This window comes from Phasianus colchicus, chromosome Z (assembly GCF_987193195.1).
Source record: "Phasianus colchicus chromosome Z, bPhaCol1.hap1.1, whole genome shotgun sequence".
Lineage (NCBI taxonomy): Eukaryota > Metazoa > Chordata > Aves > Galliformes > Phasianidae > Phasianus > Phasianus colchicus.
Genome location: NC_143476.1, coordinates 5,969,251 through 6,038,291, shown reverse-complemented (window position 1 = coordinate 6,038,291; position 69,041 = coordinate 5,969,251). Strand labels below are relative to the sequence as shown.

General features: G+C 49.6%; 1 protein-coding gene and 1 long non-coding RNA gene across 7 annotated transcripts; one reads left to right on the top strand and one right to left on the bottom strand.

The window, feature by feature from the left end:
• Positions 1–39,524: 39,524 nt before the first annotated feature.
• On the bottom strand, positions 39,525–50,199 carry LOC149912312 (maestro heat-like repeat-containing protein family member 2B). Its single transcript, XM_090131148.1, has 28 exons — positions 50,043–50,199; positions 49,809–49,907; positions 49,498–49,649; positions 48,996–49,139; positions 48,370–48,462; positions 48,018–48,087; positions 47,789–47,902; positions 47,630–47,703; positions 47,192–47,311; positions 46,939–47,046; positions 46,590–46,749; positions 46,442–46,482; positions 46,064–46,205; positions 45,528–45,580; positions 45,088–45,195; positions 44,659–44,784; positions 44,355–44,477; positions 44,065–44,220; positions 43,724–43,846; positions 43,359–43,438; positions 42,880–43,015; positions 42,671–42,763; positions 42,200–42,295; positions 41,900–42,023; positions 41,611–41,720; positions 41,083–41,235; positions 40,672–40,826; positions 39,525–40,528 (listed from the first exon to the last, which is right to left on the bottom strand). Exons 1-28 carry the CDS (start codon positions 50,185–50,187, stop codon positions 40,477–40,479), a joined length of 3,150 nt encoding a protein of 1,049 aa, XP_089987274.1. The 5' UTR covers positions 50,188–50,199; the 3' UTR covers positions 39,525–40,476.
• A 10,158-nt stretch (positions 50,200–60,357) lies between these two features.
• LOC149912311 (uncharacterized) lies at positions 60,358–67,346 on the top strand. Of its 6 annotated transcripts, none has more exons than XR_016462070.1 (6): positions 60,358–60,493; positions 61,389–61,553; positions 61,686–61,789; positions 62,512–62,699; positions 64,694–64,784; positions 66,609–67,346. It is a non-coding gene; the product is annotated as an uncharacterized LOC149912311 (long non-coding RNA). The 6 variants fall into 6 exon arrangements; XR_016462071.1 differs by lacking the exon at positions 60,358–60,493 and adding an exon at positions 63,115–63,197 and having other exon boundaries at positions 60,996–61,553; XR_016462074.1 differs by lacking the exons at positions 60,358–60,493; positions 66,609–67,346 and adding an exon at positions 65,159–66,600 and having other exon boundaries at positions 61,001–61,553.
• The last annotated feature ends 1,695 nt before the right edge of the window (positions 67,347–69,041 follow it).

Below are 69,041 nucleotides of genomic sequence, written 5' to 3'. Positions count from 1 at the left end.
GTTTTCATTTTCTCTTTCTCTTTGAGTGCCAGATAAACAGGGGAGAGTGTGCCCTCACCTTGCAACTCTCCTGCCCTCTGCTGCTGAGAGGGAGAAATGTCCCAGCTTCTGGAAGGACATCAGGACAAAGGTATGTAATGAAAATAAGTCCAGGCTGGCAGTCCTTGTGGGCATCAGCTGCTGGCATCTGCATTGCTGCTGACATGAGCATGGCACAGCAGGTAAAAGATTGCTTTTCCTGGTGTGACACAGGAGCTCTTGACTTGAAAGCTAGAGGGATGCAATAGACAGAGCTGCAACCTCTGCCAGTTATGGCAAAGGTGAGTGGGATGTTGTTTCAATTAGTGCTGATGTCAGGAAGGACTGTAAGGATGGAAAGGCTGGTGTTTGCCATGGGCAGGGAAACACATCTGGTTTTCATTTTCTCTTTCTCTTTGAGTGCCAGATAAACAGGGGAGAGTGTGCCCTCACCTTGCAACTCCCCTGCCTTCTTCTGCTGAGATGGTGAAATGTCCCAGCTTCTGGAAGCACATCAGGACAAAGATATGTAATGAAAATAAGTCCAGGCTGGCAGTCGTTGTGGGCATCAGCTGCTGGCATCTGCATTGCTGTTGCCATGAGCATGGCAAAGGAGGTAAAAGATTGCTTTTCCTTGTGTGACACAGGAGCTCTTGACTTGACAGCTAGAGGGATGCAATAGATAGAGCTGCAACCTCTGCCAGACATGGCAAAGGTGAGTGGGATGTTGTTTCAATTAGTGCTGATGTCAGGAAGGACTGTAAGGATGGAAAGGCTGGTGTTTGCCATGGGCAGAAAAACACATCTGGTTTTCATTTTCTCTTTCTCTTTGAGTGCCAGATAAACAGGGGAGAGTGTGCCCTCACCTTGTAACTCCCCTGCCGTCTTCTGCTGAGAGGGAGAAATGTCCCAGCTTCTAGAAGGACATCAGGACAAAGATATGTAATGAAAATAAGTCCAGGCTGGCAGTCGTTGTGGGCATCAGCTGCTGGCATCTGCATTGCTGCTGCCATGAGCATGGCAAAGCAGGTAAAAGGTTGCTTTTCCTTGTGTGACACAGGAGCTCTTGACTTGAAAGCTAGAGGGATGCAATAGACAGAGCTGCAACCTCTGCCAGACATGGCAAAGGTGAGTGGGATGTTGTTTCAATTAGTGCTGATGTCAGGAAGGACTGTAAGGATGGAAAGGCTGGTGTTTGCCATGGGCAGGGAAACACATCTGGTTTTCATTTTCTCTTTCTCTTTGAGTGCCAGATAAACAGGGGAGAGTGTGCCCTCACCTTGTAACTCCCCTGCCTTCTTCTGCTGAGATGGTGAAATGTCCCAGCTTCTAGAAGCACATCAGGACAAAGATATGTAATGAAAATAAGTCCAGGCTGGCTGTCCTTGTGGGCATCAGCTGCTGGCATCTGCATTGCTGCTGCCATGAGCATGGCAAAGGAGGTAAAAGATTGCTTTTCCTTGTGTGACACAGGAGCTCTTGACTTGACAGCTAGAGGGATGCAATAGATAGAGCTGCAACCTCTGCCAGACATGGCAAAGGTGAGTGGGATGTTGTTTCAATTAGTGCTGATGTCAGGAAGGACTGTAAGGATGGAAAGGCTGGTGTTTGCCATGGGCAGAAAAACACATCTGGTTTTCATTTTCTCTTTCTCTTTGAGTGCCAGATAAACAGGGGAGAGTGTGCCCTCACCTTGCAACTCCCCTGCCGTCTTCTGCTGAGAGGGAGAAATGTCCCAGCTTCTAGAAGGACATCAGGACAAAGATATGTAATGAAAATAAGTCCAGGCTGGCAGTCGTTGTGGGCATCAGCTGCTGGCATCTGCATTGCTGCTGCCATGAGCATGGCAAAGCAGGTAAAAGATTGCTTTTCCTTGTGTGACACAGGAGCTTTTCAGTTCAAAGCGAGAGGGATGCAATAGACAGAGCTGCAACCTCTGCCAGACATGGCAAAGGTGAGTGGGATGTTGTTTCAATTAGTGCTGATGTCAGGAAGGACTGTAAGGATGGAAAGGCTGGTGTTTGCCATGGGCAGGGAAACACATCTGGTTTTCATTTTCTCTTTCTCTTTGAGTGCCAGATAAACAGGGGAGAGTGTGCCCTCACCTTGCAACTCTCCTGCCCTCTGCTGCTGAGAGGGAGAAATGTCCCAGCTTCTGGAAGGACATCAGGACAAAGGTATGTAATGAAAATAAGTCCAGGCTGGCAGTCCTTGTGGGCATCAGCTGCTGGCATCTGCATTGCTGCTGACATGAGCATGGCACAGCAGGTAACAGATTGCTTTTCCTGGTGTGACACAGGAGCTCTTGACTTGAAAGCTAGAGGGATGCAATAGACAGAGCTGCAACCTCTGCCAGTTATGGCAAAGGTGAGTGGGATGTTGTTTCAATTAGTGCTGATGTCAGGAAGGACTGTAAGGATGGAAAGGCTGGTGTTTGCCATGGGCAGGGAAACACATCTGGTTTTCATTTTCTCTTTCTCTTTGAGTGCCAGATAAACAGGGGAGAGTGTGCCCTCACCTTGTAACTCCCCTGCCTTCTTCTGCTGAGATGGTGAAATGTCCCAGCTTCTAGAAGCACATCAGGACAAAGATATGTAATGAAAATAAGTCCAGGCTGGCAGTCGTTGTGGGCATCAGCTGCTGGCATCTGCATTGCTGCTGCCATGAGCATGGCAAAGGAGGTAAAAGATTGCTTTTCCTTGTGTGACACAGGAGCTCTTGAGTTGACAGCTAGAGGGATGCAATAGATAGAGCTGCAACCTCTGCCAGACATGGCAAAGGTGAGTGGGATGTTGTTTCAATTAGTGCTGATGTCAGGAAGGACTGTAAGGATGGAAAGGCTGGTGTTTGCCATGGGCAGGGAAACACATCTGGTTTTCATTTTCTCTTTCTCTTTGAGTGCCAGATAAACAGGGGAGAGTGTACCCTCACCTTGGAACTCTCCTGCCCTCTGCTGCTGAGAGGGAGAAATGTCCCAGCTCCTGGAAGGACATCAGGACAAAGGTATGTAATGAAAATAAGTCCAGGCTGGCAGTCCTTGTGGGCATCAGCTGCTGGCATCTGCATTGCTGCTGACATGAGCATGGCACAGCAGGTAACAGATTGCTTTTCTTTGTGTGACACAGGAGCTCTTGACTTGAAAGCTAGAGGGATGCAATAGGCAGAGCTGCAACCTCTGCCAGACATGGCAAAGGTGAGTGGGATGTTGTTTCAATTAGTGCTGATGTCAGGAAGGACTGTAAGGATGGAAAGGCTGGTGTTTGCCATGGGCAGGGAAACACATCTGGTTTTCATTTTCTCTTTCTCTTTGAGTGCCAGATAAACAGGGGAGAGTGTGCCCTCACCTTGTAACTCCCCTGCCTTCTTCTGCTGAGATGGTGAAATGTCCCAGCTTCTAGAAGCACATCAGGACAAAGATATGTAATGAAAATAAGTCCAGGCTGGCTGTCCTTGTGGGCATCAGCTGCTGGCATCTGCATTGCTGCTGCCATGAGCATGGCAAAGGAGGTAAAAGATTGCTTTTCCTTGTGTGACACAGGAGCTCTTGACTTGACAGCTAGAGGGATGCAATAGATAGAGCTGCAACCTCTGCCAGACATGGCAAAGGTGAGTGGGATGTTGTTTCAATTAGTGCTGATGTCAGGAAGGACTGTAAGGATGGAAAGGCTGGTGTTTGCCATGGGCAGAAAAACACATCTGGTTTTCATTTTCTCTTTCTCTTTGAGTGCCAGATAAACAGGGGAGAGTGTGCCCTCACCTTGTAACTCCCCTGCCGTCTTCTGCTGAGAGGGAGAAATGTCCCAGCTTCTAGAAGGACATCAGGACAAAGATATGTAATGAAAATAAGTCCAGGCTGGCAGTCGTTGTGGGCATCAGCTGCTGGCATCTGCATTGCTGCTGCCATGAGCATGGCAAAGCAGGTAAAAGGTTGCTTTTCCTTGTGTGACACAGGAGCTCTTGACTTGAAAGCTAGAGGGATGCAATAGACAGAGCTGCAACCTCTGCCAGACATGGCAAAGGTGAGTGGGATGTTGTTTCAATTAGTGCTGATGTCAGGAAGGACTGTAAGGATGGAAAGGCTGGTGTTTGCCATGGGCAGGGAAACACATCTGGTTTTCATTTTCTCTTTCTCATTGAGTGCCAGATAAACAGGGGAGAGTGTGCCCTCACCTTGCAACTCTCCTGCCCTCTGCTGCTGAGAGGGAGAAATGTCCCAGCTTCTGGAAGGACATCAGGACAAAGGTATGTAATGAAAATAAGTCCAGGCTGGCAGTCCTTGTGGGCATCAGCTGCTGGCATCTGCATTGCTGCTGACATGAGCATGGCACAGCAGGTAAAAGATTGCTTTTCCTGGTGTGACACAGGAGCTCTTGACTTGACAGCTAGAGGGATGCAATAGACAGAGCTGCAACCTCTGCCAGTTATGGCAAAGGTGAGTGGGATGTTGTTTCAATTAGTGCTGATGTCAGGAAGGACTGTAAGGATGGAAAGGCTGGTGTTTGCCATGGGCAGGGAAACACATCTGGTTTTCATTTTCTCTTTCTCTTTGAGTGCCAGATAAACAGGGGAGAGTGTGCCCTCACCTTGTAACTCCCCTGCCGTCTTCTTCTGAGATGGTGAAATGTCCCAGCTTCTAGAAGGACATCAGGACAAAGATATGTAATGAAAATAAGTCCAGGCTGGCAGTCCTTGTGGGCATCAGCTGCTGGCATCTGCATTGCTGCTGACATGAGCATGGCAAAGCAGGTAAAAGGTTGCTTTTCCTTGTGTGACACAGGAGCTCTTGACTTGAAAGCTAGAGGGATGCAATAGACAGAGCTGCAACCTCTGCCAGTTATGGCAAAGGTGAGTGGGATGTTGTTTCAATTAGTGCTGATGTCAGGAAGGACTGTAAGGATGGAAAGGCTGGTGTTTGCCATGGGCAGGGAAACACATCTGGTTTTCATTTTCTCTTTCTCTTTGAGTGCCAGATAAACAGGGGAGAGTGTGCCCTCACCTTGCAACTCTCCTGCCCTCTGCTGCTGAGAGGGAGAAATGTCCCAGCTCCTGGAAGGACATCAGGACAAAGGTATGTAATGAAAATAAGTCCAGGCTGGCAGTCCTTGTGGGCATCAGCTGCTGGCATCTGCATTGCTGCTGCCATGAGCATGGCAAAGGAGGTAAAAGATTGCTTTTCCTTGTGTGACACAGGAGCTCTTGAGTTGACAGCTAGAGGGATGCAATAGATAGAGCTGCAACCTCTGCCAGACATGGCAAAGGTGAGTGGGATGTTGTTTCAATTAGTGCTGATGTCAGGAAGGACTGTAAGGATGGAAAGGCTGGTGTTTGCCATGGGCAGGGAAACACATCTGGTTTTCATTTTCTCTTTCTCTTTGAGTGCCAGATAAACAGGGGAGAGTGTACCCTCACCTTGGAACTCTCCTGCCCTCTGCTGCTGAGAGGGAGAAATGTCCCAGCTCCTGGAAGGACATCAGGACAAAGGTATGTAATGAAAATAAGTCCAGGCTGGCAGTCCTTGTGGGCATCAGCTGCTGGCATCTGCATTGCTGCTGACATGAGCATGGCACAGCAGGTAACAGATTGCTTTTCTTTGTGTGACACAGGAGCTCTTGACTTGAAAGCTAGAGGGATGCAATAGGCAGAGCTGCAACCTCTGCCAGACATGGCAAAGGTGAGTGGGATGTTGTTTCAATTAGTGCTGATGTCAGGAAGGACTGTAAGGATGGAAAGGCTGGTGTTTGCCATGGGCAGGGAAACACATCTGGTTTTCATTTTCTCTTTCTCTTTGAGTGCCAGATAAACAGGGGAGAGTGTGCCCTCACCTTGTAACTCCCCTGCCTTCTTCTGCTGAGATGGTGAAATGTCCCAGCTTCTAGAAGCACATCAGGACAAAGATATGTAATGAAAATAAGTCCAGGCTGGCTGTCCTTGTGGGCATCAGCTGCTGGCATCTGCATTGCTGCTGCCATGAGCATGGCAAAGGAGGTAAAAGATTGCTTTTCCTTGTGTGACACAGGAGCTCTTGACTTGACAGCTAGAGGGATGCAATAGATAGAGCTGCAACCTCTGCCAGACATGGCAAAGGTGAGTGGGATGTTGTTTCAATTAGTGCTGATGTCAGGAAGGACTGTAAGGATGGAAAGGCTGGTGTTTGCCATGGGCAGAAAAACACATCTGGTTTTCATTTTCTCTTTCTCTTTGAGTGCCAGATAAACAGGGGAGAGTGTGCCCTCACCTTGTAACTCCCCTGCCGTCTTCTGCTGAGAGGGAGAAATGTCCCAGCTTCTAGAAGGACATCAGGACAAAGATATGTAATGAAAATAAGTCCAGGCTGGCAGTCGTTGTGGGCATCAGCTGCTGGCATCTGCATTGCTGCTGCCATGAGCATGGCAAAGCAGGTAAAAGGTTGCTTTTCCTTGTGTGACACAGGAGCTCTTGACTTGAAAGCTAGAGGGATGCAATAGACAGAGCTGCAACCTCTGCCAGACATGGCAAAGGTGAGTGGGATGTTGTTTCAATTAGTGCTGATGTCAGGAAGGACTGTAAGGATGGAAAGGCTGGTGTTTGCCATGGGCAGGGAAACACATCTGGTTTTCATTTTCTCTTTCTCATTGAGTGCCAGATAAACAGGGGAGAGTGTGCCCTCACCTTGCAACTCTCCTGCCCTCTGCTGCTGAGAGGGAGAAATGTCCCAGCTTCTGGAAGGACATCAGGACAAAGGTATGTAATGAAAATAAGTCCAGGCTGGCAGTCCTTGTGGGCATCAGCTGCTGGCATCTGCATTGCTGCTGACATGAGCATGGCACAGCAGGTAAAAGATTGCTTTTCCTGGTGTGACACAGGAGCTCTTGACTTGACAGCTAGAGGGATGCAATAGACAGAGCTGCAACCTCTGCCAGTTATGGCAAAGGTGAGTGGGATGTTGTTTCAATTAGTGCTGATGTCAGGAAGGACTGTAAGGATGGAAAGGCTGGTGTTTGCCATGGGCAGGGAAACACATCTGGTTTTCATTTTCTCTTTCTCTTTGAGTGCCAGATAAACAGGGGAGAGTGTGCCCTCACCTTGTAACTCCCCTGCCGTCTTCTTCTGAGATGGTGAAATGTCCCAGCTTCTAGAAGGACATCAGGACAAAGATATGTAATGAAAATAAGTCCAGGCTGGCAGTCCTTGTGGGCATCAGCTGCTGGCATCTGCATTGCTGCTGACATGAGCATGGCAAAGCAGGTAAAAGGTTGCTTTTCCTTGTGTGACACAGGAGCTCTTGACTTGAAAGCTAGAGGGATGCAATAGACAGAGCTGCAACCTCTGCCAGTTATGGCAAAGGTGAGTGGGATGTTGTTTCAATTAGTGCTGATGTCAGGAAGGACTGTAAGGATGGAAAGGCTGGTGTTTGCCATGGGCAGGGAAACACATCTGGTTTTCATTTTCTCTTTCTCTTTGAGTGCCAGATAAACAGGGGAGAGTGTGCCCTCACCTTGCAACTCTCCTGCCCTCTGCTGCTGAGAGGGAGAAATGTCCCAGCTCCTGGAAGGACATCAGGACAAAGGTATGTAATGAAAATAAGTCCAGGCTGGCAGTCCTTGTGGGCATCAGCTGCTGGCATCTGCATTGCTGCTGACATGAGCATGGCACAGCAGGTATCAGATTGCTTTTCCTGGTGTGTCTCAGTAGCTCTTGACTTGAAAGCTAGAGGGATGCAATAGATAGAGGTGCAACCTCTGCCAGACATGGCAAAGGTGAGTGGGATGTTGTTTCAATTAGTGCTGATGTCAGGAAGGACTGTAAGGATGGAAAGGCTGGTGTTTGCCATGGGCAGGGAAACACATCTGGTTTTCATTTTCTCTTTCTCTTTGAGTGCCAGATAAACAGGGGAGAGTGTACCCTCACCTTGGAACTCTCCTGCCCTCTGCTGCTGAGAGGGAGAAATGTCCCAGCTCCTGGAAGGACATCAGGACAAAGGTATGTAATGAAAATAAGTCCAGGCTGGCAGTCCTTGTGGGCATCAGCTGCTGGCATCTGCATTGCTGCTGACATGAGCATGGCACAGCAGGTAACAGATTGCTTTTCTTTGTGTGACACAGGAGCTCTTGACTTGAAAGCTAGAGGGATGCAATAGGCAGAGCTGCAACCTCTGCCAGACATGGCAAAGGTGAGTGGGATGTTGTTTCAATTAGTGCTGATGTCAGGAAGGACTGTAAGGATGGAAAGGCTGGTGTTTGCCATGGGCAGGGAAACACATCTGGTTTTCATTTTCTCTTTCTCTTTGAGTGCCAGATAAACAGGGGAGAGTGTGCCCTCACCTTGTAACTCCCCTGCCTTCTTCTGCTGAGATGGTGAAATGTCCCAGCTTCTAGAAGCACATCAGGACAAAGATATGTAATGAAAATAAGTCCAGGCTGGCTGTCCTTGTGGGCATCAGCTGCTGGCATCTGCATTGCTGCTGCCATGAGCATGGCAAAGGAGGTAAAAGATTGCTTTTCCTTGTGTGACACAGGAGCTCTTGACTTGACAGCTAGAGGGATGCAATAGATAGAGCTGCAACCTCTGCCAGACATGGCAAAGGTGAGTGGGATGTTGTTTCAATTAGTGCTGATGTCAGGAAGGACTGTAAGGATGGAAAGGCTGGTGTTTGCCATGGGCAGAAAAACACATCTGGTTTTCATTTTCTCTTTCTCTTTGAGTGCCAGATAAACAGGGGAGAGTGTGCCCTCACCTTGTAACTCCCCTGCCGTCTTCTGCTGAGAGGGAGAAATGTCCCAGCTTCTAGAAGGACATCAGGACAAAGATATGTAATGAAAATAAGTCCAGGCTGGCAGTCGTTGTGGGCATCAGCTGCTGGCATCTGCATTGCTGCTGCCATGAGCATGGCAAAGCAGGTAAAAGGTTGCTTTTCCTTGTGTGACACAGGAGCTCTTGACTTGAAAGCTAGAGGGATGCAATAGACAGAGCTGCAACCTCTGCCAGACATGGCAAAGGTGAGTGGGATGTTGTTTCAATTAGTGCTGATGTCAGGAAGGACTGTAAGGATGGAAAGGCTGGTGTTTGCCATGGGCAGGGAAACACATCTGGTTTTCATTTTCTCTTTCTCATTGAGTGCCAGATAAACAGGGGAGAGTGTGCCCTCACCTTGCAACTCTCCTGCCCTCTGCTGCTGAGAGGGAGAAATGTCCCAGCTTCTGGAAGGACATCAGGACAAAGGTATGTAATGAAAATAAGTCCAGGCTGGCAGTCCTTGTGGGCATCAGCTGCTGGCATCTGCATTGCTGCTGCCATGAGCATGGCACAGCAGGTAACAGATTGCTTTTCCTGGTGTGACACAGGAGCTCTTGACTTGACAGCTAGAGGGATGCAATAGACAGAGCTGCAACCTCTGCCAGTTATGGCAAAGGTGAGTGGGATGTTGTTTCAATTAGTGCTGATGTCAGGAAGGACTGTAAGGATGGAAAGGCTGGTGTTTGCCATGGGCAGGGAAACACATCTGGTTTTCATTTTCTCTTTCTCTTTGAGTGCCAGATAAACAGGGGAGAGTGTGCCCTCACCTTGTAACTCCCCTGCCGTCTTCTTCTGAGATGGTGAAATGTCCCAGCTTCTAGAAGGACATCAGGACAAAGATATGTAATGAAAATAAGTCCAGGCTGGCAGTCCTTGTGGGCATCAGCTGCTGGCATCTGCATTGCTGCTGACATGAGCATGGCAAAGCAGGTAAAAGGTTGCTTTTCCTTGTGTGACACAGGAGCTCTTGACTTGAAAGCTAGAGGGATGCAATAGACAGAGCTGCAACCTCTGCCAGTTATGGCAAAGGTGAGTGGGATGTTGTTTCAATTAGTGCTGATGTCAGGAAGGACTGTAAGGATGGAAAGGCTGGTGTTTGCCATGGGCAGGGAAACACATCTGGTTTTCATTTTCTCTTTCTCTTTGAGTGCAAGATAAACAGGGGAGAGTGTGCCCTCACCTTGTAACTCCCCTGCCCTCTTCTGCTGAGATGGTGAAATGTCCCAGCTTCTAGAAGGACATCAGGACAACGATATGTAATGAAAATAAGTCCAGGCTGGCAGTCGTTGTGGGCATCAGCTGCTGGCATCTGCATTGCTGCTGCCATGAGCATGGCACAGCAGGTAACAGATTGCTTTTCCTTGTGTGACACAGGAGCTCTTGAGTTGAAAGCTAGAGGGATGCAATAGAAAGAGCTGCAACCTCTGCCAGACATGGCAAAGGTGAGTGGGATGTTGTTTCAATTAGTGCTGATGTCAGGAAGGACTGTAAGGATGGAAAGGCTGGTGTTTGCCATGGGCAGGGAAACACATCTGGTTTTCATTTTCTCTTTCTCTTTGAGTGCCAGATAAACAGGGGAGAGTGTGCCCTCACCTTTTAACTCCCCTGCCCTCTTCTGCTGAGATGGTGAAATGTCCCAGCTTCTAGAAGGACATCAGGACAAAGATATGTAATGAAAATAAGTCCAGGCTGGCTGTCCTTGTGGGCATCAGCTGCTGGCATCTGCATTGCTGCTGACATGAGCATGGCACAGCAGGTAACAGATTGCTTTTCCTTGTGTGACACAGGAGGTCTTGAGTTGAAAGCTAGAGGGATGCAATAGACAGAGCTGCAACCTCTGCCAGACATGGCAAAGGTGAGTGGGATGTTGTTTCAATTAGTGCTGATGTCAGGAAGGACTGTAAGGATGGAAAGGCTGGTGTTTGCCATGGGCAGGGAAACACATCTGGTTTTCATTTTCTCTTTCTCTTTGAGTGCCAGATAAACAGGGGAGAGTGTGCCCTCACCTTGCAATTCTCCTGCCCTCTGCTGCTGAGAGTGAGAAAAATCCCAGCTTCTAGAAGGACATCAGGACAAAGGTATGTAATGAAAATAAGTCCAGGCTGGCTGTCCTTGTGGGCATCAGCTGCTGGCATCTGCATTGCTGCTGCCATGAGCATGGCACAGCAGGTAACAGATTGCTTTTCCTTGTGTGACACAGGAGGTCTTGAGTTGAAAGCTAGAGGGATGCAATAGACAGAGCTGCAACCTCTGCCAGACATGACAAAGGTGAGTGGGATGTTGTTTCAATTAGTGCTGATGTCAGGAAGGACTGTAAGGATGGAAAGGCTGGTGTTTGCCATGGGCAGGGAAACACATCTGGTTTTCATTTTCTCTTTCTCTTTGAGTGCCAGATAAACAGGGGAGTGTGTGCCCTAACCTTGGAGCCCTCCTGCCCTCTTCTGCTGAGATGGAGAAATGTTCCAGCTTCTAGAAGGACATCAGGACAAAGATATGTAATGAAAATAAGTCCAGGCTGGCAGTCCTTGTGGGCATCAGCTGCTGGCATCTGCATTGCTGCTGACATGAGCATGGCACAGCAGGTAACAGATTGCTTTTCCTTGTGTGACACAGGAGCTCTTGACTTGAAAGCTAGAGGGATGCAATAGCAAGAGCTGCAACCTCTGCCAGACATGGCAAAGGTGAGTGGGATGTTGTTTCAATTAGTGCTGATGTCAGGAAGGACTGTAAGGATGGAAAGGCTGGTGTTTGCCATGGGCAGGGAAACACATCTGGTTTTCATTTTCTCTTTCTCTTTGAGTGCCAGATAAACAGGGGAGAGTGTGCCCTCACCTTGTAACTCCCCTGCCCTCTTCTGCTGAGATGGTGAAATGTCCCAGCTTCTAGAAGGACATCAGGACAACGATATGTAATGAAAATAAGTCCAGGCTGGCAGTCGTTGTGGGCATCAGCTGCTGGCATCTGCATTGCTGCTGCCATGAGCATGGCAAAGCAGGTAAAAGATTGCTTTTCCTTGTGTGACACAGGAGCTCTTGAGTTGAAAGCTAGAGGGATGCAATAGCAAGAGCTGCAACCTCTGCCAGACATGGCAAAGGTGAGTGGGATGTTGTTTCAATTAGTGCTGATGTCAGGAAGGACTGTAAGGATGGAAAGGCTGGTGTTTGCCATGGGCAGGGAAACACATCTGGTTTTCATTTTCTCTTTCTCTTTGAGTGCCAGATAAACAGGGGAGAGTGTGCCCTCACCTTGTAACTCCCCTGCCTTCTTCTGCTGAGATGGTGAAATGTCCCAGCTTCTAGAAGGACATCAGGACAAAGATATGTAATGAAAATAAGTCCAGGCTGGCAGTCCTTGTGGGCATCAGCTGCTGGCATCTGCATTGCTGCTGCCATGAGCATGGCACAGCAGGTAACAGATTGCTTTTCCTTGTGTGACACAGGAGGTCTTGAGTTGAAAGCTAGAGGGATGCAATAGACAGAGCTGCAACCTCTGCCAGACATGGCAAAGGTGAGTGGGATGTTGTTTCAATTAGTGCTGATGTCAGGAAGGACTGTAAGGATGGAAAGGCTGGTGTTTGCCATGGGCAGGGAAACACATCTGGTTTTCATTTTCTCTTTCTCTTTGAGTGCCAGATAAACAGGGGAGAGTGTGCCCTCACCTTTTAACTCCCCTGCCCTCTTCTGCTGAGATGGTGAAATGTCCCAGCTTCTAGAAGGACATCAGGACAAAGATATGTAATGAAAATAAGTCCAGGCTGGCAGTCCTTGTGGGCATCAGCTGCTGGCATCTGCATTGCTGCTGCCATGAGCATGGCACAGCAGGTAACAGATTGCTTTTCCTTGTGTGACACAGGAGCTCTTGAGTTGAAAGCTAGAGGGATGCAATAGACAGAGCTGCAACCTCTGCCAGACATGGCAAAAATGAGTGGGATGTTGTTTCAATTAGTGCTGATGTCAGGAAGGACTGTAAGGATGAAAAGGCTGGTGTTTGCCATGGGCAGGGAAACACATCTGGTTTTCATTTTCTCTTTCTCTTTGAGTGCCAGATAAACAGGGGAGTGTGTGCCCTAACCTTGGAGCCCTCCTGCCCTCTTCTGCTGAGATGGAGAAATGTTCCAGCTTCTAGAAGGACATCAGGACAAAGATATGTAATGAAAATAAGTCCAGGCTGGCTGTCCTTGTGGGCATCAGCTGCTGGCATCTGCATTGCTGCTGCCATGAGCATGGCACAGCAGGTAACAGATTGCTTTTCCTTGTGTGACACAGGAGGTCTTGAGTTGAAAGCTAGAGGGATGCAATAGACAGAGCTGCAACCTCTGCCAGACATGGCAAAGGTGAGTGGGATGTTGTTTCAATTAGTGCTGATGTCAGGAAGGACTGTAAGGATGGAAAGGCTGGTGTTTGCCATGGGCAGGGAAACACATCTGGTTTTCATTTTCTCTTTCTCTTTGAGTGCCAGATAAACAGGGGAGTGTGTGCCCTAACCTTGGAGCCCTCCTGCCCTCTTCTGCTGAGATGGAGAAATGTTCCAGCTTCTAGAAGGACATCAGGACAAAGATATGTAATGAAAATAAGTCCAGGCTGGCAGTCCTTGTGGGCATCAGCTGCTGGCATCTGCATTGCTGCTGCCATGAGCATGGCACAGCAGGTAACAGATTGCTTTTCCTTGTGTGACACAGGAGCTCTTGAGTTGAAAGCTAGAGGGATGCAATAGCAAGAGCTGCAACCTCTGCCAGACATGGCAAAGGTGAGTGGGATGTTGTTTCAATTAGTGCTGATGTCAGGAAGGACTGTAAGGATGGAAAGGCTGGTGTTTGCCATGGGCAGGGAAACACATCTGGTTTTCATCTTCTCTTTCTCTTTGAGTGCCAGATAAACAGGGGAGAGTGTGCCCTCACCTTGCAATTCTCCTGCCCTCTGCTGCTGAGAGTGAGAAAAATCCCAGCTTCTAGAAGGACATCAGGACAAAGGTATGTAATGAAAATAAGTCCAGGCTGGCAGTCCTTGTGGGCATCAGCTGCTGGCATCTGCATTGCTGCTGACATGAGCATGGCACAGCAGGTAACAGATTGCTTTTCCTTGTGTGACACAGGAGCTCTTGACTTGAAAGCTAGAGGGATGCAATAGACAGAGCTGCAACCTCTGCCAGACATGACAAAGGTGAGTGGGATGTTGTTTCAATTAGTGCTGATGTCAGGAAGGACTGTAAGGATGGAAAGGCTGGTGTTTGCCATGGGCAGGGAAACACATCTGGTTTTCATTTTCTCTTTCTCTTTGAGTGCCAGTTAAACAGGGGAGAGTGTGCCCTCACCTTGTAACTCCCCTGCCCTCTTCTGCTGAGATGGTGAAATGTCCCAGCTTCTAGAAGGACATCAGGACAACGATATGTAATGAAAATAAGTCCAGGCTGGCAGTCGTTGTGGGCATCAGCTGCTGGCATCTGCATTGCTGCTGCCATGAGCATGGCACAGCAGGTAACAGATTGCTTTTCCTTGTGTGACACAGGAGCTCTTGACTTGACAGCTAGAGGGATGCAATAGACAGAGCTGCAACCTCTGCCAGACATGGCAAAAATGAGTGGGATGTTGTTTCAATTAGTGCTGATGTCAGGAAGGACTGTAAGGATGAAAAGGCTGGTGTTTGCCATGGGCAGGGAAACACATCTGGTTTTCATTTTCTCTTTCTCTTTGAGTGCCAGATAAACAGGGGAGAGTGTGCCCTCACCTTTTAACTCCCCTGCCCTCTTCTGCTGAGATGGTGAAATGTCCCAGCTTCTAGAAGGACATCAGGACAAAGATATGTAATGAAAATAAGTCCAGGCTGGCTGTCCTTGTGGGCATCAGCTGCTGGCATCTGCATTGCTGCTGACATGAGCATGGCACAGCAGGTAACAGATTGCTTTTCCTTGTGTGACACAGGAGGTCTTGAGTTGAAAGCTAGAGGGATGCAATAGACAGAGCTGCAACCTCTGCCAGACATGGCAAAGGTGAGTGGGATGTTGTTTCAATTAGTGCTGATGTCAGGAAGGACTGTAAGGATGGAAAGGCTGGTGTTTGCCATGGGCAGGGAAACACATCTGGTTTTCATTTTCTCTTTCTCTTTGAGTGCCAGATAAACAGGGGAGTGTGTGCCCTAACCTTGGAGCCCTCCTGCCCTCTTCTGCTGAGATGGAGAAATGTTCCAGCTTCTAGAAGGACATCAGGACAAAGATATGTAATGAAAATAAGTCCAGGCTGGCAGTCCTTGTGGGCATCAGCTGCTGGCATCTGCATTGCTGCTGACATGAGCATGGCACAGCAGGTAACAGATTGCTTTTCCTTGTGTGACACAGGAGCTCTTGAGTTGAAAGCTAGAGGGATGCAATAGAAAGAGCTGCAACCTCTGCCAGACATGGCAAAGGTGAGTGGGATGTTGTTTCAATTAGTGCTGATGTCAGGAAGGACTGTAAGGATGGAAAGGCTGGTGTTTGCCATGGGCAGGGAAACACATCTGGTTTTCATTTTCTCTTTCTCTTTGAGTGCCAGATAAACAGGGGAGAGTGTGCCCTCACCTTTTAACTCCCCTGCCCTCTTCTGCTGAGATGGTGAAATGTCCCAGCTTGTAGAAGGACATCAGGACAAAGATATGTAATGAAAATAAGTCCAGGCTGGCAGTCCTTGTGGGCATCAGCTGCTGGCATCTGCATTGCTGCTGCCATGAGCATGGCACAGCAGGTAACAGATTGCTTTTCCTTGTGTGACACAGGAGCTCTTGAGTTGAAAGCTAGAGGGATGCAATAGAAAGAGCTGCAACCTCTGCCAGACATGGCAAAGGTGAGTGGGATGTTGTTTCAATTAGTGCTGATGTCAGGAAGGACTGTAAGGATGGAAAGGCTGGTGTTTGCCATGGGCAGGGAAACACATCTGGTTTTCATTTTCTCTTTCTCTTTGAGTGCCAGATAAACAGGGGAGTGTGTGCCCTAACCTTGGAGCCCTCCTGCCCTCTTCTGCTGAGATGGAGAAATGTTCCAGCTTCTAGAAGGACATCAGGACAACGATATGTAATGAAAATAAGTCCAGGCTGGCAGTCCTTGTGGGCATCAGCTGCTGGCATCTGCATTGCTGCTGCCATGAGCATGGCACAGCAGGTAACAGATTGCTTTTCCTTGTGTGACACAGGAGCTCTTGAGTTGAAAGCTAGAGGGATGCAATAGCAAGAGCTGCAACCTCTGCCAGACATGGCAAAGGTGAGTGGGATGTTGTTTCAATTAGTGCTGATGTCAGGAAGGACTGTAAGGATGGAAAGGCTGGTGTTTGCCATGGGCAGGGAAACACATCTGGTTTTCATTTTCTCTTTCTCTTTGAGTGCCAGATAAACAGGGGAGAGTGTGCCCTCACCTTTTAACTCCCCTGCCCTCTTCTGCTGAGATGGTGAAATGTCCCAGCTTCTAGAAGGACATCAGGACAAAGATATGTAATGAAAATAAGTCCAGGCTGGCAGTCGTTGTGGGCATCAGCTGCTGGCATCTGCATTGCTGCTGCCATGAGCATGGCACAGCAGGTAACAGATTGCTTTTCCTTGTGTGACACAGGAGCTCTTGAGTTGAAAGCTAGAGGGATGCAATAGAAAGAGCTGCAACCTCTGCCAGACATGGCAAAAATGAGTGGGATGTTGTTTCAATTAGTGCTGATGTCAGGAAGGACTGTAAGGATGAAAAGGCTGGTGTTTGCCATGGGCAGGGAAACACATCTGGTTTTCATTTTCTCTTTCTCTTTGAGTGCCAGATAAACAGGGGAGAGTGTGCCCTCACCTTTTAACTCCCCTGCCCTCTTCTGCTGAGATGGTGAAATGTCCCAGCTTCTAGAAGGACATCAGGACAAAGATATGTAATGAAAATAAGTCCAGGCTGGCAGTCCTTGTGGGCATCAGCTGCTGGCATCTGCATTGCTGCTGCCATGAGCATGGCACAGCAGGTAACAGATTGCTTTTCCTTGTGTGACACAGGAGCTCTTGAGTTGAAAGCTAGAGGGATGCAATAGAAAGAGCTGCAACCTCTGCCAGACATGGCAAAAATGAGTGGGATGTTGTTTCAATTAGTGCTGATGTCAGGAAGGACTGTAAGGATGAAAAGGCTGGTGTTTGCCATGGGCAGGGAAACACATCTGGTTTTCATTTTCTCTTTCTCTTTGAGTGCCAGATAAACAGGGGAGAGTGTGCCCTCACCTTTTAACTCCCCTGCCCTCTTCTGCTGAGATGGTGAAATGTCCCAGCTTCTAGAAGGACATCAGGACAAAGATATGTAATGAAAATAAGTCCAGGCTGGCTGTCCTTGTGGGCATCAGCTGCTGGCATCTGCATTGCTGCTGACATGAGCATGGCAAAGCAGGTAAAAGGTTGCTTTTCCTTGTGTGACAAAGGAGCTCTTGAGTTGAAAGCTAGTGGGATGCAATAGACAGAGCTGCAACCTCTGCCAGACATGGCAAAGGTGAGTGGGATGTTGTTTCAATTAGTGCTGATGTCAGGAAGGACTGTAAGGATGGAAAGGCTGGTGTTTGCCATGGGCAGGGAAACACATCTGGTTTTCATCTTCTCTTTCTCTTTGAGTGCCAGATAAACAGGGGAGAGTGTGCCCTCACCTTGCAATTCTCCTGCCCTCTGCTGCTGAGAGTGAGAAAAATCCCAGCTTCTAGAAGGACATCAGGACAAAGGTATGTAATGAAAATAAGTCCAGGCTGGCAGTCGTTGTGGGCATCAGCTGCTGGCATCTGTATTGCTGCTGACATGAGCATGGCACAGCAGGTAACAGATTGCTTTTCCTTGTGTGACACAGGAGCTCTTGACTTGAAAGCTAGAGGGATGCAATAGACAGAGCTGCAACCTCTGCCAGACATGACAAAGGTGAGTGGGATGTTGTTTCAATTAGTGCTGATGTCAGGAAGGACTGTAAGGATGGAAAGGCTGGTGTTTGCCATGGGCAGGGAAACACATCTGGTTTTCATTTTCTCTTTCTCTTTGAGTGCCAGTTAAACAGGGGAGAGTGTGCCCTCACCTTGTAACTCCCCTGCCCTCTTCTGCTGAGATGGTGAAATGTCCCAGCTTCTAGAAGGACATCAGGACAACGATATGTAATGAAAATAAGTCCAGGCTGGCAGTCGTTGTGGGCATCAGCTGCTGGCATCTGCATTGCTGCTGCCATGAGCATGGCACAGCAGGTAACAGATTGCTTTTCCTTGTGTGACACAGGAGCTCTTGAGTTGAAAGCTAGAGGGATGCAATAGAAAGAGCTGCAACCTCTGCCAGACATGGCAAAAATGAGTGGGATGTTGTTTCAATTAGTGCTGATGTCAGGAAGGACTGTAAGGATGAAAAGGCTGGTGTTTGCCATGGGCAGGGAAACACATCTGGTTTTCATTTTCTCTTTCTCTTTGAGTGCCAGATAAACAGGGGAGAGTGTGCCCTCACCTTTTAACTCCCCTGCCCTCTTCTGCTGAGATGGTGAAATGTCCCAGCTTCTAGAAGGACATCAGGACAAAGATATGTAATGAAAATAAGTCCAGGCTGGCTGTCCTTGTGGGCATCAGCTGCTGGCATCTGCATTGCTGCTGACATGAGCATGGCACAGCAGGTAACAGATTGCTTTTCCTTGTGTGACACAGGAGGTCTTGAGTTGAAAGCTAGAGGGATGCAATAGACAGAGCTGCAACCTCTGCCAGACATGGCAAAGGTGAGTGGGATGTTGTTTCAATTAGTGCTGATGTCAGGAAGGACTGTAAGGATGGAAAGGCTGGTGTTTGCCATGGGCAGGGAAACACATCTGGTTTTCATTTTCTCTTTCTCTTTGAGTGCCAGATAAACAGGGGAGTGTGTGCCCTAACCTTGGAGCCCTCCTGCCCTCTTCTGCTGAGATGGAGAAATGTTCCAGCTTCTAGAAGGACATCAGGACAAAGATATGTAATGAAAATAAGTCCAGGCTGGCTGTCCTTGTGGGCATCAGCTGCTGGCATCTGCATTGCTGCTGACATGAGCATGGCACAGCAGGTAACAGATTGCTTTTCCTTGTGTGACACAGGAGCTCTTGACTTGAAAGCTGGAGGGATGCAATAGCAAGAGCTGCAACCTCTGCCAGACATGGCAAAGGTGAGTGGGATGTTGTTTCAATTAGTGCTGATGTCAGGAAGGACTGTAAGGATGGAAAGGCTGGTGTTTGCCATGGGCAGGGAAACACATCTGGTTTTCATTTTCTCTTTCTCTTTGAGTGCCAGATAAACAGGGGAGAGTGTGCCCTCACCTTGTAACTCCCCTGCCCTCTTCTGCTGAGATGGTGAAATGTCCCAGCTTCTAGAAGGACATCAGGACAACGATATGTAATGAAAATAAGTCCAGGCTGGCAGTCGTTGTGGGCATCAGCTGCTGGCATCTGCATTGCTGCTGCCATGAGCATGGCAAAGCAGGTAAAAGATTGCTTTTCCTTGTGTGACACAGGAGGTCTTGAGTTGAAAGCTAGAGGGATGCAATAGCAAGAGCTGCAACCTCTGCCAGACATGGCAAAGGTGAGTGGGATGTTGTTTCAATTAGTGCTGATGTCAGGAAGGACTGTAAGGATGGAAAGGCTGGTGTTTGCCATGGGCAGGGAAACACATCTGGTTTTCATTTTCTCTTTCTCTTTGAGTGCCAGATAAACAGGGGAGAGTGTGCCCTCACCTTTTAACTCCCCTGCCCTCTTCTGCTGAGATGGTGAAATGTCCCAGCTTCTAGAAGGACATCAGGACAACGATATGTAATGAAAATAAGTCCAGGCTGGCTGTCCTTGTGGGCATCAGCTGCTGGCATCTGCATTGCTGCTGACATGAGCATGGCACAGCAGGTAACAGATTGCTTTTCCTTGTGTGACACAGGAGGTCTTGAGTTGAAAGCTAGAGGGATGCAATAGACAGAGCTGCAACCTCTGCCAGACATGGCAAAGGTGAGTGGGATGTTGTTTCAATTAGTGCTGATGTCAGGAAGGACTGTAAGGATGGAAAGGCTGGTGTTTGCCATGGGCAGGGAAACACATCTGGTTTTCATTTTCTCTTTCTCTTTGAGTGCCAGATAAACAGGGGAGTGTGTGCCCTAACCTTGGAGCCCTCCTGCCCTCTTCTGCTGAGATGGAGAAATGTTCCAGCTTCTAGAAGGACATCAGGACAAAGATATGTAATGAAAATAAGTCCAGGCTGGCTGTCCTTGTGGGCATCAGCTGCTGGCATCTGCATTGCTGCTGACATGAGCATGGCACAGCAGGTAACAGATTGCTTTTCCTTGTGTGACACAGGAGCTCTTGACTTGAAAGCTAGAGGGATGCAATAGCAAGAGCTGCAACCTCTGCCAGACATGGCAAAGGTGAGTGGGATGTTGTTTCAATTAGTGCTGATGTCAGGAAGGACTGTAAGGATGGAAAGGCTGGTGTTTGCCATGGGCAGGGAAACACATCTGGTTTTCATTTTCTCTTTCTCTTTGAGTGCCAGATAAACAGGGGAGAGTGTGCCCTCACCTTGTAACTCCCCTGCCCTCTTCTGCTGAGATGGTGAAATGTCCCAGCTTCTAGAAGGACATCAGGACAACGATATGTAATGAAAATAAGTCCAGGCTGGCAGTCGTTGTGGGCATCAGCTGCTGGCATCTGCATTGCTGCTGCCATGAGCATGGCAAAGCAGGTAAAAGATTGCTTTTCCTTGTGTGACACAGGAGGTCTTGAGTTGAAAGCTAGAGGGATGCAATAGCAAGAGCTGCAACCTCTGCCAGACATGGCAAAGGTGAGTGGGATGTTGTTTCAATTAGTGCTGATGTCAGGAAGGACTGTAAGGATGGAAAGGCTGGTGTTTGCCATGGGCAGGGAAACACATCTGGTTTTCATTTTCTCTTTCTCTTTGAGTGCCAGATAAACAGGGGAGAGTGTGCCCTCACCTTTTAACTCCCCTGCCCTCTTCTGCTGAGATGGTGAAATGTCCCAGCTTGTAGAAGGACATCAGGACAAAGATATGTAATGAAAATAAGTCCAGGCTGGCAGTCCTTGTGGGCATCAGCTGCTGGCATCTGCATTGCTGCTGCCATGAGCATGGCACAGCAGGTAACAGATTGCTTTTCCTTGTGTGACACAGGAGCTCTTGAGTTGAAAGCTAGAGGGATGCAATAGAAAGAGCTGCAACCTCTGCCAGACATGGCAAAAATGAGTGGGATGTTGTTTCAATTAGTGCTGATGTCAGGAAGGACTGTAAGGATGAAAAGGCTGGTGTTTGCCATGGGCAGGGAAACACATCTGGTTTTCATTTTCTCTTTCTCTTTGAGTGCCAGATAAACAGGGGAGTGTGTGCCCTAACCTTGGAGCCCTCCTGCCCTCTTCTGCTGAGATGGAGAAATGTTCCAGCTTCTAGAAGGACATCAGGACAAAGGTATGTAATGAAAATAAGTCCAGGCTGGCAGTCCTTGTGGGCATCAGCTGCTGGCATCTGCATTGCTGCTGCCATGAGCATGGCACAGCAGGTAACAGATTGCTTTTCCTTGTGTGACACAGGAGCTCTTGAGTTGAAAGCTAGAGGGATGCAATAGCAAGAGCTGCAACCTCTGCCAGACATGGCAAAGGTGAGTGGGATGTTGTTTCAATTAGTGCTGATGTCAGGAAGGACTGTAAGGATGGAAAGGCTGGTGTTTGCCATGGGCAGGGAAACACATCTGGTTTTCATTTTCTCTTTCTCTTTGAGTGCCAGATAAACAGGGGAGAGTGTGCCCTCACCTTTTAACTCCCCTGCCCTCTTCTGCTGAGATGGTGAAATGTCCCAGCTTCTAGAAGGACATCAGGACAAAGATATGTAATGAAAATAAGTCCAGGCTGGCAGTCCTTGTGGGCATCAGCTGCTGGCATCTGCATTGCTGCTGCCATGAGCATGGCACAGCAGGTAACAGATTGCTTTTCCTTGTGTGACACAGGAGCTCTTGAGTTGAAAGCTAGAGGGATGCAATAGAAAGAGCTGCAACCTCTGCCAGACATGGCAAAGGTGAGTGGGATGTTGTTTCAATTAGTGCTGATGTCAGGAAGGACTGTAAGGATGAAAAGGCTGGTGTTTGCCATGGGCAGGGAAACACATCTGGTTTTCATTTTCTCTTTCTCTTTGAGTGCCAGATAAACAGGGGAGTGTGTGCCCTAACCTTGGAGCCCTCCTGCCCTCTTCTGCTGAGATGGAGAAATGTTCCAGCTTCTAGAAGGACATCAGGACAACGATATGTAATGAAAATAAGTCCAGGCTGGCAGTCCTTGTGGGCATCAGCTGCTGGCATCTGCATTGCTGCTGCCATGAGCATGGCACAGCAGGTAACAGATTGCTTTTCCTTGTGTGACACAGGAGCTCTTGAGTTGAAAGCTAGAGGGATGCAATAGACAGAGCTGCAACCTCTGCCAGACATGGCAAAGGTGAGTGGGATGTTGTTTCAATTAGTGCTGATGTCAGGAAGGACTGTAAGGATGGAAAGGCTGGTGTTTGCCATGGGCAGGGAAACACATCTGGTTTTCATTTTCTCTTTCTCTTTGAGTGCCAGATAAACAGGGGAGAGTGTGCCCTCACCTTTTAACTCCCCTGCCCTCTTCTGCTGAGATGGTGAAATGTCCCAGCTTCTAGAAGGACATCAGGACAAAGATATGTAATGAAAATAAGTCCAGGCTGGCAGTCCTTGTGGGCATCAGCTGCTGGCATCTGCATTGCTGCTGCCATGAGCATGGCACAGCAGGTAACAGATTGCTTTTCCTTGTGTGACACAGGAGCTCTTGAGTTGAAAGCTAGAGGGATGCAATAGAAAGAGCTGCAACCTCTGCCAGACATGGCAAAAATGAGTGGGATGTTGTTTCAATTAGTGCTGATGTCAGGAAGGACTGTAAGGATGAAAAGGCTGGTGTTTGCCATGGGCAGGGAAACACATCTGGTTTTCATTTTCTCTTTCTCTTTGAGTGCCAGATAAACAGGGGAGAGTGTGCCCTCACCTTTTAACTCCCCTGCCCTCTTCTGCTGAGATGGTGAAATGTCCCAGCTTCTAGAAGGACATCAGGACAAAGATATGTAATGAAAATAAGTCCAGGCTGGCTGTCCTTGTGGGCATCAGCTGCTGGCATCTGCATTGCTGCTGACATGAGCATGGCAAAGCAGGTAAAAGGTTGCTTTTCCTTGTGTGACAAAGGAGCTCTTGAGTTGAAAGCTAGTGGGATGCAATAGACAGAGCTGCAACCTCTGCCAGACATGGCAAAGGTGAGTGGGATGTTGTTTCAATTAGTGCTGATGTCAGGAAGGACTGTAAGGATGGAAAGGCTGGTGTTTGCCATGGGCAGGGAAACACATCTGGTTTTCATCTTCTCTTTCTCTTTGAGTGCCAGATAAACAGGGGAGAGTGTGCCCTCACCTTGCAATTCTCCTGCCCTCTGCTGCTGAGAGTGAGAAAAATCCCAGCTTCTAGAAGGACATCAGGACAAAGGTATGTAATGAAAATAAGTCCAGGCTGGCAGTCGTTGTGGGCATCAGCTGCTGGCATCTGCATTGCTGCTGACATGAGCATGGCACAGCAGGTAACAGATTGCTTTTCCTTGTGTGACACAGGAGCTCTTGACTTGAAAGCTAGAGGGATGCAATAGACAGAGCTGCAACCTCTGCCAGACATGACAAAGGTGAGTGGGATGTTGTTTCAATTAGTGCTGATGTCAGGAAGGACTGTAAGGATGGAAAGGCTGGTGTTTGCCATGGGCAGGGAAACACATCTGGTTTTCATTTTCTCTTTCTCTTTGAGTGCCAGTTAAACAGGGGAGAGTGTGCCCTCACCTTGTAACTCCCCTGCCCTCTTCTGCTGAGATGGTGAAATGTCCCAGCTTCTAGAAGGACATCAGGACAACGATATGTAATGAAAATAAGTCCAGGCTGGCAGTCGTTGTGGGCATCAGCTGCTGGCATCTGCATTGCTGCTGCCATGAGCATGGCACAGCAGGTAACAGATTGCTTTTCCTTGTGTGACACAGGAGCTCTTGAGTTGAAAGCTAGAGGGATGCAATAGAAAGAGCTGCAACCTCTGCCAGACATGGCAAAAATGAGTGGGATGTTGTTTCAATTAGTGCTGATGTCAGGAAGGACTGTAAGGATGAAAAGGCTGGTGTTTGCCATGGGCAGGGAAACACATCTGGTTTTCATTTTCTCTTTCTCTTTGAGTGCCAGATAAACAGGGGAGAGTGTGCCCTCACCTTTTAACTCCCCTGCCCTCTTCTGCTGAGATGGTGAAATGTCCCAGCTTCTAGAAGGACATCAGGACAAAGATATGTAATGAAAATAAGTCCAGGCTGGCTGTCCTTGTGGGCATCAGCTGCTGGCATCTGCATTGCTGCTGACATGAGCATGGCACAGCAGGTAACAGATTGCTTTTCCTTGTGTGACACAGGAGGTCTTGAGTTGAAAGCTAGAGGGATGCAATAGACAGAGCTGCAACCTCTGCCAGACATGGCAAAGGTGAGTGGGATGTTGTTTCAATTAGTGCTGATGTCAGGAAGGACTGTAAGGATGGAAAGGCTGGTGTTTGCCATGGGCAGGGAAACACATCTGGTTTTCATTTTCTCTTTCTCTTTGAGTGCCAGATAAACAGGGGAGTGTGTGCCCTAACCTTGGAGCCCTCCTGCCCTCTTCTGCTGAGATGGAGAAATGTTCCAGCTTCTAGAAGGACATCAGGACAAAGATATGTAATGAAAATAAGTCCAGGCTGGCTGTCCTTGTGGGCATCAGCTGCTGGCATCTGCATTGCTGCTGACATGAGCATGGCACAGCAGGTAACAGATTGCTTTTCCTTGTGTGACACAGGAGCTCTTGACTTGAAAGCTAGAGGGATGCAATAGCAAGAGCTGCAACCTCTGCCAGACATGGCAAAGGTGAGTGGGATGTTGTTTCAATTAGTGCTGATGTCAGGAAGGACTGTAAGGATGGAAAGGCTGGTGTTTGCCATGGGCAGGGAAACACATCTGGTTTTCATTTTCTCTTTCTCTTTGAGTGCCAGATAAACAGGGGAGAGTGTGCCCTCACCTTGTAACTCCCCTGCCCTCTTCTGCTGAGATGGTGAAATGTCCCAGCTTCTAGAAGGACATCAGGACAACGATATGTAATGAAAATAAGTCCAGGCTGGCAGTCGTTGTGGGCATCAGCTGCTGGCATCTGCATTGCTGCTGCCATGAGCATGGCAAAGCAGGTAAAAGATTGCTTTTCCTTGTGTGACACAGGAGGTCTTGAGTTGAAAGCTAGAGGGATGCAATAGCAAGAGCTGCAACCTCTGCCAGACATGGCAAAGGTGAGTGGGATGTTGTTTCAATTAGTGCTGATGTCAGGAAGGACTGTAAGGATGGAAAGGCTGGTGTTTGCCATGGGCAGGGAAACACATCTGGTTTTCATTTTCTCTTTCTCTTTGAGTGCCAGATAAACAGGGGAGAGTGTGCCCTCACCTTGTAACTCCCCTGCCTTCTTCTGCTGAGATGGTGAAATGTCCCAGCTTCTAGAAGGACATCAGGACAACGATATGTAATGAAAATAAGTCCAGGCTGGCAGTCCTTGTGGGCATCAGCTGCTGGCATCTGCATTGCTGCTGCTATGAGCATGGCACAGCAGGTAACAGATTGCTTTTCCTTGTGTGACACAGGAGCTCTTGAGTTGAAAGCTAGAGGGATGCAATAGAAAGAGCTGCAACCTCTGCCAGACATGGCAAAAATGAGTGGGATGTTGTTTCAATTAGTGCTGATGTCAGGAAGGACTGTAAGGATGAAAAGGCTGGTGTTTGCCATGGGCAGGGAAACACATCTGGTTTTCATTTTCTCTTTCTCTTTGAGTGCCAGATAAACAGGGGAGTGTGTGCCCTAACCTTGGAGCCCTCCTGCCCTCTTCTGCTGAGATGGAGAAATATTCCAGCTTCTAGAAGGACATCAGAACAACGATATGTAATGAAAATAAGTCCAGGCTGGCAGTCGTTGTGGGCATCAGCTGCTGGCATCTGCATTGCTGCTGCCATGAGCATGGCACAGCAGGTAACAGATTGCTTTTCCTTGTGTGACACAGGAGCTCTTGAGTTGAAAGCTAGAGGGATGCAATAGAAAGAGCTGCAACCTCTGCCAGACATGGCAAAAATGAGTGGGATGTTGTTTCAATTAGTGCTGATGTCAGGAAGGACTGTAAGGATGGAAAGGCTGGTGTTTGCCATGGGCAGGGAAACACATCTGGTTTTCATTTTCTCTTTCTCTTTGAGTGCCAGATAAACAGGGGAGAGTGTGCCCTCACCTTGTAACTCCCCTGCCCTCTTCTGCTGAGATGGTGAAATGTCCCAGCTTCTAGAAGGACATCAGGACAAAGATATGTAATGAAAATAAGTCCAGGCTGGCTGTCCTTGTGGGCATCAGCTGCTGGCATCTGCATTGCTGCTGCCATGAGCATGGCAAAGCAGGTAAAAGGTTGCTTTTCCTTGTGTGACAAAGGAGCTCTTGAGTTGAAAGCTAGTGGGATGCAATAGACAGAGCTGCAACCTCTGCCAGACATGGCAAAGGTGAGTGGGATGTTGTTTCAATTAGTGCTGATGTCAGGAAGGACTGTAAGGATGGAAAGGCTGGTGTTTGCCATGGGCAGGGAAACACATCTGGTTTTCATCTTCTCTTTCTCTTTGAGTGCCAGATAAACAGGGGAGAGTGTGCCCTCACCTTGCAATTCTCCTGCCCTCTGCTGCTGAGAGTGAGAAAAATCCCAGCTTCTAGAAGGACATCAGGACAAAGGTATGTAATGAAAATAAGTCCAGGCTGGCAGTCCTTGTGGGCATCAGCTGCTGGCATCTGCATTGCTGCTGACATGAGCATGGCAGAGCAGGTAACAGATTGCTTTTCCTTGTGTGACACAGGAGCTCTTGAGTTGAAAGCTAGAGGGATGCAATAGCAAGAGCTGCAACCTCTGCCAGACATGGCAAAGGTGAGTGGGATGTTGTTTCAATTAGTGCTGATGTCAGGAAGGACTGTAAGGATGGAAAGGCTGGTGTTTGCCATGGGCAGGGAAACACATCTGGTTTTCATTTTCTCTTTCTCTTTGAGTGCCAGATAAACAGGGGAGTGTGTGCCCTAACCTTGTAGCCCTCCTGCCCTCTTCTGCTGAGATGGAGAAATGTTCCAGCTTCTAGAAGGACATCAGGACAAAGATATGTAATGAAAATAAGTCCAGGCTGGCAGTCCTTGTGGGCATCAGCTGCTGGCATCTGCATTGCTGCTGCCATGAGCATGGCACAGCAGGTAACAGATTGCTTTTCCTTGTGTGACACAGGAGCTCTTGACTTGAAAGCTAGAGGGATGCAATAGACAGAGCTGCAACCTCTGCCAGACATGACAAAGGTGAGTGGGATGTTGTTTCAATTAGTGCTGATGTCAGGAAGGACTGTAAGGATGGAAAGGCTGGTGTTTGCCATGGGCAGGGAAACACATCTGGTTTTCATTTTCTCTTTCTCTTTGAGTGCCAGATAAACAGGGGAGAGTGTGCCCTCACCTTTTAACTCCCCTGCCCTCTTCTGCTGAGATGGTGAAATGTCCCAGCTTCTAGAAGGACATCAGGACAAAGATATGTAATGAAAATAAGTCCAGGCTGGCTGTCCTTGTGGGCATCAGCTGCTGGCATCTGCATTGCTGCTGACATGAGCATGGCACAGCAGGTAACAGATTGCTTTTCCTTGTGTGACACAGGAGCTCTTGACTTGAAAGCTAGAGGGATGCAATAGCAAGAGCTGCAACCTCTGCCAGACATGGCAAAGGTGAGTGGGATGTTGTTTCAATTAGTGCTGATGTCAGGAAGGACTGTAAGGATGGAAAGGCTGGTGTTTGCCATGGGCAGGGAAACACATCTGGTTTTCATTTTCTCTTTCTCTTTGAGTGCCAGATAAACAGGGGAGAGTGTGCCCTCACCTTTTAACTCCCCTGCCCTCTTCTGCTGAGATGGTGAAATGTCCCAGCTTCTAGAAGGACATCAGGACAAAGATATGTAATGAAAATAAGTCCAGGCTGGCTGTCCTTGTGGGCATCAGCTGCTGGCATCTGCATTGCTGCTGCCATGAGCATGGCACAGCAGGTAACAGATTGCTTTTCCTTGTGTGACACAGGAGGTCTTGAGTTGAAAGCTAGAGGGATGCAATAGACAGAGCTGCAACCTCTGCCAGACATGGCAAAGGTGAGAGGGATGTTGTTTCAATTAGTGCTGATGTCAGGAAGGACTGTAAGGATGGAAAGGCTGGTGTTTGCCATGGGCAGGGAAACACATCTGGTTTTCATCTTCTCTTTCTCTTTGAGTGCCAGATAAACAGGGGAGTGTGTGCCCTAACCTTGGAGCCCTCCTGCCCTCTTCTGCTGAGATGGAGAAATGTTCCAGCTTCTAGAAGCACATCAGGACAAAGGTATGTAATGAAAATAAGTCCAGGCTGGCAGTCCTTGTGGGCATCAGCTGCTGGCATCTGCATTGCTGCTGACATGAGCATGGCACAGCAGGTAACAGATTGCTTTTCCTTGTGTGACACAGGAGCTCTTGACTTGAAAGCTAGAGGGATGCAATAGACAGAGCTGCAACCTCTGCCAGACATGGCAAAGGTGAGTGGGATGTTGTTTCAATTAGTGCTGATGTCAGGAAGGACTGTAAGGATGGAAAGGCTGGTGTTTGCCATGGGCAGGGAAACACATCTGGTTTTCATTTTCTCTTTCTCTTTGAGTGCCAGTTAAACAGGGGAGAGTGTGCCCTCACCTTGTAACTCCCCTGCCCTCTTCTGCTGAGATGGTGAAATGTCCCAGCTTCTAGAAGGACATCAGGACAACGATATGTAATGAAAATAAGTCCAGGCTGGCAGTCGTTGTGGGCATCAGCTGCTGGCATCTGCATTGCTGCTGCCATGAGCATGGCAAAGCAGGTAAAAGATTGCTTTTCCTTGTGTGACACAGGAGCTCTTGACTTGACAGCTAGAGGGATGCAATAGAAAGAGCTGCAACCTCTGCCAGACATGGCAAAGGTGAGTGGGATGTTGTTTCAATTAGTGCTGATGTCAGGAAGGACTGTAAGGATGGAAAGGCTGGTGTTTGCCATGGGCAGGGAAACACATCTGGTTTTCATCTTCTCTTTCTCTTTGAGTGCCAGATAAACAGGGGAGAGTGTGCCCTCACCTTGTAACTCCCCTGCCTTCTTCTGCTGAGATGGTGAAATGTCCCAGCTTCTAGAAGCACATCAGGACAAAGATATGTAATGAAAATAAGTCCAGGCTGGCAGTCCTTGTGGGCATCAGCTGCTGGCATCTGCATTGCTGCTGACATGAGCATGGCACAGCAGGTAACAGATTGCTTTTCCTTGTGTGACACAGGAGCTCTTGAGTTGACAGCTAGAGGGATGCAATAGACAGAGCTGCAACCTCTGCCAGACATGGCAAAGGTGAGTGGGATGTTGTTTCAATTAGTGCTGATGTCAGGAAGGACTGTAAGGATGGAAAGGCTGGTGTTTGCCATGGGCAGGGAAACACATCTGGTTTTCATTTTCTTTCTCTTTGAGTGCCAGTTAAACAGGGGAGAGTGTGCCCTCACCTTTGAACTCTCCTGCCCTCTGCTGCTGAGAGGGAGAAATGTCCCAGCTTCTGGAAGGACATCAGGACAAAGATATGTTATGAAAATAAGTCCAGGCTGGCAGTCCTTGTGGGCATCAGCTGCTGGCATCTGCATTGCTGCTGACATGAGCATGGCACAGCAGGTAACAGATTGCTTTTCCTTGTGTGACACAGGAGCTCTTGACTTGACAGCTAGAGGGATGCAATAGACAGAGCTGCAACCTCTGCCAGACATGGCAAAGGTGAGTGGGATGTTGTTTCAATTAGTGCTGATGTCAGGAAGGACTGTAAGGATGGAAAGGCTGGTGTTTGCCATGGGCAGGGAAACACATCTGGTTTTCATTTTCTCTTTCTCTTTGAGTGCCAGATAAACAGGGGAGTGTGTGCCCTAAACTTGGAGCCCTCCTGCCCTCTTCTGCTGAGAGTGAGAAAAATCCCAGCTTCTAGAAGGACATCAGGACTAAGGTATGTAATGAAAATAAGTCCAGGCTGGCAGTCGTTGTGGGCATCAGCTGCTGGCATCTGCATTGCTGCTGACATGAGCATGGCACAGCAGGTAACAGATTGCTTTTCCTTGTGTGACACAGGAGCTCTTGACTTGGAAACTAGAGGGATGCAATAGCAAGAGCTGCAACCTCTGCCAGACATGGCAAAGGTGAGTGGGATGTTGTTTCAATTAGTGCTGATGTCAGGAAGGACTGTAAGGATGGAAAGGCTGGTGTTTGCCATGGGCAGGGAAACACATCTGGTTTTCATCTTCTCTTTCTCTTTGAGTGCCAGATAAACAGGGGAGTGTGTGCCCTAACCTTGGAGCCCTCCTGCCCTCTTCTGCTGAGATGGAGAAATGTCCCAGCTTCTAGAAGGACATCAGGACAAAGGTATGTAATGAAAATAAGTCCAGGCTGGCAGTCCTTGTGGGCATCAGCTGCTGGCATCTGTATTGCTGCTGACATGAGCATGGCACAGCAGGTAACAGATTGCTTTTCCTTGTGTGACACAGGAGCTCTTGACTTGAAAGCTAGAGGGATGCAATAGACAGAGCTGCAACCTCTGCCAGACATGGCAAAGGTGAGTGGGATGTTGTTTCAATTAGTGCTGATGTCAGGAAGGACTGTAAGGATGGAAAGGCTGGTGTTTGCCATGGGCAGGGAAACACATCTGGTTTTCATTTTCTCTTTCTCTTTGAGTGCCAGTTAAACAGGGGAGAGTGTGCCCTCACCTTGTAACTCCCCTGCCCTCTTCTGCTGAGATGGTGAAATGTCCCAGCTTCTAGAAGGACATCAGGACAACGATATGTAATGAAAATAAGTCCAGGCTGGCAGTCGTTGTGGGCATCAGCTGCTGGCATCTGCATTGCTGCTGCCATGAGCATGGCACAGCAGGTAACAGATTGCTTTTCCTTGTGTGACACAGGAGCTCTTGACTTGAAAGCTAGAGGGATGCAATAGCAAGAGCTGCAACCTCTGCCAGACATGGCAAAGGTGAGTGGGATGTTGTTTCAATTAGTGCTGATGTCAGGAAGGACTGTAAGGATGGAAAGGCTGGTGTTTGCCATGGGCAGGGAAACACATCTGGTTTTCATTTTCTCTTTCTCTTTGAGTGCCAGATAAACAGGGGAGAGTGTGCCCTCACCTTTTAACTCCCCTGCCCTCTTCTGCTGAGATGGTGAAATGTCCCAGCTTCTAGAAGGACATCAGGACAAAGATATGTAATGAAAATAAGTCCAGGCTGGCTGTCCTTGTGGGCATCAGCTGCTGGCATCTGCATTGCTGCTGCCATGAGCATGGCAAAGCAGGTAAAAGGTTGCTTTTCCTTGTGTGACACAGGAGCTCTGTAGTTGAAAGCTAGAGGGATGCAATAGAAAGAGCTGCAACCTCTGCCAGACATGGCAAAGGTGAGTGGGATGTTGTTTCAATTAGTGCTGATGTCAGGAAGGACTGTAAGGATGGAAAGGCTGGTGTTTGCCATGGGCAGGGAAACACATCTGGTTTTCATCTTCTCTTTCTCTTTGAGTGCCAGATAAACAGGGGAGAGTGTGCCCTCTCCTTGTAACTCCCCTGCCTTCTTCTGCTGAGATGGTGAAATGTCCCAGCTTCTAGAAGCACATCAGGACAAAGATATGTAATGAAAATAAGTCCAGGCTGGCAGTCCTTGTGGGCATCAGCTGCTGGCATCTGCATTGCTGCTGACATGAGCATGGCACAGCAGGTAACAGATTGCTTTTCCTTGTGTGACACAGGAGCTCTTGAGTTGACAGCTAGAGGGATGCAATAGACAGAGCTGCAACCTCTGCCAGACATGGCAAAGGTGAGTGGGATGTTGTTTCAATTAGTGCTGATGTCAGGAAGGACTGTAAGGATGGAAAGGCCAGTGTTTGCCATGGGCAGGGAAACACATCTGGTTTTCATTTTCTTTCTCTTTGAGTGCCAGTTAAACAGGGGAGAGTGTGCCCTCACCTTTGAACTCTCCTGCCCTCTGCTGCTGAGAGGGAGAAATGTCCCAGCTTCTGGAAGGACATCAGGACAAAGATATGTTATGAAAATAAGTCCAGGCTGGCAGTCCTTGTGGGCATCAGCTGCTGGCATCTGCATTGCTGCTGACATGAGCATGGCACAGCAGGTAACAGATTGCTTTTCCTTGTGTGACACAGGAGCTCTTGACTTGACAGCTAGAGGGATGCAATAGACAGAGCTGCAACCTCTGCCAGACATGGCAAAGGTGAGTGGGATGTTGTTTCAATTAGTGCTGATGTCAGGAAGGACTGTAAGGATGGAAAGGCTGGTGTTTGCCATGGGCAGGGAAACACATCTGGTTTTCATTTTCTCTTTCTCTTTGAGTGCCAGATAAACAGGGGAGTGTGTGCCCTAACCTTGGAGCCCTCCTGCCCTCTTCTGCTGAGAGTGAGAAAAATCCCAGCTTCTAGAAGGACATCAGGACTAAGGTATGTAATGAAAATAAGTCCAGGCTGGCTGTCCTTGTGGGCATCAGCTGCTGGCATCTGCATTGCTGCTGCCATGAGCATGGCACAGCAGGTAACAGATTGCTTTTCCTTGTGTGACACAGGAGCTCTTGAGTTGAAAGCTAGAGGGATGCAATAGCAAGAGCTGCAACCTCTGCCAGACATGGCAAAGGTGAGTGGGATGTTGTTTCAATTAGTGCTGATGTCAGGAAGGACTGTAAGGATGGAAAGGCTGGTGTTTGCCATGGGCAGGGAAACACATCTGGTTTTCATTTTCTCTTTCTCTTTGAGTGCCAGTTAAACAGGGGAGAGTGTGCCCTCACCTTGTAACTCCCCTGCCCTCTTCTGCTGAGATGGTGAAATGTCCCAGCTTCTAGAAGGACATCAGGACAACGATATGTAATGAAAATAAGTCCAGGCTGGCAGTCGTTGTGGGCATCAGCTGCTGGCATCTGCATTGCTGCTGCCATGAGCATGGCAAAGCAGGTAAAAGATTGCTTTTCCTTGTGTGACACAGGAGCTCTTGACTTGACAGCTAGAGGGATGCAATAGAAAGAGCTGCAACCTCTGCCAGACATGGCAAAGGTGAGTGGGATGTTGTTTCAATTAGTGCTGATGTCAGGAAGGACTGTAAGGATGGAAAGGCTGGTGTTTGCCATGGGCAGGGAAACACATCTGGTTTTCATCTTCTCTTTCTCTTTGAGTGCCAGATAAACAGGGGAGAGTGTGCCCTCACCTTGCAATTCTCCTGCCCTCTGCTGCTGAGAGTGAGAAAAATCCCAGCTTCTAGAAGGACATCAGGACTAAGGTATGTAATGAAAATAAGTCCAGGCTGGCTGTCCTTGTGGGCATCAGCTGCTGGCATCTGCATTGCTGCTGCCATGAGCATGGCACAGCAGGTAACAGATTGCTTTTCCTTGTGTGACACAGGAGCTCTTGAGTTGAAAGCTAGAGGGATGCAATAGCAAGAGCTGCAACCTCTGCCAGACATGGCAAAGGTGAGTGGGATGTTGTTTCAATTAGTGCTGATGTCAGGAAGGACTGTAAGGATGGAAAGGCTGGTGTTTGCCATGGGCAGGGAAACACATCTGGTTTTCATTTTCTCTTTCTCTTTGAGTGCCAGATAAACAGGGGAGAGTGTGCCCTCACCTTTTAACTCCCCTGCCCTCTGCTGCTGACATGGTGAAATGTCCCAGCTTCTAGAAGGACATCAGGACAAAGATATGTAATGAAAATAAGTCCAGGCTGGCTGTCCTTGTGGGCATCAGCTGCTGGCATCTGCATTGCTGCTGCCATGAGCATGGCAAAGCAGGTAAAAGGTTGCTTTTCCTTGTGTGACAAAGGAGCTCTTGAGTTGAAAGCTAGTGGGATGCAATAGACAGAGCTGCAACCTCTGCCAGACATGGCAAAGGTGAGTGGGATGTTGTTTCAATTAGTGCTGATGTCAGGAAGGACTGTAAGGATGGAAAGGCCAGTGTTTGCCATGGGCAGGGAAACACATCTGGTTTTCATTTTCTTTCTCTTTGAGTGCCAGATAAACAGGGGAGAGCTTGCCCTCACCTTGCAACTCTCCTGCCCTCTGCTGCTGAGAGGGAGAAATGTCCCAGCTTCTGGAAGGACATCGGGACAAAGGTATGTAATGAAAATAAGTCCAGGCTGGCAGTCCTTGTGGGCATCAGCTGCTGGCATCTGCATTGCTGCTGACATGAGCATGGCACAGCAGGTAACAGATTGCTTTTCCTTGTGTGACACAGGAGCTCTTGACTTGACAGCTAGAGGGATGCAATAGACAGAGCTGCAACCTCTGCCAGACATGGCAAAGGTGAGTGGGATGTTGTTTCAATTAGTGCTGATGTCAGGAAGGACTGTAAGGATGGAAAGGCTGGTGTTTGCCATGGGCAGGGAAACACATCTGGTTTTCATTTTCTCTTTCTCTTTGAGTGCCAGATAAACAGGGGAGAGTGTGCCCTCACCTTTTAACTCCCCTGCCCTCTTCTGCTGAGATGGTGAAATGTCCCAGCTTCTAGAAGGACATCAGGACAAAGATATGTAATGAAAATAAGTCCAGGCTGGCTGTCCTTGTGGGCATCAGCTGCTGTCATCTGAATTGGTGTTGCCATGAGGATGGCAGAGCAGGTAAAAGGTTGCTTTTCCATGTGTGACACAGGAGCTCTTGACTTGACAGCTAGAGGGATGCAATAGACAGAGCTGCAACCTCTGCCAGACATGGCAAAGGTGAGTGGGATGTTGTTTCAATTAGTGCTGATGTCAGGAAGGACTGTAAGGATGGAAAGGCCAGTGTTTGCCATGGGCAGGGAAACACATCTGGTTTTCATTTTCTCTTTCTCTTTGAGTGCCAGATAAAGAGGGGAGAGTGTGCCCTCAGCTTTTAACTCTCCTGCCCTCTGCTGCTGAGAGGGAGAAATGTCCCAGCTTCTGGAAGGACATCAGGACAAAGGTATGTAATGAAAATAAGTCCAGGCTGGCTGTCCTTGTGGGCATCAGCTGCTGGCATCTGCATTGGTGTGCTATGAGCATGGCAAAGCAGGTAAAAGGTTGCTTTTCCTTGTGTGACACAGGAGCTCTTGACTTGACAGTTAGAGGGATGCAATAGAAAGAGCTGCAACCTCTGCCAGACATGGCAAAGGTGAGTGGGATGTTGTTTCAATTAGTGCTGATGTCAGGAAGGACTGTAAGGATGGAAAGGCTGGTGTTTGCCATGGGCAGGGAAACACATCTGGATTTCATTTTCTCTTTCTCTTTGAGTGCCAGATAAACAGGGGAGAGTGTGCCCTCACCTTTTAACTCCCCTGCCCTCTTCTGCTGAGATGGTGAAATGTCCCAGCTTCTAGAAGGACATCAGGACAAAGATATGTAATGAAAATAAGTCCAGGCTGGCTGTCCTTGTGGGCATCAGCTGCTGTCATCTGAATTGGTGTTGCCATGAGGATGGCAGAGCAGGTAAAAGGTTGCTTTTCCATGTGTGACACAGGAGCTCTTGACTTGACAGCTAGAGGGATGCAATAGACAGAGCTGCAACCTCTGCCAGACATGGCAAAGGTGAGTGGGATGTTGTTTCAATTAGTGCTGATGTCAGGAAGGACTATAAGGGTGGAAAGGCTGGTGTTTGCCATGGGCAGGGAAACACATCTGGTTTTCATTTTCTCTTTGTCTTTGAGTGCCAGATAAACAGGGGAGTGTGTGCCCTAACCTTGGAGCCCTCCTGCCCTCTTCTGCTGAGATGGTGAAATGTTCCAGCTTCTAGAAGGACATCAGGACAAAGGTATGTAATGAAAATAAGTCCAGGCTGGCAGTCCTTGTGGGCATCAGCTGCTGGCATCTGCATTGCTGCTGCCATGAGCATGGCACAGCAGGTAACAGATTGCTTTTCCTTGTGTGACACAGGAGCTCTTGAGTTCAAAGCTAGAGGGATGCAATAGAAAGAGCTGCAACCTCTGCCAGACATGGCAAAGGTGAGTGGGATGTTGTTTCAATTAGTGCTGATGTCAGGAAGGACTGTAAGGATGGAAAGGCTGGTGTTTGCCATGGGCAGGGAAACACATCTGGTTTTCATTCTCTCTTTCTCTTTGAGTGCCAGATTAACAGGGGAGAGTGTGCCCTCACCTTGCAACTCTCCTGCCCTCTGCTGCTGAGAGGGAGAAATGTCCCAGCTTCTAGAAGGTCATCAGGGCAAAGGTATGTAATGAAAATATGTCCAGGCTGGCAGTCCTTGTGGGCATCAGCTGCTGGCATCTGCATTGCTGCTGACATGAGCATGGCACAGCAGGTAACAGATTGCTTTTCCTTGTGTGACACAGGAGCTCTTGACTTGACAGCTAGAGGGATGCAATAGCAAGAGCTGCAACCTCTGCCAGACATGGCAAAGGTGAGTGGGATGTTGTTTCAATTAGTGCTGATGTCAGGAAGGACTGTAAGGATGGAAAGGCTGTTGTTTGCCATGGGCAGGGAAACACATCTGGTTTTCATCTTCTCTTTCTCTTTGAGTGCCAGATAAACAGGGGAGAGTGTGCCCTCACCTTTTAACTCCCCTGCCCTCTGCTGCTGAGATGGAGAAATGTCCCAGCTTCTGGAAAAACATCAGGACAAAGATATGTTATAAAAATAAGTCCAGGCTGGCAGTCCTTGTGGGCATCAGCTGCTGGCATCTGCATTGCTGCTGACATGAGCATGGCACAGCAGGTAACAGATTGCTTTTCCTTGTGTGACACAGGAGCTCTTGACTTGACAGCTAGAGGGATGCAATAGACAGAGCTGCAACCTCTGCCAGACATGGCAAAGGTGAGTGGGATATTGTTTCAATTAGTGCTGATGTCAGGAAGGACTGTAAGGATGGAAAGGCTGGTGTTTGCCATGGGCAGGGAAACACATCTGGTTTTCATTTTCCCTTTCTCTTTGAGTGACAGATAAACAGGGAAAGTGTGCCCTCACCTTGGAACTCTCCTGCCGTCTGCTGCTCAGAGGGAGAAATGTCCAAGCTTCTAGAAGGACATCAGGACAAAGATATGTAATGAAAATAAGTCCAGGCTGGCAGTCCTTGTGGGCATCAGCTGCTGGCATCTGCGTTGCTGCTGCCATGAGCATGGCACAGCAGGTAAAAGATTGCTTTTCCTTGTGTGACACAGGAGCTCTTGAGTTCAAAGCTAGAGGGATGCAATAGAAAGAGCTGCAACCTCTGCCAGACATGGCAAAGGTGAGTGGGATGTTGTTTCAATTATTGCTGATGTCAGGAAGACTGTAAGGTTGGAAAGGCTGGTGTTTGCCATGGGCAGGGAAACACAACTGGTTTTCATTTTCTCTTTCTCTTTGAGTTCCAGAAAAAGAGGAGAGTGTGCCCTCACCTTGCAACTCTCCTGCCCTCTGCTGCTGAGAGGGAGAAATGTCCCAGCTTCTAGAAGGACATCAGGACAAAGATATGTAATGAAAATAAGTCCAGGCAGGCTGTCCTTGTGGGCATCAGCTGCTGGCATCTGCACTGCTGCTGCCATGAGCATGGCAAAGCAGGTAAAAGATTGCTTTTCCTTGTGTGACACAGGAGCTCTTGAGTTCAAAGCTAGAGGGATGCAATAGAAAGAGCTGCAACCTCTGCCAGACATGGCAAAGGTGTGTGGGATGTGGTTTCCATTGCTGCTGATGTCAGGAAGGACTGTAAGGATGCAAAGTCTGGTGTTTGCCATGGGCAGGGAAACACATCTGGTTTTCATTTTTTCTTAAGCTTTCAGTGCTAGATAAATAGAGGATAGTGTGCCCTCACCTTGAACTCTCCTGCCCTCTGCTTCTCAGAGGGAGATATGTCCCAGGTTTTAGAAGGACTTCTGGACGAAGCTATTTAATGAAAATCAGTCCTGTCTTGCTGTCCCTGTGGGCATCAGCTGCTGGCATCTGCATTGCTGTTGCCATGAGCATGGCACAGCAGGTAAAAGATTGCTTTTCCTTGTGTGAAACAGGCTCTGTTGACTTGAAAGCAAGACGGATGCAATAGAAAGAGCTGCAACCTCTGCCAGATATGGCAAAGTTGTGTGGGATATTCTTTGAATTAGTGCTAATGGCATGAAGGACTGTAAGGATGGAAAGTCTGGTGTTTGCCATGGGCAGGGAAACACATCTTGTTTTCATGTTCTCTTTGTTTTTGACTTCCACAGGCCAGGAGGAATCCTGGTTCCATCGACCATCTGCAAATTGTCTGTCACTTGGGAATTCACACGTTCTTATGGACCTTGAAAAACCACCTGACAGTTGGCCAATGTTTCAAACTAGAGAATCACAGACTGAAGAAGCACTCAGGTTTCAGAAGGTCCTACTGAGGTTTCATTTTGTGCCTCTCCTCCAGGCTGCATGACATCTATGGTATATTACCAGAGAGGGAAATAAATAATGTTGTGGATTAACTCAAAATTTAAGTGTTCCTGATATCTCCTCATAAGATGCCCATAATCAGTCAGCAAGTCCTGCAGTACTCCAGAAGAAACACTGCAGTTCATTTAATTCAGCCAATTATTCCGTGCACTCTGTTGCTACCAGGCTACTTGGTCCTCTACAGCTGCTGGTCTTCTGAAAAACATCAGTGTTTGGTTATTCATTTGGAAGCTCAGTGTTACATCCTGTAATCTCTCTAGATTTCTCCATGAGAATATGTAGAAATCTGTAAAGCTCTAAAGTGGACGATCGAGTAGTGAGCTGGACTGTGAACCAGCTAAAGGAAAGAAGCCAGAGAGTTTTGGTCAGTGGAACAGAGTGAGTCTAGTTGCTGATGACACAAAACTGTGAGTGGCTGACATGCCTGAAGGCTGTGCTGCCACCCAGCAAGACCTAGACAGGCTGGTGGGTTTGGCAGGGAGAAACGTAATGAAATATAACAAGGGCAAGTGCAGAGACTTGCGTCTGGGTAAGAACAGCACCCCAGGTACCAGAATAGGTTGGGGACTGATCTGTTGGAGAGCAGTGTAGGGGAAAGAGACTTGGGGGTCCCAGTGAACAGTGGGCTGACCGTGAGCCAGCATTGTGCCCTTGTGGCCAAGAAGACCGATGGCATCCTGGGGCAGACTAGAAGGGCTGTGATTAGCAGGTCGAAAGAGGTTCTCCTTCCCTTCTACTCTGCCCAGGTGACCAGAACTGGAGTATTGTGTCCAGTTCTGGGCCTCTCCGTTCACAAGAAGGACAGGGAACTGCTTGAGAGAGTCCAGTGCAGAACTTCTTTACGGTGGGGGCGACAGAACACTGGAACAGGCTGCCCAGAGAGGCTGGGGGGACTCCTTCTCTGGAGACATTCAAAACCTGTGTGGATGCGTTCCTGTATGACCTGATCTAGGTGTTCCTGCTAGGGCAGGGGGATTGGACTAGATGATCATACAGGGTTCCTTCCAATCCCCAACATTCGGTGATTCTGTGATTCCGTAACTGGTGTGGAGAAGAGATAGCAGCTATTAAAATGAAGACTTGGTAAAAAAAAACCCTTTTCACATCTTAGCCAGGATTCTGGTATTTAATTTATTTAAATAAATAATACATTTTTAAGCTCATCTTTTCTCTTCTCTTCATCTTCTATCCTCTTCTCTCCACTTCTCTCCTCTTCCTCTTCTCTCCACTTCCCCTTCCTTTTCTCTTCTCTCCTCTTCTCTTCCTCTCCTTTTCTCTTCCTCTCTTCTTCCTCTTCTCTTCCTCTTCTCTCCTCTCCTCTTCCTCTTCTCTCCTCTTCCTCTTCTCCTCCTCTTCTCTCCTTTTCCTCTTCTCTCCTCTTCCTCCTCTCCTCCTCCTTTTCTCTTCCTTCTCTCCTCTTCCTCTTCCTTTTCTCCACTCCTCTTCCTCTTCTCTCCTCTCCTCTTCCTCTCCTCTTCCTCTCCTCTTCTCTTCTCTCCTCCTCCTCTTCTCTCGTCTTCTTCCCTCCTCTTCCCCTTCTCTCCTCTTTCTCTTCCTCTTCTCCTCTCCTCTCTTTCCTCTTCCCTTCTCCTCTTCCCTTCCCTTCTCTTCCATTCCCTTCTTCCCTTCTCTTCCCTTCCCTTCCCCTCCTTTTCCTTCCCTTCTCCCTTTCCTTCTTCCCTCCCCTCTCCTTCTGCCCCCTCCCCTCTCCCCAATCTCCCCTCCCTTCTCCTCTTCTCCTCTCCTTTTAAATTTCCCTTTTTCATTCCCTTTCCCTCTCCTCTTCCCTCCTCTCCTCTCCTCTCTTTCCTCTTCCCCTTCCCTTCCTCACTTTTTTCCTCCCTTCTCCCTTCCCTTCTTACCTTCCTCTCCCCACCCACTCCCCTCACCCATTCCCCCTGCTTGTCCCCTCCCCTCCTCTCCTCTCAAATTTCCCTTTTGATTCCCTATTTCATTTCCCTTCCTCCTTGCCTTGCCTTGCCTTGCCTTGCCTTGCCTTGCCTTGCCTTGCCTTGCCTTCCCTTCCCTTCCCTTGCCTTCCCCTCCGTTTCCTTCCCTTCCCCTCCGTTTCCTTTCATTTTTCCTTTCCTTTCCTTTTTTGTTTCTTTCCCTTTCCTTTCTTTTCCTTTCCTTTTTTATTTCTTTCCCTATCTTTCTCTTTCTTTCCCTTTCTTTCCCTTTCCTCTTCCCATCTTTTCTTTCCTTTTCTTTTCTCTTTTTCTTTTTGCCTTTCTCTTCTTTGGTCTACTGGCTCCACCGTCGAAGACAGAACTCTCTCATTCTTCTCCACGTCTCACTAGAAAAAGGAGAGTCTCAAGTTGTGAGTGAGTTCTTTTCACCTCAAACAGACTTTGAGAGGGAAAAAGAAAAGCCGCTTTGTCCCGGGATCCCCAGCTACAAGTTTGACCGCAGCAACAGCAAAGGCAGGAGAGCAGATACCTGTCTGTGGGCCCAAGCAGCCGACGGAAGTTGTCGATCACGACTTCTGCGTGACAGCGGGTGAGGATGATCACCGCCTGGCACATGAAGGGCACGACTGCGCTCTGCTGCGTGGATGATGCGCAGCTGCGCAAGATGTACAGGATTAGTGGAACCTGAAAGAGGAAGGGGAGAAGGAACAACTTGCTGCATCCTTGACTCTGCAGGGAGTGACCGTGGACATTCAGCGCAGGAGCAGTGCCCACTCCCTTGACATGCTGTCAAGGCCTAAGCCTAAATGTCACGCCAGCCCCCCTGTCTAAGCCCTGGCTCTGCACTCAGGCTGTGCTTCTTTCGCACAAGAAGCAAATGGCACAAGGCATCATGCAACAGCCAGAAAAAGTCCAAGACACATGGAAGAAAGTCTCTTACGTCCCGACAGATGTCCTTTCTGTACATCTGCAGAAAGGTGATCATCCACTTCCCAGCAGCACGCACGCGCATTCCTTTGGCTTTCTTGAATGCCTCCTTGATGGCCATCATGAAGTCGACGGCGCGTTCCACGGGGAAGTTTCTGCAGACCATCTGCAGAGAAACGAGAAGCAGGAGAGATCCCATCACTGCTCTGCGGCAGCTCTTCAAAACATAAAGCAGTCTGGAGGGCACTCAGGCAGCCATCACAACGCTCCTGCTGTCCGTACCCTGCTATTTTTACGGAAGGCAGTTGAGCCTTCTCTCAGCTTCTCCACCCATGGCGTCTGCTTACATGCAAAGCCTACCTCCCAGCAGCCACAGTCACACATGCAAACAAACACACACAGTCAACATACACACAAATGCACATCATACAGTCAGCTCCTTGCACTGGGCACCTGAAGGCCAGACATAGCTGGGGGCAGCTTAGGGTCATGCAGAAGCCTACGCACTGAGATCCCACCGCCCCTTTTTGGGTCCACTTACCCTTGCGATTTTGGATGAGGTCTGGAACTGCAAGGTGGTGCTGCAGGCATGCAGCCCCTCGCACAGGCTCCTGATGTCTCCCATCTCGATGACTGTGTTGGTCTCCTTGGCTGGAAAGAGCACGGAGAGAAAAGGAAAGTCATGCTTCTGGAAACAGAACTGCTTTCCTTGGGGCAGAGACAGAGGACGGGGTGGGGACGAGAAGAGAGCTGCGCACAGTGCCTCTCCCTCCTGTAAACAGGGCCTAGGGGAGGAGAGAAGAGGGCTGGTGCACACCCATTCTACTTGCCTTGGATTCGGAGAAGGGAGCTCAGACAGGAGACAGCCAACTGGCGGGATGCGGGCATGGGGTCGCACGTCAGAGGCGCCAGCAATCCCACCAGGGAGCCAAAGTGCTTGCAGGCATCTCCTCTCTGCAGGGGCAAGAGGCAGGAAAAAAGCTGTAGGCAGCCCCAGCTCTCACTAGCTACTTCCAGCTGTGCCTTCCCCACACACGGTGACACAGCATGCACAGCTGGGCAGAGCTCGCCTTCCAGCTCAGGGGCAGCGGAGAGGGAGCAGGGGGCATGCGGTGGGGCTCTTTACTCACTTGAAGCTCTTCAGAAGCAGCCAGCAGCTGGGAGCAGGTCTGCAGGGCCCTCTTGCGCTCCCACACATCGTCTGAGGTGATTGATTTCTGCAGGACCTGGGGCAAGGCATCTGTCTCACTGCGGACATCTTTTCTTTCCTGCCACCCCTCTCCCTGTCCCTCCTTTTCCAGCACTTATCCTCAGGACCTGCTGCCCTGTGGCTCCATGCAGCCCCTCCCCTTCCCCCCCCCGCACAGCTGTCCCTGCTCTCTGCAGATGTTCCTGCCTCCTAAACTGGGAGCTGTGACCTGCCAGGGCTGGCTCCTGCCTTTCCCCCTGCAGGGCCCATTTCTCTGCCCGTTTCTGAGCTCACAGCGAGCTGGCATATCAGCAGGAGATTCATCCCCCGCTGACCATCCTCTCATTCGCCAGATCTCTGTCCCTGCTATCCACAGGCATCACACTTTCTCCCCTGCCCCACATGTACTCACTTGGACTATGTTCTGGAAGAAGTCACAGCTGGGCTCTGTCTCGAGCAGGACCACCATGAGCCGGCCCAGAGAGTTCAACGATGTTTGCTGAAGCTGAAAGCAGAAGAGGAGATTGAGGTGTGGCATCACGGCTGCTGCCAGAGCATAGGCTGTGTGTGCTGAGGTAGGGCTCCTGCTGAGAGGTGGCCGGGAAAGTTACGGCAGGTTACCTGCAGGTACTGCGCTGCGTGCTGTGACTTCCTGATCTTCAGCATCATCTTTGCTGAAGGGTGCGTCACGATGTTCTTGCAGCACAGAGTCAACATCTCCCGCATGTCCTTGTTTCCAAAAGTGGGCTTCAGCTTGCTGACAGGAGGAAAAAAGGAAGAGAAAGCAGAAAGGGCCTTTAGCAGCGCTCTCCAGACTGGTTCAGACAACATCCGAGGTTCTCCTAATCGACAGCTACAAAGTAAACACCCCCAGCTCCTGCTGCTGAGCACCGTCTTCAGTTCCAGCAGCGCCCACCTCCTCCCTGGCAGCAGTGAACCACCTCCCTCTCTGAAGGGAAGGAGACCCCTTCTCTTCCCCGCCACGGGACGGGAGCACCAGGGCCATTCTCTCCTCACCCCCTGCCCCCTCCAGGCCTTCGGAGCTACCCAGAAGGTGGAGCACCATCCTGTTTTGCAATCCCAGAGGCTCGCGCCCTTACCTCAACTGCTCCAGGGCCAGAACCACCTTGAGGGGCACTGGGGAGACAGGGGCGCCCAAGTAATACTTCTTCAGCAAGTCCTGCAAGTCCCAGAGAGACACCGTCAAAGCGGGCAAGAAGCACGCGAGAGCTGTTCCACCCAGCCCAGAGACAGACACAACTGCCACGCGCCAGCCCCATCACTCCCACATTTCCCACTGCAGGATGCAGCAGCTCCACAGCTGCTGGACCTAGCCCGCTGCACAGCTGCTGCCTGCCAGCACCTGAGGCTCCCACCAGCTGGAGACGTGTGTGCCTCCAGGGAAGCGAGCCTCGTGTCACAGCCCAAAACTCCACTGCAGGCAGCTCTGGCTCTAGGCACTCACCATCAGGATCTCCAGCAGCTTGCCCTTCAAGGAGGGGTTAAGGCTGGCGGAATCACCCACGGTTTGGAAGGCAGAGCTGGAGTCGGTGATGCTCTGCACCAGTGCAAGGTTGTTCCGCAAGTCCTGAGACCCAAGAGAGAAGAACATACTGTGAACTGCGGGAAGGGCCGAGGGCTGCAAGGGGGACACGTGGGGGCGATGCTAAGGGAAGGGCTTGGGTCTTCATCTGGGCACAAACCGTTCCCCAGGGGACCTTCAGAAAGAGAAGGCCCATCTCAGCATCTCCCCAGAGGAGGGGCTGCGGCTGGGCACAGACACCCTGGCACGTTTCAAGCTCTCACCTGGCAGCTGCAGCTGTACAGCAGCAGGATGTTGCCCACAATGTCTACCTCCAGGCGGGCGAGCAGCTGCTCCTTGCTGGCACGCAGTGCCAAGCTGCCATAGGCGAGCATGAGAGCACTGCGTGTGGCATGAGCTCTCGTGCTGTCCAGCTCCATCTGTGTGTGGAGAAGTGCTTTGAGACCTTGCTCAGCGGCCCCCAGTGCCCGACAGTGCAGCTGGGCTCCCAAGGCAGGAGCTGCTGTGAAAATAAGGCAGAAGAAAGCCAAGGTGGAAACCCGTAACGCTTTACCTTCTTGCTCCTGGCAATCCTTCCATTCCGGCCCTTGCACAGCCTGGACGAAAACATGATGAGTGTGTCCAGGACTGGATGGAAGTTGCCCTCAGCAGCATGGCTGACAAGAGAGATCATTCCCTGCACAAAAGAACAAGGGGCAGTTGGCGCAGGCATGACCTTACTGGTGCAGCCAAGCACAGTGGCTGGGCCAGTCCTCGCCTGAGGGAAACAGCAGCAGTGAGGAGATCAGAAAGGTCTGGAGCAGGGCTAGAAGACAGACTGGGGACGCTCACAGAAGCTGCAGGAGGGGAGAGCTCACCTGGGCCTCAGAGGGCTCCTCCGCGTTTGCTTCCGTCAGATGTTGCAGCAGCTTCTCTTGGACGTGAATGTGGAGGACTGCCTTACAGGCTCCCAGCACTGTCCCCAGCGCCTTGTACAGGAAAGGCTGCATGGGAAGGGAAGGGAAGGGACGGAAAAGGAAGTCAGAATCTGAGATGTAGCAGCAGCCTGACCTGTTGGCAGAGGACCAGGTGGGAAGGGAGCACCCACGCTCCCTGGGAGTCGCTGAGAGCAGCCGCAGGCCGAGCTTTAGCCGGTCCCCGGGCAGCTTGCAGGGAAAGGCCCTCTGGGGGATGTGGGCTGGGGAAGCAGCATGAGCGGGACGAGTGGGCAGAGCACCAGCCGCAGCCCCAGCCCCAGTTGGACACCTGCAGCTGCACCGCTGGGTAGAGCCCGGGGGAAAACCCACCTTTTCTGCAGAGCTGCTGGCAGAGCTGCCCAGCCAGCGGCTCAGCTCACAGCTCAGGCCCTTTGTCCAGGCGTCATCCTCCATCGTCTCCAGAGAAGCCCTCAGAAACTGTTGGAGAACAGAAGAAGCCAATGTTCCCTTGCCCTTTGCCTCTTCCCCCATTTCCAAGTTGCTGCAGCCTTCTGGGGAGAGGTGTCTGGAAGAACAGGCCCTCTCTCAGCTGCCCCCAGCATCCCCTCCATTAAAGCCACCTGCAGCTCTTCTCCTAAGAGCCGCCTTGGGCTTGGGACGAATGGGAAGAGGCAGTGCTGCAAAGGCATGCGGCCGCTCTGCAGCAGCATTTTAGAGGTTGTTCCTGTTCTGCGGGGGCTCATATGAGAGCAGGTCACCTTTAGGCAGGCAAGCACTGCTCTGCACCACGCCTCCTGGCAATGCTGTACCTTTAGTAGATGGTGCTCCCACTCTGCAGTGTCCGGGAAGCTCTCCGATTTCCCTGCACAGCAATAGGAAGCAAAAGACCTTTGCTTGGGATCAAGCCACAAAAGAGCTGCCGCAAACCTGGTTTGGCCTGGGCACTGGGCAAAGCTGGGACCTGCGCCCCCTCCACAATGACCTGTCCCTCCCCACAAACACTTTCCCAGTAGGAACACAGAACTGCTCCAGGACTGCTGCCTGAGAGGAGGTGAAGGGCCCTTCCATCTCCTGGAATGGGTAGACCCCAGGGGGAAAGGTCCCTGGGCCTCAGTGCCGTATCCCTGAAATGGGAACTGCAGTAGAGCAAGCAGTGGGCCACAGGTTGTATTTTCATCCCTCCCCTCCCTTCCCCACCCCTCCCTTTCCTTCCCTTCCCTTCCTTTCCCTTCCCCTCCCTTCCCTTCCCTTTCCTTACCCAACTGTCCCCTCCCCTCCCCTCCCCTCCCCTCCCTTTCCCCTCCCCTTCCCTTCTTCCGCCTCCCCCTGTCCACCAGCACTTTACCTTCAAGGCACTGCAGCAGCAGGGGGATCTCAGCTGCCCACATGGCCCCCACAGCTCTGTGGATCCTGCTGTGGAGGTTTCGCATGAGCAGCAAGGCAGCAGCTTGGAGTTCGCTGCCTGCAAAAGGGCTCCCTGCCACCACCTGAGCGAGAGCAAGGAGAAGCAGGGTCACTTCTGCAGCAAGAGCAGCGGCTTCTCCCCGGAGGGAAGCAGCTTGGCTCTGCCCTGGCGGGCAAGGAGCAACCAACAACTTTTCCCATGGTGCTGCGAGCCTGGGAAGAGAATGGCAGCCCCGGGGCTCAGGTGGACACTGGCGCTCTCGGCCATGCTGCTTCCTCCTCGGGGCTTGTGACACCGGCCCCTGGAGCATCTACTCACCAACAGGCGCACCAGCAGCGTCTGGGGAGTCAGCAGGGGGCCTGCGGGGAGAAAGGTGTGCTGAGTGCCCTGCCACATGTCCCTCCGCTGTCCCTTCTGGGTGCTAATACGGGTCAGCAGAGCTCCCTGGGGGAGTTTCTGCTCCTACCTTGAAACACGGAGCTGAGGAAGTGTGGATCCAGCTCTCCTACCTCCCGCGCTGCCAGGTCCTCTCTCTCAGCCAGGCTTTGGATGCAGCGGGAGATCGGGATCAGCATGCCCGTGTACTGAGCTGGAACCACATAGAGCAGCAGCCGCGGCCACAGGAGCTGTAGGGAACGAAGCAGTTGAGCGTGTCAGCATTCCTGCCTCCGCTCAGAGATGAAGAGGACTCTGTGAATTTCCCTGACTTTTGTGTGCTTCAGAGCACGCTGGAGGAGAGACCTGGGGTGCTGCAATGGGACAAGGAACACGTGGTACGAAGGTGAGGAGCGGCAGCAGGGCAGAGTGTGACTTACTTTGGTCATCCCTCTCACTGAGAAATCCAGCGATCCCAGGATGCTCATGCACTGCTCTTGCAGAGCTCCTTCTTCCAGGGCCTCCTGGGCAGAAAGGACTCCAGTTGCCTGCACAACATTGTTGTTGAAACACCAGTTACTCTCAGTTCTCAGGAGCCTCTCAGCTGGCTCAGGTGTGGTCCCACTGGTGCTTCTGTGCCAGCCTTTGAGCAGCAAAGGCCTTCCAAAAGAAGATGCAGCCCCCTGTCCTTACCCTTCTTCCCGTGCTGCGGCTGAACTCATTGAAGATATGCCCCACTACGTCCCAGGATGAGCAGCTCTGGGCATCGGTGCTGAGCAGGTCCCCGATGAAACGCAGAATGGCCTTCCTCACCTGCCAGGGGTCAGTTATGGGTTTGATTTTCCAGGTCAGAAGGCAAAGGGAAGCTACGTGCTCATTGGGACAGCCCTTTGGGCACGAGCAGAGACAGCGAGAGCAGAGGACAAGCCTTGGCTCTTGAGGTGAGGGCCAGGCCATAGCACCAGGCGGTGCGCCTTCCAAGTGCAGCACAGGGACCTGCCTGCTCCACTCTGCCTGCTCTCCCCACAGGAGCCATCGCAACCCCGTGGTCAATGCCCCAGCACCTGTCTAGTCACCCCAGCCCTGCCCGTCACCACTCCGACAGAGCTTTCTTTTCCCAAAGCAGCTCACCTGGATCCTGGGGTCGCTGCACACGCACTGCAAAGCCTCTGCGACCTGGGGCAGCTTCTCCGTCATCACAGGCTCTGCAAGAGATGTGCAGAAGCATGCATGGAGACACAACCCTGATGGCAAAAGGGATCCCTGGAAATAGCAACCCATGGTACTGACCATCAGAGCAAGCTAGAGCACTGAGCAGACCCAGGGCTGCCACGCGTCCAGCCTCCCTCTCATTGCCCAGCTGCAACCGCAGAAACAGGACTGCTTCCTCTGGGCAGATCCGGGCTGCAGAGAGAAAATCCCGTGCTGTGTTAGCAAGAAACACATGCCCATTCCTGAGGTTGGCGAGAAAAGTTTTGGCCAGGGCACTGCCAAGCATTGCCAAAGCTCCTCTCCTTACCCTGCAGCAGGATGCAGCGGGTCAGCTCTGTGCTATCAGCCTCGCTGTGCTGCCTGGTGTCATCAGAGAGCTGTGGGAACAAGGTCCGTTTTAGAAAATCGCATCAGCACTGAGGACAGGAAAGAAACTGTGCTTCCAGCTCTCGTCTCCCTGGGCACTCTCAGGGAGAGGACATGCAGACAAAACCCGGCCTGCCCCACAGCATCCCTGGGGGCACACGCATGGCTCTGGAGGAGCCTCAGGCATGCAGGAGCTACAGCTGAGCACCTGTCAGAGGCTCAGAGCTCTGCAGTCCTCCTGAGACTTGGACAAGAGGGAAACTGCTGTGGGTGCAAGGATAGGCTCCCCTTACCTGGTAGAACATGGCACTGGTAATGGCCAGAAACTTGTCCTTGGGGATGACAGTCTGAACTCCCTCTAAGGCCTCCAGGAAGATAGTGAGGCTCTGTAAGAGACCAGGAGAGGAAAAAAGCGCTGAAGCCACATCTAGCCACTTGGGAGCGGAGAAACTGTTTTCCAATGGTTTCTCCACTGGGGGAAGCTCCTGCACACTGTTTGGCATTCTTGTTTGTCCCCCAACTCTCAGCAGCACCCAAAGTCTCTCTGCTTTCAACCGAGCCCTGTTGGCATCGTTTGCAAGCATTTCCCACCCAGCATCCCTCTTCTCCCTCATCAGATGCAACTAAACGTGGTCTGCCTGGTTGTTAGCACAGAGCTCCTCAGGCACTCAGAGCCCCACGGTGGTGGTTGTGAAGCCTCCCATCCCCAGAAGATGGGCCCCACTGACTCTTGGCTCCCTCCTGGTTCCTGTCCCCATTGTTCTTCCCTTGACGGAAGAGCTCAGGAAGCCTCAGACCTCCCTTGATCACCTGTTCCTTCTTTCTCCAAGGGTTCCCCACCTCCTCCCCGCATCCCCCTGACCCCTCGTGGCATTTGCATGGGCCCCACATCCACGCTGAGCCCTGCACAACATCTCACCTTGGTCACTCTGCAGATGTCTTGGACCTCCTGATACGGGCGCACGAGCCAGAGGAGCTGCTCCCAGACGTGCTCTCGGTGCAGCTCCTCTTGCAGGAGGACAGCCATCATGGCAGTCACAGCCCCGAAGACGGCCTGCTTGTCCTGCAGAGGGATGGCAGAGGCCCGGCATCAAAGACTGAAGGTCTGCCCTTCCGACAGAGAGGGCTTTTTCTTTTCCTTCCCCTTCCCCATACCCCCTTGCCCAGCAGGAGATGAGCTCGCTCTGGACAGCAGGGAGATTTTCCCCACACCCTCGTCCCCAGCACTCCCTGCCACAGTGCTGTGATATGCAGCTGCTTCCTGGCACGGAGATGCAGCCCCGAGCGCAGTTTGGGGCCCTTTGCAGAGCCAGCCCACTCCCTCTCATCACCCCTCTGCTCTCAGCCCACTGGGCACAGACAGAGCTGCTGACACGGAGGTCCCTGCTGCCATCCTGGGCTGGGAATGCAGCAGTGCTCACCTCTTCCTCCTTGCAGTCCTGCCAGTTTGTCAGCATGGAGAAGAAGAGCAGGTGCAGATTCTCATAGATTTGTTCTTTCTGCACAGCAGGCCGGGGGCATTGCTTTCCAGAGCAGAAGTGAACCTGGACTCCTTCTGACCATTGTTTCACAACTGAGAAAACAAAATGAAACAACAAAATAAACGAAGAATTAATTTTAAAAGAAAAAACAAACAAAACCAAACCAACAAGAGAAAAGGGAGCATGTGAGAGTCTGCAGGGCAGGATGCAAGGGCTGTCCTGAGACCCCCTGCTCTGGAGCCAGCACTCACCAGCACAAGCGAGGCGCAGGGTCCGGCCGCTCCTCACCTGGCCCACCACACTGCGCAGGCCAGCCAGCATCAGCCACGTGAAGGGGATGCACTGTGGAGCTGCAGAGGAGAAGGAGACGTCCACAGTCAGAGCCCTGGCAGCAACAGAGGAGGGGGCGAAGCCCTGCATCCCCCAGAGAGGAAAGACCCCTTTCCCCCGTTGTCATAGGTGTAGGGTGGCTGAGAGCACTCTACCGTAGATGCCGAACAGTTTGCTGAGGGTGATGAGCACGAAATCCTTGGGTCTCTCCCCGATGGCCTTCAGCTGGCCCTGGAGCTCAGCCATCACCAAGCTGAAATGCATCCGGGCCAGAGCCACCAGGACGTTGCTGGCAGCCATCCTCACGTTGTCCCTGACACCCTGAAAAGGAGTCACTGGTGACACACCGTCCAGGAGACTGCCTGAGACCCTGGGAAGGGCTGAGCCACCGCCGTCCACCAGCACAACACCAGCACGGGCAGCGGCTCCCTTTGCCTTTGGCTGTAACCCCTCACCTGGGCTGCCGTCAGGTCCCGGGACACCTCTGCCAGCAGCCGGTTCACCACTCCGCACGGCGGGCGGCTGTCGTCTTCCCACAGGGCGCCCTCCAGCTCGCGGTACACCTGTGCTCGATCACCCTGGGGACAGGGACCAGTCATGCTTTGCTTTGCCCTTGCTCTCGGGGAGCCGCCCACTGCCACCCATCACCGTGCCGGTGTGGTGCCGCGGCCCGGCACCCACAGGACCACGGCACTGCGCCACGGCAAGGATTCACGGCCGGACGTCCCCAGCTCACCTCCCGGTCTTGCAGGCGCTGTTGCAGCACAGTCACAGCGGAGACAGGGACAGGGCTCGGCACCCTGCTTCTCTCCCTGCGACGCGTACGTCTGGGCACGCAGCCCACACAGGCAAAGAGACCTGGAAGCAAAGAGCGGAGCAGCTGCCGCCGGTGTCGCTCGGAGCCAGGGCCGAGCATCCGGCCGGCTCTGGGAGGAACGCTCCTCCAGCCCCACGGTTGGCGGGGACGGGGGAGGGAGCTTTCCCCTTGCTGGGGTGCCGGGGAAACCACGGCGGGCAGCTGCGCTCAGCAGAGCGAGGACGGTGCTGCCGGCGCGGCCTGAACTGACTCTGGAGGCACACGTGCGCTCGGGCGGCGTCACGGCGTGCGGAGAGGTGGAGGGACTCACCTCGAAGGGCTCTCAGCCGCTCCATGACAGCAGGAAATCTCCAGGTAGACGCAACGCTCTCTCTGGTTCCGCTTCCTGCGGGTCCCACAAGCGGACTGAGCCACCGCTCCCACCGCTGCCACGAGGGCGCACGAGGTACCACTGTGACATCACAGCGCAGTGTCACCTCACAGGGAATGGCTGGGGACCAGGCAGCACGCAGGGCAGCCCTGCAGGCCCCCAAACGCAGCATGTTCTGTGATGCACTCGGCTCTGGGGTTCCGGTTCCATGCGGAATTCCTTCCATGAAGTTGTAATAAAGACATTTTACTGGCTTAATAAATAGGACCTGAACTGGTAAAGTACTTCACGAGGGCTTAATTTTAAGATTTAGGTCTCAGAAGGAGCCCTTGCTTACCAAACACCAGCAGTTTAGCAGTACTGGTGCACCAGCACATTAGCACTATCCTAATGGATACCACGGTTACTGTAGAAATTCCCTGTCTCACTCTAGAAACTAAAACATACTCCTGGATGATTACAATAATTTTCTGTCCATTCTGATGCTCTGAAACAATAAATGTGCATAGCTCAATTACATTTGACGCATAGAATGTCAGCAATCAACATAGTTTAATAACTTTTCTAAGAGTGAAGGGATTTTCACTACTTTTGAAAAGAATCCATAATTGCACGCTCACTCGTGCAAAATGAGTTCATCTTGTTAGAGAGTGGTTCTTACTGGAATGAAATGCGCCGTGCTAAGTAAACAGCTACAGTCAGATTGGCACAAAACCCAAACACATTCCAAGGAGAAATGTTTATAACAAATAAAATGAAATGAACACATCTTACGAGTGCTTTTAGAAACGTGCTCCTGTTACTCGTTACAAAACAAATGGCTGCAACATACTTAAAGTGAAGGAAAACACCAAACAAATAAGGCAGGAACAGGCTCAAAGTGAATGCGTTGTCAAATGAGCAAGAAGAAAAACTATGAAAAATCAGGCATGCTTCAGCAGGAAGGTATTTGTGAAGAAAATGCTGCCAAATATAAGGCACGTATTTATTCTGCGCTGAGTAACTGAAGAGCCGCATCTACTTCACGGAGATGTGCTGCCAGAGCTGCACAGTCAGCACAGAGTTTGAAAGCAGAATGCATGTCTCTGAAGACAGGTATGCAAAGCCATAAAACCAATGGCTGAATGATGCAGAACAGCATCTCTAAAAGCATCTCACCTTTCTGGAATGGCTGCTGTTCCTATGTGATATGGGTTCTTTCAAACTGCACGTCAGACCTGACACCTCTGTGTGAGCTCCCAACCCAGTTCTGAAAGACAACACTGAACATTTTGGGTGGGCTTTGGCTTGCAATGTGTACTTTCTCTCTGTGAGCTAAGCCCCCATTATGGTCTGCATAGACGTAATCAAAACAACTGCAGCCTGAAGAGGAGTTCAGCCCATCCTATCTCTGGATAGCTAAACATCTCACAGGCTCCATAGGCTGCACTGCTGTATAGGCAAATGGATACAGTGAAATAAAGGAGACTGCTTAACAGAATTGGAAACTCCACTGCACTGCCTTTTATTACTTGGTCTTATCATTCTGTCTGTTTGGAAAAGGGGAGCTGTATCTTTAGGAAGCCTTGACCTGGTCCAGTTGAAACGTGTAATTCCCAGAGGCTCATCAGAACAACACATCATGGTACAAGGTGGTGTAAATGTCCAGCTGAACCCAGCCCCAAAGCTTTCTCTGCAGGAATGCGATTGATGTTGGTGTGGAGCTGCGACAGCCAACTCACAGCCCATGAAAGGACATCTTGTTAATGCTCCAGAAGAGGGGAAAGATAAATAGCTCTCTAAGTTCTGTACTTCATGTACCAGCCACAGTTACGGCTCTTCATAAATATTTTCAGAGAGACATCAATCAGAAATGCCACTTTATTTCTTCCCACACCTGAACCTGTGAGGTTTTATTTTGGGAAATTAAATCTACCTACTGCACACAGACAGACTGTTCCCTGGATACCACGGAATGAACGCAGTAAAGTGATCTCTGGGCTGTGCCAGGGCTGGGAACGCTCTCCGACGTGTGCATCCTCTTGCCCTTACAGGACAGAAGAGCCTGAAACGCTGGAAGGCAAACTGAACAGCTCTGAATATTTGACAGCCACCTTTGTTCGTATCTCACCCTTCTGCAGTGTTGATCTTACAGGCACTGGGCATGAAGTACGAATTGCAGAACACAGGTTTCCTCTTCCTCCATTCAGCATGTGCTGTGCTGCAGAGCTACGGAATCTTTCCATCTGTCGGCCGGGTCAGATATATTGTAAAAGGTTTCTTGGGCTTGGCTACAAATGTTGCCCTGATCTGTTGGACTCGTCCATCAGTACAAGTGCTTACAAAGCACACGGAGGATACGAGGCCTTGCAGAAATTGAGTAAAACGTGGAATCATACGAGGAACAAACATCAGAGTTGCAGCAGCACACAAAAGAGCTATTTGTGTCAGCTGCTTTCCCCACCCAGGAAGTCCCAGTGTGAGCCAGGATCCGGATGGGAATTCTTCAGTGGAGGTTGTGGTGTTGATGAACAGCCACACAGCATCACACTTCAGCCAGTTCACCAAAAGCCCATCCAGTCCAATTGGACAAGATGTGGACTGGCCACGTAATGTTTGCTAAGATGGCTGAGTGTCCTGAGAACTCTCCACTTGAGCATTGCCAAAGCAACTCAAATGCTGGCAGATGTAAATACTAATTTGACAAGACCACAGAACTTGTCACAGGACAGCGTGTGCAGGACAGCCCTCAGCACAAACCAGCAGAGGTAATCCCAGAGACACACACATCTCTCACCAAAACTTAGGCACTTTCCAACAGCAAGGAGTTTTGTATACCTATAGGTTTTAATGACTCTGGAAGTCCCCTAATTACAGCAGTCGTTCTCTCAGGATCAGCGGGCATCATCAGAGGTGATTCATGCTGTGGCTGCAGCTTTCTATCACACATCACACAAATAAGACATCTCCACTTTTCATGCTGGCGATGCTGTCACTCATTTTTCAATGCAACGAAAGACCTACACCAAGGGAGGAGGGGGTGCACGTATTCAAAAGCCCAGGCAACTCCTTACCTCCCCCCAGGGAGGCACACAACACCGATTAAACAAATGCAAATGCTCCAGTCACTCTTCCCTTTCTCTGAGGGAAGCACACAAACGCTTCCAATTTCACACTGAAGTTAGAGATACTTAAATCACCAAATGCAGAGAGGTCTTCCCAAGGAGGCACATACATATTCTACATTAATTCATGAGAGGTATGCACACAAACAGCAAAGTTTCAGAATACGGAGCAGTCTTCCTGGAGAAGGACTCACGTGGAAGTGCTCAAAGATATCGCTCCTTGCAGCTCCAGGAGGGACGCACAGGAACCTTTCAGGCTGTGTCTGGAAGGACAGCACTCACGGTGGGTTCCTGCCTTCCACTACGCCTTAAATAAATGTCTCGCTCCCATTTATAGGAGGGAGAGGAGGTTCTTTTAGTATCTGTGTACCCGGCGTGAGATTAAGAAAACAACGGTTCCAATGCTGGTCCAACCAGTTGATTGCAAATCTTAATTAGGGAGATGGGGAAGGGGAGGACGGACGCTGTTCTGAATTGACGTAATGGGAAGGGAAGGAGGGTGAGGAAAGACAGGAAAGAAGCAGCACGGAGTCTTTATAGGAAGCAAGAGGGAGATAGTCACCACCACGGATCCGGCGCGGTTCGTAGTTCAGCCACTGATCTTCAGTAGCAGTGGGTCGTCGGGTGTTGCTGTTCTGTTGACAGTGATGGCAACAGTGACCAATGATGGCCCCTTTTCAGTGCTTTCCAAGTGGTCGAGTCAGCTGTCTTTGGAGTGACAGCTCAAATCCACAGTGGTCGAGTCAGCTCTCCTTGCAGTGGCAGATTCTGTCTCTGGGATCTCAGCAGCACCTCCTTGGTTCCCATCTTCCGGGCCTTGCCAGCAGATAAGAGGGAGCAGGGATGCCCACCTGCATCCTGTTTTCACAGGACACGAAGGTATCATTCCCAGCTTTCCCAGACCGAGCTGGAGCTATTTAGTCACAGGCAGATCTCCAGTAAACACTCCTGAGCACTCTCTTCCGGAGGCAAGCGGCTCTGGAGGAAGGGCTTTCAAATGTCCACAGAGTGATGTTGATTGTCCTTATTGCTTGTGTCCCACACTGAAGTTAGCTTTTCCCTTCCCACCAAGGGCCGCAGTCTTTGATTCTCTCCATCTTCCCCCATCTTGCTTCCTTGTCCGTCACAGGAAAGCTCTACTTTCTAAAGTGCACACGATGCCTTGTTTACCTGCTGCCATGCTGCTCAGTACCGTCTCTTCTCCTGCTCTGTGCTGGAATACATTCAGACACAGCCTGATTTTCCAAGAAATCAAGCTCACAGTTCTGTTCCGACCATTACTGGATTGTGGAAGGATGCTCCCAGCAATATGCCATTCAGCAGGTAGAGCTTGTTGCTGGGAGGATGGTAAGATTTGACTCAGAAAGAAGGCTGTCACTGCAGCCAAAACCTTGTCAGAAGAGAGACGTGAGCTTGTCATTTGTCCATTGCATTCCTTGCAGGTTTGATATAGCACATGAAGATTTCGGTACATCAGCAGTGAGCTTTCACCATTCTCATCTTCACTTGTGATTGCTTGGGTGATTTACATACCAGCAGCACAAGGAGCCTTTATACTTCTTCTTCCTTTGTTTTCTTATTGGAAAATCACTGTGACACATTAAAAGCCAAAGTCCAGTGTCTTTGCTGCATACCAAGGCAGACAGAAAAAGAATTAACACTGATTGTGGCCTTCTGTTCTGGGCAGATGAGAAGTGCTTGAAGAGATGCTTCAAATGGCCGTTTGTAGCTCATTCTCCAGTGCTGCAAGCTCTCTTGGTTTGGACTCTGGCTTGGAAAACAGCACTGGAGAGGAACTCAGCCCTCCTCATTGCTGCACAGCCTCTAGGCCCTTCTTCCCCTGATGGATTTCTGCCAAGGTTCAGCTGTGAGACACTCATTTTTAGCAGCTAAGTACAGAATTCTGCACTCTGGAGAACCACGACACAAACTTCTTTCATTTTATAATAGAGTGTGAATGTGAGTGTGTTGATCAAGCAATGTACCATAGAAGTGCTGTGACCTTTTAGTCATGTCAGCATGTTTTGGGAGAAAGAGGCAACGCAGTGTTGATGATCTCCACATCTTTCCGGCAGTGAAATTTACTTTAAAATTTCTGCAGGAAAAGGTTTGTGCCAAATGACAAAGGAAAGAACCCTTCCTGCAAAACGTCTGTTAGAAAGCAGCACGTTGTCAGCTGGAATCATGAGTTATTTCAGCCCTCACTGGGCTGATCTGGAGAAGGGCTGTGCCAAGGTATTTACAGATGTCTTCTGATGGGTTTGAAGCATTTCTGGCTTGCGGGGTAGGCATAATTCTGCAAAGCTGGTGGATTGCTTGATCAATCTGAAATACAAGAAAGATCAATAAATGACCAAAAAAAAAAAAAAAAAAGCACCCAGATATATTGATAGCTGCATTACATACTACATGCTTCCTTTCAGCTGTATGTTTTTTTTTTAAATAAGAAAGTGTAGAGCTGCCATTTCCCTTATCCATCCTTTCAAGCTCCAGGCTAAGTAAGAAATGTTATTCCTCTCAACTGGAAGATGTATTCTGGGAAGAATGGTCTTCAAACTATTTGTGTTTCTTTAAGACATTCAGTTATGGGAAAATAAAACAAAGCAAAACAAAACAACAAAAAAAAACACCACCAACCTCTATATTCTGAAAATGAAAAAAAACCCTTTTGACTTTCTCTTGACTGACTGAAAAGTATAACACATCACATACAGATGTTTAAGGAACAAAGAGCTGTCACGGAAAAGGAGGGAGCTGCTCTTTTACCTATCAAACCTTCCACATCTTTGAGTGTCTGCCAACAACCAGAATGTGTGGAGGCACCTTCAGTAAATGGAGGGCAATGATGGCACTACACTTACATTAATCCTTGATGAAATAGTACAGCACTGATAGAAACTTCCCAACACTCTGTGCTGATCTGAAATGCTCTGGCAACTCTTTGCAAAAGGCACTTCATGCTGAGTATTTTTATGTCATTGCTTGCTTGCTGGTATCACCTGTGCTGAGCTAGCTGGACAAACCCAGATTGGCAGCTCCTCAGATGTGTTACCAGCTAATTTCTCACTGATCATTAGAAACAGAAAGTTAATTCTGCTGGGAATTTTGACTCAGCACGAAAAGGAGAGCAAAAGGAAGGGCAAAATGAATGAAATAGCAACACAAGTTACCCAGCTGTTCTGTTGGAAAGACCATTTTTAAGCCAAAAGAACTGCAGAAAGAAGGAATGGATGGATTTCCTGGAGCATCTAGTTCTCCAGATGCCTACAAGAGACTGCCTTTCTGCATGTGGGACACAGAGCAGATCCCCTCTGATGTTCGGCACAGGGATGGATGGTGCTAAAAGCAGGTTTGTGTTTACCTGCAGGGCCCATTTGTTGTTTGTTTCCATGTACAGAGAGCCCATAGGAGGTATCAAAACCATCTCACAGCTTGTGCTTGTAGGTTCAGTGTTTGGGAGCACTGACCTTCTGAACAGCTGAAACCAAAATCTGCAATTCAAAACCTGTAAGTAATATTCACATAATAATTAATTAAGAAATGCAATAGATAAACCTTTCACACCTGGAGCTCAGCTGCCATCACAGACCATTGCAGTGACTGCCCATGCATTAATTCTGTGTTGATAGTATCACTGGTGTCTCTCTTCTAGAGATGGATCCAAGCTGAAATGTGACTGCTGGTCGAGTTTCCACCTTAGCAGCTCCTCTACTGCTGCTGTCACGACTGCATTGTCCACCTGAACTGCGGGGTTGGATGTGACCTTGTGAGCAGCAGTCTGCTGGCAGACTTGTGAGTATTTTCCAGTATGTAGTTATCCCTGGTCAGTAGAAGGAGGAGAGAATTAATGCATATATGCATATATTACAAATACATTAATTATATAATTGTATAAATTACACTTAATTACATAAATTATATGTAATTATATATTATAAATCTATGAAATAGACATGAATATATACAAACAATTAAAAATCCATAAACATTTTTGTGCATATTTAAATGTAGGAATGCATTCTATTAGAGGCATTGATAAGCAGGCATTTAAGCACACCTTGCTTTGCTGTTTAAGCAGGTCTGCACCAGAATCCTGACTGTAAGTGACATCTGTGAATGCCTTGAATCTTACAAATTCAAATCTTACGTCATGCACGAGCATGGAGAAGCTGATTTACTCTTGATTAATCCTTGATTGTTCAGTGTACAGTGGTCAGATGGAAGACAAAACGTAGTCCAAATGTACTGATTTGAGAAAACAGCTGCTCTGGGTACTAGGAAACGGAGAGAAAATGGAGAAACAGACACTGCCAGAACTCTGCTGTGAGCACTTGTCTCATGAAGGATGTATCATAACAAGCCCAAAACCAATGGAGGAAGAAATAGGCTTTCCACCTGTGTATTCATCCTTGGCATAACTAATTCTGTCTTTAGACATGTTTTTGAAACACTCACACGTTTTACCAACAGATAAGTAGATAAGAGACCAAAATGCTGAATGGGAAGGAAAAAAAAAGCCATGTCAAAACAACAACAACAACAAAAATAGAAGAATTAAAAGTGTTCCAAAAGGTTAAAGATGTGGACTGAAAAAGTCTCAGCCAAAAATATTTCTGAGGAATTTTTAAGTTTATTTCTGTATTTCTTCTACTTGCCAAGAAAGCACGATCTTACTTCTCCAGCAAAATTGGTGTGCCCTTATCTTACCAGAGAAAGGGCCTCTCACCATGGCACAAAGCTGCTAGAGTTTCCCAGGACACAGGAACAAGATTTTCTCCACTTTTCCACTCCTCCACTGTAGCACTTTGCAGTCAATGCTTTGGGGTTTTGGCAGAACTCACGGGTTACCCTAGTGTAGGATACTGGCTTCTATATTGCCAAGATACCTCATGGTAATTTTGGTCGCCCAGATTTCAGCTCTGTTGGGGATGAAAAAAGAGGCTGAATTTCCCACCGTCAGTCCCACAGATTCCTTCTCTCCCATTGGAAACGTCTGGGACATTACTGAGAAAAACACTGCAGTCTTTTGTTCAGGGGTTGGCAAAGGCAATGCTCCCCGCATTCCTTGCAGGGGGCTTTTTCCATGACTTTTTCACTGCTGTACACAAGTGCATACGGATACTTGGACACTGCGATGTAGGTCGCTCCAAAAGTAATGCCTGCTGTTGATTTCGATGGAAACTGCAGCTCTGCTGCCATCTGCTGGCACGACAACAAAACGTAATGGAGTATTTGTAGGAAGGTTCAGCCTCTGCTGCCGTACCACCAACAGTCACCTCTGATATCATGGGCATTCATCATTATCTGTCATCACAACACCTGAACGTACGGCCACTGACACATTGAGGGAGAGGAGGAGGAGGAGAGGAAGAGGGGGAAACGGTGTGGGGGGGACGGCGGGGGCTGGGGAAGGGGCGGCCCCCCCGAGGAGCTGGCGGGCAGAGGCAGCGGGGTGCAGCTCCGCACAGGACCCGAGCGGCTGCCCCTCTCCCTCCGGCCCGGCTCAGCCGTCTCAGCTCGCCGCGGAGCAGAGCGGCGCTTTCCCTCGCACTGCCGCGCTGTGACCGGCATTCCGGACGCTCTCGCGTCTCTCGCTTTGCCGGATCGGGTTCGTGCGGCGAGTCGCCGTTCCTCCTCGGCTCGCTGCCGTCGCGTTTTCTCTCGCTTCCAACGATCTGCTCGCTCTCTGCCCTTCCCCCTCTCCCGGAGCGCACGCGGCCCGGGGCCGGCCGGCTCGCGGCAAAGCGTTGCGAGCCCTGCGGTTGTTTGTCCTTTTCCCGGGGCTGTGCCCCCGTCACGGACACGGAGGAGAGGAGAGGAAGGGGAAGGAGGGGGGGGGAAGGAAGGGGGAAGGAGGGGGGGGGGGGGGGGGGGGGCAGAAAAGGAAGGGGGGGCAAAAAGGCAGAAGGAAGGGGGGGCAAAAAGGAAGGGGGGGCAAGGAAAGAAGGGGGAAGGATGGGGGGTCAAGGAAAGAAGGGAGAAGGATGGGGGCTTAGGAAGGGGGGGAAGGACAGGGGAAGGAAGGGGGAAGGAAGGAAGCGGGGGGGAAGGAAGGGGAAAGGAAGGAAGGGGGAGGAAGGGGGGGCGGAAGGAGGGAGGGGAAAGAAGGCGGGGAAGGAAGGGGGGGGAAGGAAGGAAGGGGGAAGGAAGGGGGGGGAGGGAAGGAAGGCATTAGGAAGAAAGGGGGAAGGAAGGGGGGGGTAGGAGTGCTGGTTTGGTTTCCTCTTGAATCTGTCCACATTTTATAGATGTACAGCATCCTGTGGAAAAGGATTCTGTCCGTACCAATACCCTTCCAAGCACTTGAAGCCAAAGGTGGGTGTCAGAGGAGATGGGAATATCCTGTTCTCTGTGTCCAGAAGAAGTGGTGAGATGACTGAGATGTTAGAAGAACATAAGAGGAAACACTGGGATGGGCGACTGCTGGAGGCCGCTCAGTTTTTGGTGATGGCTGCCTTTGAGAAGCGTGCAGATGAACAAATCTCAGGACAGGGACAGGTGCTGGATTTCTCTGGCGTAGAGGCAACAGAGCAGCTACCATACAGACCTACTTTACTGCCTAGTTATTTACAGTCTGATTTTGGCAGAAGAGAGTGAAGCAGCTTATGAGTGATGGTAGTCATGAGAAGCATGCCTGCATAATGCTTGCAGATCATAAGCTGGGACCTGTTTGTGAGAACAGTGCTCTGCAGGACTAGTGCTCATGTTTGCAGGGAGTTCTCGTGGTTCAGAATCCAAAGCCATCTTACGGAAATGAAATCTTTTTTTTGAGATTAAAAAACACAAAATACACAAACCCACAAACAAATCTGATAATGATTTGGTAGATGTGAGAGAAACTATTTTGTCAAAGCAGTGGCATTTTCTTACCTTGAATTGAAATGTCTGTAAATGAGAGCAGTGATATAAGAATGTTGTTAAAGTAAAGGTGACAAAGTTGTGTTCGTATAGTAAATACAACTCTTGGAAGTCAGTAGTTGAAATTTATGCTAGGAATAATGGAGTTTCAGTTCTGAGTTTATTGGGTCTTTTCCTGATGCTTCTGGATGCTACCCTATTATGGTTCATCCAGTTTTGGGATTTTCTTGTTCATTTCACAGAAGAACTGAGTTGGGCCTTGTGAGTGATTGCTGGTGGTACTGATTTTCCTGGTCTTGGTCTCAGTCCTGCACAGCCACTGCAGTGAGTTAGCATTGCTTTTGTCCCACAGGAGTCACCACCGCCTGTTGTGGAAAGGATCACAGGTGGCTGGGAGTGGATTTATCAGAGCTGCCAAAGCTGAGCGTAGCTGTAGATGAAGCAGGACTGGACAGTGATGTCCCCACCCTTTCCATAGCAGAGGTGGTGCTCACCTCCATGGCAAACAGCAGCTCAGGTGAGCTGTCCTTGGTTAGCTGGGCTGTGAAATGAGAAGCAGAGGCTTCATTGCAAGTCATGGGAGCCTTGTGTCTTAAAACTAAAGCCTCGTGGATTCTGTGCAGGCTCCAAACAGCTCCTTGCATTGTAGGAATGAGGGAGCAGTTGATTCCCACAGCATCATAACAGGAGGCAGTGTGCACAGCTGGAACACAGGAGCTTCTGTCTGAACATCTGCAAACGCTTCTGGACTGTGTGAGTGATGGGCACTGTCACAGCTTGCCCAGACAGGCTGTGGAGTCTCCCTCCTTGCAGATCTTCCAGAGCTGTTTGTGGGGGTGGAGAGTGATAGGGCAAGGGGGAATGGCTTTGCACTGAGACAGGGGGTGTTGAGGTTTAGGTTGGATGTGAGGAGGAAGTTTTTCAGCCAGAGGGTGGTGAGGCACTGGAACAGGTTGCCCAGGGAGGCTGTGGATGCCCCATCCCTGCAGGCATCCAAGGCCAGGCTGGATGTGGCTCTGGGCAGCCTGGGCTGCTGGTTGGCGACCTGCACACAGCAGGGGGTTGGAACCAGATGATCTTTGAGGTCCTTTGCAACCCAGGCCGTGCTATGACTCCACTTGGCCATGGTCCTGGGTAGGCAGCTCTGGGTGGTTCTGCTGGTGTAGGAGGTTGGAGCAGATGGCGTCCAGAGGTTTCTCCAATCTCATCTGTACTGTGAACCTAAAAGGGAGGTTAGAAAAATACAAAGAAGAACCTGAAGTACTGTGGGTTTGTTTGTTTGTTTTTAAAATTTTGGGGTCTTCTCATCCCAGACTCCCTCTATGAATGGATGAGACTTCCATAGATCCCCAGTACGGGTTTCTCTTTTGTATGTTATCTGTCAGGATGCCTGAATAGCATGCCTTAAGCTGCACCTGTCCTATAAGAGGTGGTCCCACGGGTATTTAATTATCCGTACGTCCGTCTCCCGACAGGTCAGGAGCCTTGATTCAGTGGGCAGCAGAGCATTTCTCTCATGCATGCTTTCTGCTCTATGAGCAGATGCACCCAGAGGACCCCTTTGGACGTGTCATGCAACAGCATTTCAGCCAGCTGGACTCTGCACTTTGTTCTTTGTCTCCAAGCCTGATTGTGAAGCACAGCAGAAGAGCTTTTTGGAAAAGTGAGTACCTGCAGCCCTCAGAGCCACGGGAAACTGAGACACCTGCAGAAGGGGTAACTGCAGGTAATTGTAGAAGTCGCCAGCTGGGCCAGCTGGGTTGAAGCAAAAAGGGCCGAGGCAGAGCTGCTGCCTGCTCTGCTGATGTGGCTAGTCATCTGAAGGTCCCTCGCCAAGAAGCAGCCTGTTTGCTGGTGTGGGATAAGGCAACGTATGGGTTCCTCTGAGGCTTTTCCTCCTAGGTATTCTGTAGAAATGTTTAGGCAAGACATCTCATCAGACTTTGAGCTGCTGCTTCTTTCCAGGTAGGCAGTTTTAAAGACCCCCCATGCAGATGCTTCATGGAGGGTCTTTGTTGTGTTGTGGGAAGCGAGTCTTTTCTTCCAGAAGGAATCATCTTGAGGGATTTCTGTTTTAGATGTGAGCGAGTGTTTCACCTGCTGTGTTCCAGAAGATGAGCAACACAGAGTGCAGGCTCTGGAGCCTTTTGATGAATATGAGGTAATCCTTGTCAGCACTGAAAGAAGACTCTTCTGTGTAAGAGAAGATTGGTGTTCCTTGCTCAGTGAGAGATATCTTAGGGAGGCAATCTCAGCACTGCAGAGTAGCTGCTGTTGTAAAGGCTATTGCTGACCCTGACAATTTGCAAGTGCTCCAGTTGCAATTCTTTCAGTGCAGAAATGCATTGAGGATTCCTTGAATACTTGGAAAGTATGCCTGGTGTGAGGTTCCTGACCTGCAGATGTGTGGGAGCATTTCTGGAGGGAGTGCATGCTGCTCTTGCATTTCCCTGGGCTGTTAGTGTTTTGTAGCCATTCCTGTAATAATGACTGAGTTTTAGCTGTGACTGTATTCTGTGCCATTTTTCATGTTAACTGCTGGCAAATTTGCAAGTGTCAGAAGTGTAGGATTGAAGATAAAGCAGGGACAATGAGTAACTTTGAGGTAAGTGTTGTGTGAGATAATCACTGGATGTTTCTCGTTCTGCCTTGTGGTTCTCTGTTTCCAATTCTAGAAGTGTAACAGCCTGCAGTATGAGAACAGTTGAATGTGGTTGTGTTTGCTTTGCCACCAGGCATCGTGAACAAAATCGTTAGCTGAAATTCTGGAGATGAGCACAGTGGTGTAGCAGTGTTCACAGCAAGTATTGCAGAGGAAGGACATGTCTCTGAAAGTGAGAAAGCAAACTCTTAAATTTCCAGTATTTACATTTTATGCCATTTTGCAAAAGATTCGTCTTCACCTAAGATGAAATTTGGGCTTGTTGTTGATGCTGTTATTCCTTTGCACTTTAAATTTCTTGTTCAGGCCGCCTTGTCACACAGCGGGGTGAATCTATTCAGTCCCCTGGCAGTGAACACACCCAGTTCCTCAACGTCCACCAAAGCCAGGTGACCTCTAGTATTGCTGCTGGCGCCTTGTGCAGGGCTCTGCTTGTGCTGTTTGCCTCTGAGAGATTGCACAGTGAGATGGAAATCATGGTTAGGTATGGTCAGACAGCAGAGGCCGGGCTGTATCTTTGAACACTTCTGATTTCTGTAGGGTCAGTCATATTTCGTGACCTCTGGGGAATCTTCATCCCTCTGGTATACAGCCTTCAGCCCTTTGTATGATCACAGCTGGCAGCAAAAAGGGAAGCTGCTTCCGAAGAAGAGCATTCATCATGCAACTTACAGTACAGCTGTGGAACTCGTTGCTGTAGAATGTGTGTGTGAGTTTAAAGAGCAGCTGGATGGCTCATGAATGAGAAAACCACCCAGAGCTGTTTCATGGAGCAGGGAATCCCTGGGCTGTGTATTTCTGAGAGTTAGGAGAGATTGTACAGACTTGTTCTTTCTCAGATGCAGTTTTAGGCTTCTGATTTTGGCCATTGCTGGAAATACTGTGGAGCCAGTTTCATTTGTGCCTTGTTTGCTCTGGCCATTTGTTAGTAGCTTTTGGTCTGAGATTTTGAGAGCTCGTGCTTGTTTTTGTTTCTTCTTTTTGTCTTGATACAGGAATGGCATCTGAGGTGTTCTCCTTACTTTGCCTTGACTGCATCGGAGGGGATGGAGCCCTCCTGGACTCCCTTCTGATCCACCGTGACAGGTACATGCTGACTGGTTTTTGTAGCATTCTTTTATCTCACACAGGCTCCTCTGATAGATGTGAGGAGACAGTAAAACCCTGGGAGGAACAGATAAGATGGTAACATCCAGTTGGCTTTTTCCATTCTCATTCACTAAGGACTGCTCATTGCCAGGTGAAGCCAGCCCGACAAATTCCTGCTTTTGGCTGCTTGCTTCCTTTAGGGAGCGGCAAGCAGAAGCTGGAAGTTGGTGTAGGGCAGTTGAAAGTGCTGCAGACTGATTTCCAGGGCATGTCAGATTGTCAGAGGGCTGCATCAGGTTCCTTTGCAATTGTTAGTTTCATTTTTGGAGCTAAGAAGTGCAAGTGTTGGTTCTTGTTTGCTTGAAATTCAGGTGGTTGTGGTCCTGGTTGGCTTGCAGTTCCTCCTCCTCGTGGCCCCATCAGGTTGGCTGGCAGTGTCAGTGCGTTGGCACTGCAGCTCAGTCTGAAGCTCTTGGCTTGAGACGTGACGGTCAGCACTACGCTCTTACAACACCCAGTGTGATGCTGAGCACTGGAGGCTCTGGGGCGGAGAACGGAATCACTGTCGTCTGCGGAGTTCTCCTGTTCTTGTGGAGTCTGCAGGTCCTGGCACAGCAGCTGTGTGAAAGAGGAAATGCTGATACAGGTGGGGAAGTGTTTCAAGTGGGATGCTGATGGCAGGGGTAAGGGAGATGTGTGTAAGGGAGACCAGGCTGCCCAGAGCCACATCCAGCCTTAGAGGTGAAGCAAGGAACAGTGCTGTGTTCAGAAGTGATGTAAGTTTGCACAGGGCTGACTTGTAGGTCAAGTGGAGTCACTGAGTCAAGAAGCCATTGGAAAGATGCAGCCAAGCACAACTGAATGTGAAGCAGGATGAGTCACTGGTCATTCTTGAATGTTTTAAAGGCCTTTTTGAGGGTGTATGGAAGGAGAGTCTCTGCTCCCTGAAGGATATTTGGTCAAAGACTGTTTTACAGTGTAACAAGGGAAATAGGAAAGGGAGGAGGACATAAGCAGGAGCATAGAGAGATACAGACCTGACCAGCAAATGATAAGCAAGGCTGTAATGGGAAGCTGCCTGGTCAGTCACAGTTACTGGTGGGGGGATGTCAGTGTGTGAGAGTGTTTGTTCCAGCAAGGTTATCTGCTAGGGAGTTTCATTTCTTGTTGATTCTGCAAATGAGAGAGTGGCAGCAGTGTCCTCCAGCCTGAGCACAGATCCTGGGTCCCCAGCCTTTGGGCTGCCAGCCAGTGGCTGCTCAGGAGTGGTCTCAGGCCGTAGCAGCTGGAGGAGGCAGTCACACCCTTTACCTCTCTTAGCAGTCTTGATATGACAAGCTATGCTTTTTCTGGCCAGCAGCTCAGCTCCAGTCTATAGCTCTTGCTTGTTACCTGGGAGGATAACAGCAATGGAAGCAGTGATGGGCAAGTCTCAAAAGGTTTACGTAAAGGTTCAGATCGGATCAAATCCCTAAATTTCACAGACTGGGAAGCTGGCTGGAAACATCCATGAGAGGAAAAGTGCTTTGAGGATGTATTTTAAGTTAGAGCAGTGGGCCCAGTGGGAAAAATAAGAAAATGTTTAGAAAACACCTCTTCATCTTGGGGCTGAGAGTCAGTGCACATCCTTAATTACTCTACCAAGGAAAGCATGAGCATCAATATGACTTTCAAGGTCTGAATACAGGGACAAATGTAGAATTTCTTGTCACATTTTATTCTTTTCATAATGACTTAGTGTTTGGTCAAACTGGGAACAAGGATTCCAGCATAGTAGAGTGCTATTCTTCTCATAGCTTTTCTTTCTCTTTGCTCCCACAGAATGAAAAGACCTTCCTACACTGACATGGAAGATCATACGTTGTTATGCCAAATCCCTCGGGAGCATTTCTTCTGTGGCACCAATGGAACAAGAATGTGGAGAGATGTCCAAACACAGATTTTGTGCATCAGCCCTAATGATACCGCATAAATTGACCCATAAACCACATTCATTCTTATGTCTTCCCTTTCTTTTTTCTTTTTCTTTTTTTCTTTTTCTTTTTTCTTTTAGTTTTTCCTATCAAATACTCTGTCAGTGCAGTGTACTTCTGGATGGCTACCAGGCTTTAAACTGAGAGGGAGCAATACAGGCATACTGCAGGGCAGAAACCCCTTTAGATTACCTTGCCTTTAACCCCGGGTTAACTCTGTGCTAACTGAGGCTCTGTCTTTCCCACTGCTTTTGAAAAGGAAGGACCAAGACGGTGCACAAAAATCTGTCTATTTTCCAGTATGCTATGGAGATAGAACCTTAGTTTGTAAGCTTCTGGGAGCTGTGTCTAGCAGTATAGTTGAGCAATGGACCTTCTTCCTCAGCAGTGCTTCTGGCTGTGGTGGCACCACAAGTACTGTGACATTACTTGAGCAAATGGGAACAGAAAACAACTGCAGTGATTTCCATCAGGCCATGAAAAAGGTCCCATAGGCACTTCTGCCATGCAGCTTTTGTTGCAGCTTGGCAATAATTCATAACAGGTCAGTTATCCATTGGGTTTTTGCATCTCTTTATGTTTGCAAATGGTCTACGAACAGACCCTGGTTTTCCTGAATGCATTAGTTACTCAGAGTTATTGCTGACACAGGACACAAAGCACAGAAATGCTGGCTGGGGTCACCTTTCTCTGAGGCTGAGCAGGGCTGCCATCAGCTAGGCACTTCACATGAGGGCTGGTGATAGAAAGGGAGCATAAAAAAAAAATCTGACACACAGCTCCTTCTCAGACATTGTATGGGTAATGTGAAGGTGAAAATACATTCATAATTTGAGCTGTTAACCCATTCTGATTCACCCTTTGCATACAGTTTCTTCCCAAACTGCTGTTTCTATCCAGCAATGTGCATATGTGCAGTGGTACAGAGGTTGGTGGCCCTGCCTGTGGCAGGGGGTTCGAGATTCCTGATCCTTAAGGTCCCTTCCAACCAGTGCCATTCTGTGTGTGTGTGTGTGTGTGACTGGCTAAACACCAATTGTTGCTAGCTCAGCAGGTATACTGCTAATTATTGAACGCCTGACAGCTGCTTATCAACACTTGGCCACTATTTCTGGACACCTGCTCATCCCTGAAGAGAGAGAAGTTTGGAAGGAGGACAGAGGGGAGTCTCTTGATGCCTGCCTGTTGCATCCCAACCTGCCCACAGAGTGAGTCAATTCGGCCTTGTGTGGAGGCCGTGGCTTCTTTGGAGTCTGTTTTTCTTTTGCTGAGCTTCTCCTATCCAAACAGAATGGCCTTACAACATGCTTTCTGGTCCTCAATGCTATACCCATGCAATTTGTAACTATTACAGTTCTGTAAGTGAGAATTGATCACATGATTGAACAACTGTATTTCTAAAATATGTTATGAAATAACTTCTTTTTACTAATACTAATAAAGTCTTTCTACTTTTTCAAACTGTTTCTAAGGGCAAATTACAAAACACATGGTGCTGTACTGCTTCAGAGCAATCCCACATTTGATAGCCAGTGCAGAAACAACATTCCATCCTACAGCATTAGCTAGTTCAGAGGTACCAGACGTGTATCTGGATGTGGCTGTTGTGCATAACTTCCTGGACACCCAGCAGCAGCCAGGTGAAAGGAAAGTTGGGTTCCAGAGCACTGCAGGAAACGTGGTGTTCTACTGCTGCACACATGCAGAAAAGGACACACACACGACAAAGCACTGTTCCTTCCCCCATGGCACGGTGAGGGGTGCCTTCTCGTGCTCTTTTCCTGCTATTTCCATGGCACAGTGCACATCTGTGGCATGTGGTCCTCCAGGGAGGAGCAGGCAAGCAGGACACTGCAGAAAGAGCATCTCTTTGCTCTAAGCTGTCAGTGCCATTCCAGGGTTAACAGGAATAGGGCATGTCAATGCCCCACTCCTAGTGGAGAGGGGAGAGATTTTAAAAGGGAAATGAAATCTTCCATGGAAGATCCTATTGGATTAGCAGAGCAGTGTGATCAATTCTTAGGGCCAGACTTTTACCCATGGGACGAGATGATGTCCATCCTGAGTATGTTGTTTAACAGGGAGGAATGGGGAATGATTCGACAAGCTGCCATGCAGGAATGGCAGAAAATGCATCCTCCGGGTCCCGAGGCTGTCCTTGCAGGAGTGTTACAGCCATGAGCAGGCTGGGGAGGGGGGCTGAGGGATCAGAAATGACAGCTCCACTCTTGGAGACCACAGAACTGAAATGGAAAGAGAAAATAGTTGCAGGGCAATTATT

Bases quoted from the DNA above. Each gene is read 5' to 3' on its own strand.
- LOC149912312 (XM_090131148.1), bottom strand. From the start codon at position 50,187: ATGGCTGCCAGCAACGTCCTGGTGGCTCTGGCCCGGATGCATTTCAGC. The intron at 43,847-44,064 runs GTGAGAGCTTGA...CTTGGGTCTCAG, and splicing joins TGTACAGCTGCAGCTGCCAG to GACTTGCGGAACAACCTTGC. The intron at 41,721-41,899 runs GCAAGTAGAATG...TGCTCTTTCCAG, and splicing joins CTCCCTTCTCCGAATCCAAG to CCAAGGAGACCAACACAGTC.